At 42.4% G+C, this 72,089-nt stretch overlaps 4 protein-coding genes across 4 annotated transcripts; 1 reads left to right on the plus strand and 3 right to left on the minus strand.

The window, feature by feature from the left end:
• Window positions 1-2,179: 2,179 nt before the first annotated feature.
• LOC138097108 (zinc finger protein 211-like) lies at window positions 2,180-43,167 on the minus strand. Its single transcript, XM_068993349.1, has 3 exons — window positions 43,080-43,167; window positions 30,955-31,081; window positions 2,180-4,090 (listed from the first exon to the last, which is right to left on the minus strand). The coding sequence occupies exons 1-3, from the start codon at window positions 43,161-43,163 to the stop codon at window positions 2,361-2,363; spliced, it is 1,941 nt and encodes a 646-aa protein (XP_068849450.1). The 5' UTR covers window positions 43,164-43,167; the 3' UTR covers window positions 2,180-2,360.
• On the minus strand, window positions 14,087-15,118 carry LOC138096134 (zinc finger protein 154-like; the record flags this gene model as incomplete). Its single annotated transcript, XM_068992212.1, has 2 exons — window positions 14,087-14,513; window positions 14,757-15,118. Coding segments are annotated over 2 exons (789 nt in total), but the record flags the coding sequence as incomplete, so codon positions are not given.
• Window positions 32,414-39,289, minus strand: LOC138096135 (zinc finger protein 418-like). The gene is given in 4 exon segments (XM_068992213.1): window positions 32,414-32,616; window positions 37,887-38,091; window positions 38,165-38,906; window positions 38,991-39,289. Coding segments are annotated over 4 exon segments (1,449 nt in total).
• Window positions 43,168-59,096: 15,929 nt separating the features above from the next.
• LOC138097110 (zinc finger protein 211-like) lies at window positions 59,097-71,706 on the plus strand. The gene is made up of 3 exons (XM_068993350.1): window positions 59,097-59,138; window positions 61,614-61,740; window positions 70,082-71,706. The coding sequence occupies exons 1-3, from the start codon at window positions 59,106-59,108 to the stop codon at window positions 71,704-71,706; spliced, it is 1,785 nt and encodes a 594-aa protein (XP_068849451.1). The 5' UTR covers window positions 59,097-59,105.
• The last annotated feature ends 383 nt before the right edge of the window (window positions 71,707-72,089 follow it).

The following is a 72,089-nucleotide window of genomic DNA, read 5'->3' on the forward strand; positions in this document are numbered from 1 at the left end:
ACATATTGAAAAACGTGATACCTGAGATTATAAAAGACTTAAGAATGACTAGGTAAATCATAATACACACACACACAAAGTGATCAAGTGTATAAATATGATAAATGGTATAAGATACAGGAAGAGTCCATCAGTTATTCCATTTATATATATATATATATTTGAAAATAGTCATTACTAGACTATACTCTTGCATCAGTAATGATAATGTTGAAGGTAAATTTAAAATGGCAAGAGGAAACTGGTTTGAAGGGTGTACATAAGTATGTCCAATGTACATCTTAAATACATAAAATTTAAATGAACTCTACACCCAGTAAATGATTTTTTAAACAATTTAGCAAAATCTATCAATAATCATTCTAGTATGATTTATTAGCTACATTCCTACAACATTTTCCAGATACTGGACCTGTAAGGGAGGAAAAGCATACATGGTGGGCTACTGGCAATTCTTTTCAACTCCATTTCAGTGACATTATGTTCACAATTTGACACTGGCAGGGATGGGAATATTAACACCAAAGAAACTGGCAAACACTACAAAACAGGGCTTGATTTACTGTGCAATTAAATGTCTGGCCTTAAGACTAAGGTAACAAATGTGAATAAAGCAGATTTATTGAAAACATGTATAATGCATGTGGCCATTACATTACCCATAGTATAAACTTTTAGAACATATACTTTCAGTACTATGAATTACGATTCCATGCAGGAAAAAAGTCACTCACATTACTGCTAAATGAGTGAAATCTAACAGATCTCTTTGATGTTTCTTTGCTTTCCTTCTTGTCAAAAAAAAAGAGAAAACACAAATCTCAGAAAGCAAAAGTAGACCAAAATATGAATAGAAATTTTCCCAAATAGAACACACAGGTGAAAAACAGACACATGAAAAACAAAAATTAAGAATCCAGTGAAAGGGAATTCCCCAGCAGTCTAGTGGCTAAGATTCCACATGTCCATATCATGGGGCACACTTTAGATTCCTGGACAGGGAAACTAAGATCCCACAGCCACATGGCACAGTGAAGGGGAAAAAAGTCCTGAGAAAAAAGGCAATTAAAATCATAATGATTTTTTTATACAGATGTTTTAGTTTTCATGGAAGAGGTCAGTCTGCATTCAGGGCTAGGTTTTAAGTTAGGCTGATCAGGGAGGGAGGGCAAGTTCATACTAATAAACAACCATCATTCTTCTGAGCTACATTTTTCTGGAGGGGTGGGAGGAAAAGTGAGAATATGGGTAAAGGAAAAAAGAATCCTGGAGACCACGCCATGTGAGGGACACACTGGACATTCTCAGGCCTTCAGTGTCTTTCTCACTGCCCAGAACAATGAGTGGTCAACCATATAACAGGGCAACAAGGACATCTTGAGGTGGCTAAATAAAGAAGGGAAATAGGGCCTTGGAAACCAATCACTACTTATGGTGGTGGAGCCAGTTCCAAACCTAGGGCAATACCAATGAGCCAGTCCAGAGTCCCTGGCTTAATGCCACTGTCCCTGAGAACCTTCCAAGTGGGAGGTTGTTAGTGAAAGATGTGCATGGGTAGAAATGAAGCTGGAGTCCCTGGGGTGAATCCAGGCTTCAGGTCTGTGTAGCTTATGATCAGGACACAGGAAATGGAGTCCCTGCTCTAAGGGGCAGAAGAGGAGCCTTGCAGTGTAGAGCAACTACTCTCATGAAAGGTGTGGCAGTAGTGAGCTGCGGTGTAAGTCCCTCTAAATCTCTGAACTGGACACCCCTTCTTTCACAAATGGAAATAATAATTATTGAACCAAAGCATTGGTTTAGTTGGTAGATAATGTGGTCATTCACATGTAAGGCATCAATGCTGGATGGCAGAGAAGACAATCCTGTCCAATCAGCATGAGGCTGGGATATAAGCTGGGCTCCTATGGTGGGGGGTCACAATGAACAAAGTGTTCTTTCAGTCTTCAAACCTGGTATGTTGGGGGTGGAAGAGGGGGGGAGCAGGAGAGAATTGACCAGATTCCCTAAATTCTAAACCTGGCAACCTGGCATTGAATCCCAGATGCCTATTCATTCCAAGGAGATCACAAACAGATGATACAGTCTGTGCCTCAGTTTACTCTTCAGAAAGAGTCTATTTGCTGCACAGGTTCTTCATGCGCTGTTACCACCTCAAACTTATTCAACATCACTGTCAGCAATATTTGCAATATTCACAAAGCCCTTTCTCTAGTGTGAATTCTGTTGTTTAATCAAGTGGCACCAACAGGTGAAAAATTTAACACATTCCTTGCACTCAAAAGGCTTTTATCCAATGTGGATTTTCCAATGGATGAGGAGGAACTGTCTTTTCTTAAAGGTTTTCCCGACATTCACTGCACTCATAGGCCTTTTCCAATATGAACTCTGTGATGATCATAGAGGTATGTCTGAGTAGTAAAAGATCGCCCACATTGACTGCACTCATAAGGCCTTTCTTCTGTGTGAACTCTCTGATGACGAAGAAGGCTCGACCTACTAGTGAAATACTTCCCACATTCACTGCACTTATAAGGCCTTTCTCCAGTGTGAACTCTTTGATGATCACGAAGGGTCGACCTAGCAGTAAAATTTTTCCCACATTCACTGCATTCATAAGGTCTTTCTCCATTGTGAACTCTCTGATGATACCGGAGGCCACTTGAAGCAACAAAAGATTTTCCACATTCACTGCACTCATAAGGCCTTTCTCCAGTGTGAACTCGCTGATGACGAAGAAAGCTTGAGCTACTAGTAAAACATTTCCCACATTCGCTGCACTTAAAAGGCCTTTCTCCAATGTGAACTCTCCAATGATTACAAAGGTTTGACCTACTTGTAAAAGATTTCCCACATTTATTGCACTCATAAGGCTTTTCTCCAGTGTGAACATTCATATGGGCACTGAGATGTTCCTTTCGGCTAAAAAATTTTTCACATTCACTACACTTAAAAGGTCTTTCCCCACTGTGAACTCTCTGATGATTAGAAAGAGTTGACAAAGTAGTGAAAGATTTCCCACATTCATTGCACTCATAAGGCCGTTCTCCCGTGTGAACTCTCAGATGATAATAGAAACTAGAGATAGTAGTAAGAGCTTTCCCACATTTGTTGCACTCATAAGGGTTTTCTCCAGTGTGAATTCTCTCATGTGCAAGGAAAATGGATTTGCGGGCAAAAAATTTTCCACACTGTTTGCACTGATAAGGTTTTTCTCTAGTGTGAACTCTCTGATGTTCAATTAAGTTCCCCTTTCGTCTGAAGGATTTATGACACTCCTTGCATTCATAAGGCTTTTCTCCAGTGTGGATTCTCCTATGGGAAATGAGGTATTTCCTTCGGCTAAAGGATTTCCCACATTCACTGCAGTCATATAGTGTTCCTCCACAATTAAAGCTCTGATGTGAAAGGATTTGGGATTTGTGGCTAAAAAATTCTTCACATCGGCTGCATTTGTAAGACTCTTCTCCAGTGTGAACTTGCACATGCTGAATGAGGTTACTTCTTTGGGTGCCAGCTTTCTCACATTTGTTTACCTCACAAAATGCCTCATTCACGAGGACTCTTTCATTCTCTACAAGAATGTCTGTGTAGCTGGAAGCTATCTTACCTTCTCCCAAGCTGTGATGACTTTCTCCACTGTGAAAAACAACCTCACACTCATTGTTGTTCAATTTCTTCCCAGTATTAGTGGCCTGTGGCTGAACTCCCATGCTGGTCATGAAGTCATTCCCAATCTCCATGTAGGCAGAGAAATTCCCTGCTGGGTGAACTGTGCAGGTCTTTAAAAATGAGGGTCTCTCAGTATTACATAGGAAAAGATTCTCTCTAACGTGCTGCTTCTGGTGCTGCTGAATGTTAGCAGTGAAATAGAACTCCTTCCCACAGGCTGCACATGTGTATACTTTCTGCTCCCCACTTGTTCCTTGCTCTTCAGCCAAGTGCAAAATGTTTCTCAAGACTGGGATGCACATCGCACAGGGTTGGGTCTTCTCAGGAGACAAACCTGCCCTCGGAGTGAGAAACTGTAACACCCCTGCAGGTTTGATTTCTTCAGATGGTGTCTCTTTATCCTGGACTCCACGCCAAGAACCTGAAAACAAACAAGTGATGGTGAAGTGTCGGTTGACTTTATTGGAGGGAATGGTATCACGACAACTGTATATCTGCCACATGAAAGAAGCAGTGGGGACAAATGGGGAGCAGAAAGTGTACACAGGTCCATGGAATCACATTCAGGGTATGAAGCTGGGGTCAAACTGAGGAAGCAGGTGCTCCCTCCACATCCAGGACACAAGGATCGGATGTGACCCAGGGTGAAAGGCATGTTCTACAAATCACCCATCTCTCAGTGGGTTTACCAGGACTACATCCTCTGGTACACTGTGACCTGTGACACTGTGGAGAAGTATACTGTTCATCCATGCCACTGAAAATCTGGCTGCAACACGCACCTGGAGTTCAACAAACAGTAAAGCATACATGCCTGTTTGAGGACATAAACAATTCTGCCACCAAGTAACACAGGGAAAACAATGTGAGGACCACATGAGGTTTACACAGGTGGTGGGAGATGAATCCCAGGCTGGAGAGAGACTAAAAATGTAAAGTAGTAGAAATGACAGGTTGGCAGAATGTCAAGAATAGAGGAAGACAAGAGAAGTCATTTGTAGCCACTGGCAATAGCACCACAACACTAGTCAAAGGATGGAAGTCATATGTTCCCGGTATGACGAACAAAGACCTGATAACAAGTCCTTCCCCACTTGACACTCATCTGGGCCAGAGAATCTCCAAGCTCCTTTGCAGAGACCAGAGTCATGCCCATCCCATAGGCCCAAGGACTCCCCATTCCCAGTTACAGGAGTCAAAATGATGCAAGTGCTAACAGAGTTAGGACAAAAGAACAGTAACAGTGGCTCAGAGGAACTCAGTACACAATACATGACATCAAATACTACAAAGAAAACATTTAAATAATCTTTAAATACTAAAAAAATGTCCTGAAACTAACACAACATTGTAAATCAACCAAACCATAATATAAAATAAGAAGTTAAAATGAGTAAATGAATAAATAATCTCTATTGGAACCAGAGGAAAGGATATACGGTGGATGGAGTACAAACTTTTTAAGACTTCATCTCCCCACATAAACATAACTGCTCTGGCAGAATCTGATATAACTCTTTTGCAACTATTGAGCCTACTGAAGCTCTGCAGTGTCCCATAAAACAGAGTTTGAAGAGACAAAGCTTCAAAACTACAATCAAATACTACAGATATATTGGAATGATCATATTAATAATTTTAAACAGTTATGGTTAATAAGCTAATTAATGTCTACTAATGGATAGGGCAGACAGCACTGAAACTAGAAGGACAATGTAAGCAGAGAGATTGGAATTTTAACAAAGGATCAACACGAAATGCACAAGGGGTTCCTTTTCACCACATCTTTACCAACATTATTTCTTGGGTTTTTCGTAACAGACATTATAACGTGTGATGTAGTATCTGTCATTTTGACTTGCATTTTCCCTACCATTTGTAATACTGAGCATTTTTTTATGTACAAGGTTCCCATTAGCATGTCTCCTTTGGCAAAATATCTTTTCATATCTAACAGATAACAGCTGGGGTGAACTGGTCCACAGCAGTGAAAAAATGGAGTCCTATCCACTAGGCAACCATGGAACCTCACTTCAGTTAGGATATTTTTTAATTATGTAGGAATTTCCTTGTGGCCCAGTGGTTACAATCCCACATCTTTCACTGCCAGAAGCCCAGGTTCGATCCCTGGTAGGGAACTAAGATCCCACAAGACGCAAATATATATTTATTCAAACTACCCATGAAGTCATATAGGATTATATGGAATTGGTCTTAAGTCAATTGTTAATACATAACACAAATTTAGAACCACTAAATTTAAAAATGGAGAGAAGCAAATGTAGCTGGTAAACTGACAAAGGAGAGAAAATAAAATCATACAAAATGCTCAATTAACACCGAAAAAGGAGGAGTGGTAGACTAATACAAGAATGAAGAACAACAGCAATTTTAGAAAATGGAAACAAACACGTTAGATATTTATCAAACTATATCAATATACTAAACACTGATAGTCTCAGTGTACCAATTAAGAGAGATTATCAGGGTGGATTCAGAAACAGGACTCAACCGTATGCTGTCTAAGAAACCCCCTTTAGGACTCCCCTGGTAGTCCAGTGGTAAAGAATCCGTGCTGCAATTCAGGGGACACTGCTTCAATCCATGGTCAGGAACCTAAAATCCCACCTGCCACTGAGCAACTAAGCCCACATTCCGCAGCTACTAACTCTGCACACTCCAGAGCCTGTGCGCCACAAAGAAGACCAAACAGCCAAAATAAATCTTTAAGTAAATGAAATTTAAGACAACAAAGTGCACTTTAAACAAAAGCTGAATATACATTAAAGAAAAACGACAGAGATTAACAGAACTCAAAACAATAAAGTGCTATTAACTATATTAATATCTAACCAGAGGCTTCCCTGGTGGCTCAGTGGTAAAGAATCCATCTGCCAACGCAGGAGACACAGGTTAAATCCCTGGTCTGGGAAGATCCCACGTGCGACAGTGCAACTAAGTCTGTGTGCCACAACTACACAGCCTGTGTTCTAGAGCTTAGGAGCCACAACTACTGAAGCCTGAAAACTTGAGAGCCTGTACTCTGAACAAGAGAAGCCATCACAATGAGAAGTCTGTGCATCACAACGGAGAGTACCCCCTCCTGCTGCAACTAGAGGAAAGCCTGCACAGCAATGAAGACCCAGCACAGCCAACTGGATATATGGACTTCTACAGACTACTAGTCTACTCCATCCAACAGCAGAATAATCTTAAGCTGACATGGAAAATTTACAAGACAGAGCACACCATGGGCCAAAAAAACACACCTTAACAAGTCTGAAACAGAAATCAGACAATGTCTGTTCTCAGAGTATGGCGGAATTACACTAGAACCAGTTACAGAAAGATAGCTGGCAAATCGCACAATGAGAAGAAATTAAACAACCCAAAGAAAACGTGGGTCGAAGAAGAAATCTCACGGTAAAATTTTAAGTATCTTGAAATAAGCACAGCACTTCTCAAAATAATGTGCATGTGGTGAAAGCAGTGGTCATAGGGCAATTTATAGCACTGAATGCATGTATTAGAAAGAATTAAGACCTAAAAGCAATCAGCTCAGGAAACTAGAAAAAGAGAAAATAAAGTCCAAAGGAAGAAATAATTTTTAAAAATCAAGATAGAAATTAACAAAGCCAAAGTTGGTTCCTTAAAATGACCAATAAAATAAAAAAGATCCTAGTCAGGTTAATCACAAAAACAAGACAGGGCATAAATTATTAGTATCAAAAATAAAAGAGGACTTCCTCAGTGTCCAGTGGTAAAGCCTCTGTACTTCCACTGCAGGGGACAGTTTGATCCCTGATTTGGAAATGAAGATTTCACATGCCTCGAAGCACAGCCAAAAAAAAAAAAAGGAAGAAGAAGAAAGAATTAAAGAAAGAGGAAAAACCACTACAGAGACAATGCACATTAAACTCATAATGAAATATATGGGCATTTCCAAGACCATAAATGTGATAATCTAAATGAAATGGATTAATTTTTTGAAATATACAGTCTATCACAACCCATACAACAATTCACAATCTAAATATGTATACATCTGTTAAACTAACTGAATCAATAAGAAATAACCTTCCAAAACAGAATGCAATTGGCCCAGATTGGTTAACTGGCGAAATATGACAAACATTTCAGGAAGATATACAATTCTCTACAACTCCTTTCAGAAGACAGAAACAGAGAGACTGCTTCCTATCTAATTCTATGAGGCCAACATTGCTCTAATACCAAACCAAAAACGTAAAGAAAAAGTATACACTAATATCTCTGATGAACATAAATGCAAAAACACAAAGCGTCAGTAAATTGATTCAAAAACTATATAAACATACATCATGACCAAGTGGGATTCATGAAAGGCACCTAAGGCTTATTTCACACCATATTACAAAATTATAGTAATCAAAACAGCATACTAATAGCATAGAGACATATATCCACTCCAGTGAAATATAATGGAGACTTCAGATTGTAAACATCAACCCTCATATATATGATCCAATAATTACTGACAAGAAGACCATTACCATTCAATAAAGAGAGGCTTTTTACCAACTGATGTTGGGAAAACTGGATAGCCATATGTACAAGAATGAAGTTAAGAGTCTTACACCATATACAAAAAGGCATTCTAAATATATCAAAGGCTAAAATGTAAGAGCTAAAATTACAAAATTCTTAGGGGAAAAAAAAGGGAAAGTTTTCAAAATGTTGGATTCAGCCATAAATTCTTGCCTATGACAATAAAGGCAAAATTGACAAAAGAAAAAATAGATAAACTGGACTTGAAAAAAAGAACATTACCACTTTATACCTTAAATTACATCATATAATGTGTCAGTTGAAGCTCAAGAAAGTTGGAGGAAAAAAAGAAAAACCTAAAAAAACTTTTGTACATCAATAGACATTATAAAACTGCAGAAAAAACAGGAAGAAAAATTTTCAAAGTCAAGACATGGAAATAACCTAAACAGACATTGACAGATGAATGCATAAAGACAACAGGGTACATGTATACGATAGAACATTATCGAGTTCATAAAAAAGTAATTACATAATGCCATTTGCTGCAACATGCATGGACTTAAGACATCATCATCCTAAGTGAAGCAAGTCAGAAATAGAAAGGAAAATACCATGTATCATTTATATATGGAATCTAAAATATCACATAAATGAATACATCTAAGAAACAGACTCACAGACACAGAGAACAGAGTTACGATTTCCAAGTGGGAGGCAGCTGAGTGAGGGAAGGATTGGGAGTGCAAACTAGTATATATGGGATGAATAAAGCACAAGGTCCTAATCTACAGCACAGAGAACTATATTATGTATCTTGTGACATACCATAAGGAAAAAGAATAAGAAAAAGAATATATGCACATGTAACTGAGTCACTTTACTGTACAGCAGACATGAATGTGACATGCACGAACACGAGACACAAAGACTTTCAACCAGTTCCACAATCTCTACAGCAATCAAAATGCCTGCCAAGAAGAGACCAGAAGTCTACTGCCAGATGCTTGGCCTCCAGGGAATGTCCAGATTCTGCATTTTCATTGGTTGAACGCTGTCGTAACGCATGGTCTCCTGGGAAACGTAGTGTCAAGGCCTCAATAAATGGCACCCCACACTAGAAGACCAGCAAGAAAAGCTAAACTGCTGAGGGAAGGAGCACTGAGAAACTGCCTGTGTGGGGGAAGGGCTTCACCCTTCCTAGGCGGGTGGAAGATTCCGGACCGGAGGAAGGGCTTAAGACCATTTGTCTTTAATGCTGTTGACTACTGAAGTGTCTGCACATGGCCTCACTCCTTAAAGCCAACCCAAGCTGGCACCCGCCGCTGGTAACTGGAAGCAAACAGACATGATCCTATTGATCTCGAAATCATCCCTGAATATGCATTGGAAGGACTGATGCTGAAACTGAAGCTCCAACGCTTTTGGCCACCTGATGCGAAAAGTCAGCTCACTGGAAAAGATTCCTGATGCTGAGGAAGAGTGAAAGCAGGAGAAGGAGATGACAGAGGATGAGATGGTTGGACGGCATCACTGACTCGATGGACATGAGTTTGAGCAAGGAGATGATGGACAGGAAAGCCTGGCATGCTGCAGTCCATGCGGTCAAAACCTTTGACACCACTTAGAGACTGAACAATTGCTCTTGAAATGCACAGAGCCTACAGTGTTAGCTATTTGGGGGAATTCCCTGGTGGTTCAGTGATTAGGATTTACTATGTTCGCTGCTGCCATGTGGCTGGGTTCAATGGGTATTCCAGGAAATAAGATGCAGCAAGCCCCTTGTCCCAGTCAAAAAACGAAGGAAAAAAAAGGTTTGAATTCATTTTGCAAGCTTTGCTCAAGGACAATACAAATGTCAGAAAGGGCCCCTCTGAGACCAAGCAAGGGAACCTGTTACATGTTTTTGCGCTCTGGTGCTGCAGCTTAAGTCCCACTAAAGCCTTGCCTTAAAAAAAAAAAAAACAAACAACCAGCACCCTGACTGGGTATCTGGAAAGGAGATACTAGGCACGCCTAATGCAGGTGGACAAGAGGGAAACCACTGCTTTTGTACATCCAGAAAAGGCTCTCTTGCCTGCCCAACTCACTGAGAAACACCGATGTACAATCCGGGCACACAGAATGGCTGTTCTCTTGCTCGCTGAACAGCACCTGCTCAACCAGTCGGATTCAACTATACCTACTCACATGGCTGATTTTTCTTTATCATAAGGACTACCTTCTGGCCCTGGCCTCAGCTAGTGATTGTTCTAACCTTTAGATCATAATTTCTTCACATTTACCGTCTTGTCTCTGTACCCCATGTCCACCCTGTCCAACTGGAGACTCAAAGAACACCATGTACATGTCCCGACATCCTGTCTCCCTCCCCACAACAATCATACCACAGCCCCATGCTAATGGACACACCTTTCTTTTCAATGGGAACATTCATAATTTTAATGTGAATGATCCCATTTATCTACGCAAACTTCCCTGGGCTCAGAATCTATATTCTTTAAATTTGTGGAGGGATGGGTCTGCATCTCAGCTGAATAACTTCCACAAGGACACACAGCTGCCAGGCCTTTGATGAGGGCTTACACTACACTAAACAGATGCACTGGCTTCTCTTCTGCACTTCCCAGTATGCACACCATCAACTGTGTCACAACCATGAACTACCTACTCTGGTGTCTACATTTTCACTGGGCCTCCAGCTCCACCTTCCCCAGTTCACATCTCCTTGCAAACACATTCCCTTTTGTGATGTTGTGCAAAATGGCAGGGGCACCAAACCAGCAAGCCACACATGGTCTTCAGTGTCACCCCAGATGTGACAATGGCCTCCACCACATGCAGTATGCCGTGATTTCTTTCCAAGGTTCTGCCCATCTTTTTCATGAACCCACTTCAGGATATACCTTGCCCAAACTGTCCCAGTCACTATCCTGAGCACTGTGAGGGACCTTGAAAGACTAGGAATGTCCAAAGTGGACCTCTCCCTGTCTCCAAGACTCTTCCTCCTAATCCCCTCACCCATCACCCTACTGCTCCTCCTACCCACCAGAAAAATATAAATCACCAGATGATTGCTATTTAGCAAGATAATCAGCAAGAACTTGCCCATATCTTCCGGGGACTGAACCTTGACAAAATTTAGTCCAAATGCTAAGGGCTCAAGGAATGATGACACCTCCCATAAAGCTTCAAAAACCCAACCTGAAGTCCTCTGCTAAACAAAGCTGCTCACAGATGTGAATCTCCAGCTGGTAACACAATTGTGACTCAGTCCCTAATCTGAACACAATCAGTGCATCAAACTTGAAGTGATGTGGGAGACTGTCTTTCTAATCCCGTCTGCACTTACCTGATCATAAGGGATCTATGAGAACTGTGTGACTGTGTCTGGTCCACACACCACAATTTTGGGCATCTGTATCACATGCCTGGCCCCCCAAAAATTCACTGCTTGTGAATTCTGTACCCACACCTGCTGTGCTGGGTCAGCACGTCCCACTGCATTTCCCCAACAAGGTCTCACTTCTGTCACACATCCTTTGTGCTACGGTACATGAGTTACTAGACCCAGGCTGCATCAAAGGATGTGAGCATTCGACCTTTTGTTACAATGTCCCCAAGTTGTGCAGATAAACATTATAATGTTGAAGATGAATTTAACGTGGCAGAAGGAAACTGATTTCAAGGATGTACACAAAAATGTTTAAATGTATAAACACAAAATTTAAGTCAACTATACAGCCAGTAAACGATTTTTCAAACAAATTAGAAATATCTATTCATAATCACTGTACTATGGTTTACTAGGTACATTCCTAAAACATTTTGCAGCTACTGGGCCTGTAAGGGGGAAAAAACATACAATGGTGGGTTACAGGCAATGCTTCCCAACTCCATTTCAGTGACATTATGTTCACAATTTGACACTAGTAACGGTGTGAATATTTTCACCAGGGAAATTGGCAAACACTACAAAACAGGGATTGATTTGCTGTGTAAATCTATCTGAAGGTAACATATATTAATAAAAGAAACTCATCAGAAACGTATAATTTCGATGGCCATTAGATTATGCATTGTATAAAACTGGAGAACACAAAGTTGCAGTATTCTGAATTACAATTCCACGCAGGAAAGAAAACCACTCACATTCATGAATGAGTGAAACCTGACACGTCTTTGTTATTTCCTTGCTTCCCTAATGTCAAAATAAGAGAAAATAGCCTCATCTCACAAAACAGATGTTGACAAAAGTACGAACAGAAATCTAATGAAACAAGACACACATGTAAGACACGTGAAAAACAAAAATTTAACATCAAGAACCCTGAGAAAGAAAATCACCAGTGGTCCAGTGGCTAGAACTCCCCATGTCCACATCACAGGACATGGTTTAGATTGCCAGTTGGGAGAACTAAGATCCTACATGCCACATGGCACAGTTAAGTAAATAAATGATCTGAGAAAAATGTAATTAAAATCATAATGATTTTTTAATACAGAGGTTTTGGTCTTCATGGGAGGGCTCACCTTGCATTCCTATTAGTTTTAAAGCTAGGTTGATCAAGTGTGGGTCTCAGAAAGTGAAGACAAATTCACACTAATAAATAATCATTATTTTGCTAGGTAACATTTTTCTGGAGGGGTAGGAGGAAAAGTGAGGAGATGAGTAAAGGGGTAAAGGAAGAAGAGCTTTAGAGACTACACCATGTGAGGGCCACAGTGGACATTCTCAGGCCTTCAGTGTCCCTCACATTGCCCAAAACAGTGAGCAGGTCAACCACGTAACGGGAACAGGAACATCTTGAGGTGGGTATGTAAAGAAGAGGAACAGGACTTGGGAAACCAATCACTGCAGAGAGCAGTGAGGCCAGTGTCAAATCTGGGGAAATGGCAATGAGTCGGTCCAGAGTCCCTAGCTTAGCGCTGTTGTGCTGTGAAGAACTTCCCAAGTGGGAGGGTGTTAGTGGGAGATGTGCACACATGGAAATGAGGCTGCATCTCCTTGTGGTGATGGAGCTGTCAGGTGTGCACAGCTCATGGTCAGGATATGGGAACTGGAGTCCCTGCTCTGAGGGGCAAAAGAAAAGCCAGTGGACATGTGCAGTGTAAACACTCTCATGAAAGGTGCGGCAGTAGTGAGCTCTTGTGAAAGTCCCTCTGCCTCTCTGAGCTGGACAGCCCTTCTTTCTCAAAAGACAATGATAAAAACTGAATCACAGCATTGGTTTGGATGGGTAGATAAATGGAGTCATCCACAGACAAGTAATCAATGCTGATTCCAGAGAAAAGATAATCCTGACCATCAGCATGGGTTGGGATGTAAGCACGGCTCATGGGGTGGGGGCAGAGGGAGCCGAAGTGTCAGGATGGACAAGGTGTTCTTTCAGTCCTCAAACCTGGTAGGCATAGAGCAGGGGAGGAGTGAAGTCACCAGATTCTCCAAATGCCTGAACCAGGCAACATGGCATTCAATCACAGATCCTTATCCCTTCAACAGGGATCATAAACAGATGACATGCCATCTGTGCCTCAGTTTCTGCTCTAGAAGGGGTCCATTTGCTTCATAGGTTCTGCCCACTCTGTCACCACCTCAAACTTCTTTGACATCATTGCCAGCCATAATTGCAATATTTATAAAGCCCTTTCTTCAGTGTGACCTCGCTGATGTTTAATCAAGCGGCAACTTTGGGTGAAAGATTTACCACATTCCTTGCGCTCAGAAGGCTTTTCTCCAGGGTGGATCTTCCAATGTGTGTGGAGGAGGTGTCTTTGCTTAAAGGCTTTCCCACATTCACTGCACACAAAAGGCCTTTCTCCAGTGTGAAGTTTGTGATGATCACAGAGACCGGTTTCACTAGTAAAAGACTGGCCACATTCACAGCACTTATAAGGCCTTTCTCCAGTGTGAACTCTGATGATCAAGAAGGCTCCACCCAGCAGTAAAAGATTTCCCACATTCACTGCACTCATAAGGTTGTTCTCCACTATGAACTCTCTGATGATACCAGAGGCCACTCATAGCAACAAAAGATTTCCCACATTCACTGCACTCATAAGGCCTTTCTCCACTGTGAACTCTCTGATGATGAAGAAGGCTCGAACTACTAGTAAAACATTTTCCACATTCACTGCACTTATAGAGCCTTTCTCCAGTGTGAACTCTCTGATGATCACGAAGGCTCAACCTAGCAATAAAAGATTTCCGACATTCTTTGCATTCATAAGGCCTTTCTCCACTGTGAACTCTCTGATGACGAAGAAGGCTCGAGCTACTAGTAAAACATTTTCCACATTCACTGCAATTAAAAGGCCTTTCTCCAGTGTCAACTCTCTGGGGACACTGGTGCTTCAGCCTAGCAGTTAAAGATTTCTCACATTTATTACACTCATAAGCCCATTCTCCAGCATGAAACTTCTTATGGGCATTGAGATGTGCCTTTTGGCAAAAGAACTCCCCACATTCACTGCATTCAAAATCCCTTACTTCATTGTGAACTCGCCAATGATTACAAAGGTTCGATCTACTTGTAAAAGATTTCCCACATTTACTGCACTCATAAGGCTTTTCTCCAGTGTGAACATTCATATGTGCACTTAGCTGCTCATTCCGGCTACAGAATTTCCCACAGGAACTGCACTCAAAAGGTCTTTCTCCAGTGTGAACTCTCAGATGATAATAGAGACCAGAGCTAGTAGTAAGAGCTTTCCCACATTTGCTGCACTCATAAAGGTTTTCTCCAGTGTGAAGTCTTTCATGTGCAAGGAAATTAGATTTGTGGGCAAAAAATTTTCCACATTGGTTGCACTGATAAGGCTTTTCTCCAGTGTGAACTCTCTGGTGTTCCAGTAAGCTCCACTTTTGGATAAAGGATTTACTACATTCCTTGCACTCATAAGGCTTTTCTCCAGTGTGGATTTTTTTTTATGGGCAATGAGGTATTTCCTTTGGCTAAAGGATTTTCCACATTCACTGCAGTCATAAAGCATCCCTCCACAGTTAAATCTCTGATGTGCAAGGAAACGGGATTTGTGGCTAAATAATTTTCCACAATGGCTGCATTCATAACACCTTTCTCTAGCATGAACTTTCTGATGCTGAATGAGGGTATTTCTTTGGGTGCTGGCTTTCTCACATGTATTGAACTTACAAAACCCTTCACTAGTGAGGACTCACTCATCCTGAACAAGTATATCTGTGTGGCTGGAGACTATCTTGCCTTCTCCCCAGCTCTGATGACTTTTTCCACTGTGAAAAATAGCTTCACATTCCCTACTATTGTTCAGTTTCTTCCTGGTATTAGTGGCCTGTGGCTGAGCTCCCATATTTGCCATGAATTCATTCCCAAGTTCCATGAAGGTAGAGAGATTCCCTGATGCAAGAACTGTTTAATTCTTCAAAAATGAGGGTCTCTCCACGATACAGCATACGGGATTCTCTCCAATGTGCTGCTTCTGGCGCTGCCAAATGTTTGCAATGAAACAGAACTATTTCCCACATGACCCACATGTGTATGCTTTCTGCCCACTATTTGTTCCTTGCTCTTCAGCCAAGTGCAAAATGTCTCTCAAAACTGGGATGCACACCTTACAAAGCTGGACCTTCTCAGGAGACAAACCTGCCCTGGGAGTCCTAATCTGACACTCCTTCTACAGATTTGCTCTGTTCAGAAGGTGTCTCCTCAGCCTGAACTCCACGCCAGGTACCTGAAAACAAAGAAGTGACAGTGAAGTGCACGTTGACTTTACTGGAGGAAGGGAACGCCATCACAATTCTATATCTGACACATGTAAGAAACACTCCACAGGCCTGTGTTCAGGAAATGGAGTTGGGATAAAACTGAGAGGCAGCTGCTCTCACCAAGTGCAGGACAAAAGGACTGGATGTGGCCCAAGGAGAAAGGCGTCTTCTACAGTTCACTCCTCTGTCAATGGCTTTTACCAGGAACACATCTCCTCAACCTGTGACACTGTAAGGAAGCAGACCTCCAAGCCTCAGAAAATCTGACTGTGATTTTTTGTTTTTCTTGTGATGAGCGCTTTTAAGATCTACTCTTTTGGAATTTTCTTTTTTCATTTCTTTAATCATTTATGACTTCACTTGGTGGCTGTTGCTGTTCTCAGGCTTTCTCTAGTTTCGGCAAGTGGGGGGTAGTCTCTAGTTGTGTTGGATGGGCTTCTTATTGCAATAGCTTCTGTGGCAGAGCACAAGCTCTAAGGCAGGAATGCTTCAGTAGCTGCAACAGGCAGACTCAGTAATTGCTGCACATGGGCTTAGTTGCTCCACAGCATGTGTGCAGCAATGCTGTACCAGGGATCAAACCCCTGCCTCCTGCATTTCCAGGTGGACTCTTAACCAGGAGACCACCAGGGATGCCCTCTTTGGGAAATTTCTAAATATTCAACACAGTCATGTTAACTAGAGTCACTATGCTGTGTCTTACATCCCCAGGACTTACTCACCTCATAGTTAGAAGTGTATAACTTCTGACATCCTTCATGCATTTCATCTGCCCACCTTGCTCCAGTCTGGCAGTCACTGATCCTTTGTCTGTATCTGTTTGGTGTTGGTCTTATTGTTTTCAAGATTCAAAATGTAAGCATAACCCTCCAGTACAGGTAAATGTGGAACACCCTGAGTTCTGAATGCTTGGGTCCACTTTGACAGGAACACTTTTCAATACATACACAGAATCCTATGCTCTGTATAGTGGGATGAATCCACAAATGGGAAAACTTCAGAATCAGAGGACTGACTATGCGCCTCTAGACTTCAGTATATTTAGAGGATCCTGGATCCCATCCTCAGTGGACACAGTGGGACAATTGGATTTGTCTTTCCCTGATTTATTTCACTTAGCCTAATGCTCTCCAGGTCAATTTATGCTACTGCAAATGGTAATATAGCCATCTTTTTTATGGTTATATGATACTGAATAATAGTCCATATATATTTCATTTTTGCTATCCACTCATCCATCAATGGATACTTAGGTTGTTTCCATCTCTTGAATATTATAAATAAGCTACAATAGATATAAGGCACAGATACCTTTCTGAAATGATGACTTTACTCCCTCTGCATAAATACACAAAGGTGGACTTGATGGACGATATGGAAGTTCCTTTTTTAGTTCTGTAAGCAGTCTCCACAGTCTTTACTATATTGGCTGCAATAAAGTATATTCCTACCCACAGACAGTAAAGAATCTGCCTGCAATGCAGGAGACCTGGGTTTAACTCCAGGGTTGGGAAGATCCTCTGGAGGAGGGTAAGGCTACCGACTCCAGTATTCGGGCCTAGAGAATTCCATGGGTAGAGGAGCCTGGAGGGCTACAGTCCATGGTGTCGCAGAGTCAGACCTGACTGAGTGACTAACACTTTCGCTTTCACCAATAGTGCACAAGGGGTCCGTTTTCTCTACCAGTTTACCAACATTTTTTTTTGTCCTTTTTATAACAGATGCTGTAACCTGTACGAGGTGGTATCTCATTGTTTCTGATTTGCATTTTCCCAACCATTCACGATACTGAGCATCTTTTCATGTAGCTGCTTCCCATACCTATGTAGTCTAAAGAACAACAGCAACTGTGTAACCCATTATGCATTTTTAAAACACCCATATATGTATGTTTATATAACATTAAAACAAATGAGAACAGTTATAAAATGGAGCAGAGAAAGCAATTAGGAATTTTTTTAAATTATAAAGTATTCAATACCAAGGAAGCCATTCAGGGTCATATGAAAGTGGACTACAATCAGATGTAAATACATAGTGCAAACTCCAGCACAATTACATTGAAGAAAAATGAAAGGAAAAAAGTATACACGATATGCTAACAAAGAAGAGAAAATGCAATCACACAAAATTCTCAATTAACAAATGAAAAAGAGTGGACAACAAACAAAGGAAAAAGAATAAAGGCAATGGTAGAAAATGGTAACAAATTCATTATATATTTATTCAACTATATGACTATATTAAGCACTGATAGTCTCAATACACCAATGAAAAAAGACATTATCAGAGTGAATTCAGAAAAACGAGTCAAGTACATATTCCCTCCAAAAAACCCACTTTAAATATGAACATGCAGGAATTCCCTAGCAGTCTAGTGCTTAGGACTCAGCACTGTCACTGCTTCAGCTGGGGTTCAATCCCCAGTCAGGGAACTAAAGCACTGCAAGCTGTGGCATGTCCAAACAAAAGCACCCACCAATACATGATCTCATCAAGAGATGCAAAAAAAAAAAAAAGGATCTGGCCAAATCCAATACCCATTCATGATCAAAATCTCCCTCTCCTAGCTATCTAAAAATAGAAAAATTCTTTAACTTCACAATCAAAATAAAACCCTACAGGTATCATCACACTTTCCTAGACAAAAACTAGAAACTTTCCCACTAAGATGAAGAATTCAACTTTGTAAGTCATAACTAATTCAATGAGAAAAGAAAGTTATATAAAAGTTATACTGACAGGGAGTGAAAGAATAAAACTGCCTTCCTTCTCAGACGGAATAACCAGCTATATAAAAACAAAATATACACATATACACATACAAAAAAAATCCTGGAATTCAAAAGCAATTACAGCAAGGTTTCAGGATACAAGAATACTATACAAAAGTCAATTATTACTTTCCTATACATCACCAATAAACAAGTGAAGTTTGAAATTAAAAACACAATGTGCTAAGCTACTTCAGTCATGTCTCTTTGTTACCCTATGGGCGATAAACTGCCAGGCTCATCTGTCCATGGGATTCTCCAGGCAAGAATACTGGAGTGGGTTGCCATTTCCTTCTCCAGGCGATTATCCCAGAATCTCTTAACATCAACTGCACTGGCAGGCAGGTTCTCTACCACTAGCACCACCTGAGAAGTCCCCAGAAAACACAATACCATGTACATTAACACCCCCTGAAAGAATGGAGAGAGAAAGGAAGAAATAGTTATAAACCTACCAAGACATGTACAAGACCTACATGAGGGAAATGACAAAAACTCTGATGAAGAAATCAAAGAACTAAATAAATGGAAAGATATTTCACACTCCTTAAGTGTCGAAGATATTTCACATTCCACTTTTGTCAAGATGTCAGTTATGTCCACCTTCACCTATCAATTTAATGTGAAAGTGAAAGCAAAAGTGAAGTCACTCAGTTGTGTCCGACTCTTTGTGACCCCACGGACTGTAGCCTACCAGGCTTCTTTGTCCATGGGATTTTCCAGGCAAGAGTACTGGAGTGGGTTGCCATTTCCTTCTCCAGATCAATTCAATGTAATCCAAATCAAATCCCCAGGAAGTTATTAAAAGGATATAAATAAACTGATTTAGGTTATACTTGAATGGCCTAGTGGTTTTCCCTACTTTCTTCAATTTAAGTGTGAATTTGGCAATAAGGAGTTCATGACCTGAGCCACAGTCAGCTCCCAGTCTTGTTTTTGATGACTGTATAGAGCTTCTCCGTCTAGTCAAGGCTACGGTTTTTCCAGTGGTTTGTATGGATGTGAGAGTTGGACAGTGAAGAAGGCTGAGCACTGAAGAATTGATGCGTTTGAACTGTGGTGTTGGAGAAGACTCTTGAGAGTCCCTTGGACTGCAAGGAGATCCAACCAGTCCATTCTGAAGGAGATCAACCCTGGGATTTCTTTGGAGGGAATGATGCTAAAGCTGAAGCTCCAGTACTTTGGCCACCTCATGCGAAGAGTTGACTCACTGGAAAAGACTCTGATGCTGGGAGGGATTGAGGGCAGGAGGAGAAGGGGATGACAGAGGATGAGATGGCTGGATGGTATCACTGACTCGATGGACGTTGAGTCTGAGTGAACTCCAGGAGTTGGTGATGGACAGGGAGGCCTGGCGTGCTGCAATTCATGGGGTTGCAAAGAGTCAGACGTGACTGAGCAACTGAACTGAACTAGAGCTTCTCCATCTTTGGCTGCAGAGAATATAATCAATTTGATTTCGGTGTTGACCATCTGATGATGTCCATGTGTAGAGTCGTCTCTTGTGTTGTTGGAACAGGGTGTTTGCTATGACTAGTGCATTCTCTTGGCAAAACTCTGTTAGCCTTTGGCCTGCTTCATTTTGTACTCCAAAGACAAATTTGCCTGTTACTCCAGGTATCTCTTGACTTCCTACTTTTGCATTCCAGTCCCCTATAATGAAAAGGACACCTTTTTTGGGTGTTAGTTCCAGAAGATCTTGTAGGTCTTCATGGAACTGTTCAACTTCAGCTTCTTCCACATTACTGGTTGGGGCATAGACTTGGATTACTGTGATATTGAATGGTTTGCCTTGGAAACGAACCACTAGACCATTCAGGTATGACCTAAATCAAATCCCTTATGATTATATAGTAGAAGTGACAAATAGATTCACAGGATTGGATCTGATAGATACAGTGCCTGAAGAACTATGGACAGAGGTTTGTGACATAGTACAGGAGGCAGTGATCAAGACCATCCCCAAGAAAAAGAAATGCACAAAAGCAAAATCGTTGTCTGAGGAGGCCTTACAAATAGCTGAAAAAAGAAGAGATGCTAAAGGCAAAGGAGAAAATGAAAGACCAAACCATTTGAATACAGAGTTCAAAAGAATAGCACAGAGAGATAAGAAAGCCTTCCTCAGTGATCAATGCAAAGAAATAGAGGAAAACAAAAGAATGGGAAAGACTAGAGATATCTTCAAGAAAATTAGATACCAAGGGAATATTTCATGCAAAGATGGCCACAATAAAGAACAGAAATGGTATGAACCTAAAAGAAGCAGAAGATATTAAAAAGAGGTGGCAAGAAAACACAGGACCGTACAAAAAAGATTTTCATGACCCAGATAACCATGATGGTGTGATCACTCACCTAGAGCCAGACATCCTGGAGTGTGAAGTCAAGTGGGCCTTAGGAAGCATCACTATGAACAAAGCTAGTGGAGGTGACAGAATTCTAGCTGACCTATTTCAAATCCTAAAAGATGATGCTGCAAAAGTGCTGCATTCAATATGCCAACAATTTAGAAAACTCAGCAGTGGCCACAGGACTGAAAAAGGTCAGTTTTCATTCCAATCCCAAAGAAAGGCAATGCCAAAGAATGCTCAAACTACTGCACAAATGCACTCATCTCACACACTAGTAAGCAATGCTCAAAATTATCTAAGCCAGGCTTTAACAGTATGTGAATCGTGAACTTCCAGATGTTCACGCTGGGGGTTCAATGGTTAAGAATCCTCCTTGAAATGCAGGGGACTTGGATTAGATTCCTATCTGGGGGACTAAGATTTCACATGCCCTGGAACAACTAAGCCCAAAAGCCACAACTACTGAACCTGTGATCCACAAGTAAAGAGCCCATATGCTGCAACAAAAGATTCCACATTGAGGCAAAAATTCCACATGATGCAACTAAGACCCAATGCAGCCAAAATAAATACACAGTTAAACAAATAAACATTTTATTTAAAAAGAACAAAGTTTAAGGACCCACAACACATGAATCTAAAATTCTTACAAAGCTAGAGAAAGCAAAACAGTGTGCTACTGACATCAAAACAGATATATATTCTAATGGAATAAAACAGAGACTAAAGAGTCTAAACATCAACCCTCAAATATATCATCCAGTACTTACTAACAAGAGGACCATTACCATTCAATAAAGACAGTCTTCTCAACAAACAGTGCTAGGAAAACTGGATACACACATGTACAATAATGAAAATAGAACCTTATTTAACACTATATACAAAAACTCACTCAAAATATCCAAAGATCTAAACTTAAGAGATAAAATTACAAATTCATAGGAAAAACATACAGGACAAACTGGGCCTCATAAAAAGGAACAATTTCGGTTGCATACCTTTAACTTATGCAGTATCATGTGTCAATAATACCTCAAGAAAGCTGTGGGGAAAAGAGAAAAAAAATAAAGTTTTGTACATCAAAGGACACTATAAACACAGTAAAAAAGAAACCATAGGTTGGGAGAAAGCATTTCCAAAACACAAATACAAAAATGGATTAATATCCAACTTCTCTGATAGTACAGTGGATAAGAATCCACCTGCCAATGCAGGGGACACAGGTTCGCTCCTTGGTCTGGAAGATTCCACATGTAAGTAAATAAGCCTGTGCGCCACAACTACTGAAGCCCACACATCCAAGAGCCCCCACATGGCAACTCCTGCGCCCTGGTGCTGCAACTTCTGGGGCCTGTGCACTGGAGCCTGAGAGAGAGAAGCCACCCTAAAGAGAAGCCTGTGCACAGCAACAAAGACCCAGCGCAACCAAATAAATAAATTGTAAAGGACTGATATTCAGAATCGATGGATAAATTCGTAATTCAACAACAACTAAAAAGCCAACCAAATTAATAAATTTAAAAAGGACTTGGGTAGATATTTTTTAAAGATATACAAATGACCAATAAGCACACCATGAGGGATGTAATCAAAATGCGAAAATATACCACTTCACATCCATTAGGACAGCAATGATTAAAAGAAAAGAAAACAACAAGGACTTCCCTGGTGGTCCAGTTGCTGAAACTCCAGGCTCCCAATGCAGAGGCCCCGGGTTCTATCCCAGGTCAGGGAACTAGATCCCATATGCCACAACTACGAGTTCACATGCTGTAACTAAAGATGCCACATGCTGCAACAAAGATTGAAGATCAACGACCTGAAGTGCCACAGCTAAGACCCAGGGCAGCCAAATGAATAAATAAATACTATCAACAAAGAACAAAACACAAAAAGGAAAAACCTTGCACTCATACCTTCAATTCCCTAATATTTTTTTAAAAAGACTGCATACTGCCAATACAGGTGGCAGATATTCAATCCCTGGTCATCACTTCTCAGGGAAATAACATCCTGCATGCCCCTTGTGAAGTGAAGTCACTCAGTTGTGTCCGACTCTTTGTGACCCCATGGACTGCAGCCCACCAGGCTCCTCCGTCCATGGGATTTTCTAGGCAAGAGTACTGGAGTGGGTTGCCATTTCCTTCTCCAGGGGATCTTCCCAACCCAGGGATCGAACCCGGGTCTCCCGCATTGTAGGCAGACGCTTTTTACCACCTGAGCCACCAGGGAAGTCCCCTGGGGAGACCAAAACAAAAGAACAGAAACTAACAGATGCTGGCATGGATATAAAGAAATTGGAACCTTGAAAAAAGATCTTGCAGAAACATCTCATGGTCTGTTTCAGTAGTAACCATGTCAGTGACAACACTGTTGCAGAGTCAGGCACAAAGAAAAAAAAATGTCAGGTATAGGAATGGAGTAAAACTTGGGTACCATTCACTTGGAAAGTCACCTGGCCAAAAAGAGGGCAAACAAGGAGAAATAAATCAGGCTGATGGAAGACCACTGATCTTGACAGTTTCTCAAGGCAAGAGAAATAAAAGCAAAAACAAATAAATGGGACCTACTCAAACATAGTCATGTACAGATGTTCCCACAGTCATGTACGGATGTGAGACTTGGACCATAAGGAAGGCTGAGCACTTAAGACTTGATGCTTTCAAACTCTGGCACTGGAGAAGACTCTTGAGAGTCCCTTAAACAGCAAAAAGATCAAACTACTCCATCCTAAAAGAAATCAACCCTGAATATTCATTGGAAGGGCTGATGCTGAAGCTGAAGCTCCAATGCTTTTGCCACCTGATGCGAAGAGCCAACTCACTGGAAAAGACCCTGATCCTGGGAAAGACTGAGGGCAGGAGGAGAAGACAGCAACAGAGGATGAGATGGTTGGATGGTACCATTAAGTCACTGGACACAAGCACACTCCAGGAGATGGTGAAGGACAGGGAAGCCTAGCATGCAGTTCATGGGGTTGCAAAGAAATGGACACGACTGACTGAGTGATCAACAACAAAATCAAACAAAAGCTTTTGCACAGCAAAGGAGACCATAAACAAAGCAAAAAGACAAACCACTGCAAATACTGTGGCTGACAAGGGCTTAATTTCCAAAATACATAAAGACGAGTACAACTGATAACAAAAAAACCCAACCCGGAAGACAGGTTTTTTAGACATTTCTCCAAAAAAAACAAAAAAGAAATACAGATGGCCAATAGGCACATGAAAAGGTACTCATCATTACTAATCATCAAAGAAATGCAAAACAAAACTATTATACAATGGGGTACCATGTCACACCAGACAGAATGGCCATCAGTAAAATGTCCACAAATATGGTTTTTCCTTATAGTCCAGTGGTTAAAAATCCACCTTGCAATGCAAGGAATACTGGTTCAATCCATGATCCAGGAAAATCCCATGTGCCGTGGAGCAACTAGGCCTGTGCACCACAAGTACTAGCTCTGTGCTCTAGAGCCCACAAGCCACAACTACTGAAGCCTGCGGGGCTACAGCCCATGCTCCACAGCAAGAGAAGACACCGCAAGAGAAGACACCTCAGTTAGAGAGGAGACCCCTCTCTCTGCAACTAGAGAAAAGATCCAGCAAAGCAACGAAGACCCAGTGTGGCCAAAATTAAAATAAGTAAATTAATTAACTAATTTGTAAAAAGTCTACAAATAACAAATTTGGGAGAGAGTGTGGAGAAAAAGGAAACCTCTTACACTGTTGGTGAGAATGTAAATTGGTACAGTCACTATGGAAAACACTACGGAGGTTCCTTAAAACAAGAAAAATAAGTTACCTTATGATCCACCAATCCCATTCCTGGGCATGTATACAGAGAAAAACATAGTTTGAAAGGATACATGCACCCCAATATTCCTTGCACTAATGTATACAATAGCCAAGAAATGGAAGCAACCCAAATATCTGTCGACAGATGAATAGATGAAGAAGCTATCGTGCTTATATACCATGGAATAGTACTCAGCCACTAAAACAAAATGAAATAATGCCATTTGCGACAACATGGACAGACCTAGAGATCATCAATACTGAGAGAAGTCAAGTCAGAAAAAGAAGGAGAAACAGTTATGACATACCTTATATGTAGAATCTAAAAAGAAATGATACAAATGAATTTGCAAAACAGAAAGAGTCAGACTTAGAGAATGGCTGCCAGGAGGAAGGACTAGAAGAAGGGATAGTTAGGTAGTTTGGGGTGGACATGTGCACACTCCTGTATTTAAAATGAATAACCAACAAGGGCCTACTATACAGCACATGAAACTCTGCTCAATGTTATGTGGCAGACTGGATGGGAGGGGAGTTTGGGGGATAACAGATACCTGTACATGGATGGCCCAATCCTTTCCCTGTTCACCTGAAACTATCACAACATTGTTAATCAGCTATAACCCGTTACAAAATAAAAACTTGGGAAAACTAGAATAGATTCAAACCAACCAAAACTGAAAGTATTCTGTGGGAAGAAACATCATATTTCTATCTGTTTACTGGAAAAGCGACTCAACCAGTTAATGTGCCAGTTCCCTGGTGGCTCAGAGGTTAAAACGTCTGCCTGGAATGCAGGAGACCCGGGTTCGAGCCTTGGGTCAGGAAGATCCCCTGGAGAAGGAAATGGCAACCCGCTCCAGTACTCCTGCCTGGAGAATCCCATGGAGGGAGGAGCCTGGTGGGCTACAGTCCATGGGGTCGCGAAGAGTCGGACACGACTGAGCGACTTCACACATCATCACATTGAGCACCTACTGAGAGGGTAACAGGCAGGAAGGCCAGAGGGCTCCAAACGGAGGAGATAGCCTGCAGGTGTCAGACACTTTTATCTCTCTTCAGCAGCAGGAGGAAACAAACTAGCAATATTTTTTCCTTCTCTATACAAATTTAAAAGGAGGTTTCTCTTAAAATTCTGTGTTGCCATAGTGACACCTGGTTTCACCTGAAGTTAACCACTGTCTTTTTTTTATGGAAATATTTATCTTAAGCCAGCAGCTGCGATGACGGCCAGCGCACTCAGCGTGGCCGAGAGGAGCTACCTCACATCCGAGGTCAGGGGCAGCGGACAAGAGTGCCAGGCTGCGACGGTGCAGGAACAGCCGAGAGGAGCCAACCCGCGTCCGAGGCCAGGGGCGGCGGCCAGGAGGAGCAACCCCGTGCCTGAGGCCACGGGCAGCGGCCAGGAAAATCAACCCACGTCCAAGGAGTGGTGGCTGCGCGGGCACAGGAGGGCCTAGAGGAGCTATACCACGTTGAAGGTCAGGAAGGGCAGCGCTGAGGAGATATCCTTCATCCAAGGTAAGGAGCACCGGCTGTGCTTTGCTGGAGCAGCCATGAAGAGATACCCCACGCCCAAGGTAAGAGAAACCCAAGTAAGATGGTAGGTGTTGCAAGAGGGCGTCAGAGGGCAGACACACTGAAACCATACTCACAGAAAACTAGTCAATCTAATCACACTAGGACCACAGCCTTGTCTAACTCGATGAAACCAAACCATGCCTGTGGGGCAACCCAAGACGGGCAGGTCATGGTGGAGAGGTCTGACAGAGCGTGGTCCACTGGAGAAGGGAATGGCAAACCACTTCAGTATTCTTGCCTTGAGAACCAAATGAACAGTATGAAAAGGCAAAATGATAGGATACCAAAAGAGGAACTCCCCAGGTCATTAGGTGCCCAATATGCTACTGGAGATCAGTAGAGAAATAACTCCAGGAAGAATGAAGGGATGGAGCCAAAGCAAAAACAATACCCAGCTGTGGACGTGACTGGTGATAGAAGCAAGGTCCGATGCTATAAAGAGCAATATTGCATAGGAACCTGGAATGTCAGGTCCATGAATCAAGGCAAATTGGAAGTGGTCAAACAGGAGATGGCAAGAGTGAACATCGACATTCTAGGAATCCGCGAACTAAAATGAACTGGGATGGGTGAATTTAACTCACATGACCATTATATCTACTACTGTGGACAGGAATCCCTCAGAAGAAATGGAGTAGCCATCATGGTCAACAAAAGAGTCTGAAATGCAGTACTTGGATGCAATCTCTAGAATGACAGAATGATCTCTGTTTGTTTCCAAGGCAAACCATTCAATATCACGGAAATCCAAGTCTATGCCCCAACCAGTAACGCTGAAGAAGCTGAAGTTGAACGGTTCTATGAAAACCTACAAGACCTTTTAGAACTAACACCCAAAAATGATGTCCTTTTCATGATAGGGAACTGGAATGCAAAAGTAGGAAGTCAAGAAACACCTGGAGTAACAGGCAAATTTGGCCTTGGAATGTGGAATGAAGCAGGGCAAAGACTAATAGAGTTTTGCCAAGAAAATGCACTGGTCGTAGCAAACACTCTCTTCCGAAAACACAAGAGAAGACTACACATGGACATCACCAGATGGTCAACACCGAAATCAGATTGATTATATTCTATGCAGCCAAAGATGGAGAAGCTGTATACAGTCAACAAAAACAAGACCAGGAGCTGACTGTGGCTCAGATCATGAACTCCTTATTACCAAATTCAGACTTAAATTGAAGAAAGTAGGGAAACCGCTAGACCATTCAGGTATGACCTAAATCAAATCCCTTATGATTATACAATGGAAGTGAGAAATAGATTTAAGGGCCTAGATGGGACAGATAGAGTGCCTGATGAACTATGGAATGAGGTTCGTGACATTGTACAGGAGACAGGGATCAAGACCATCCCCATGGAAAAGAAATGCAAAAAAGCAAAATGGCTGTCTGAGGAGGCCTTACAAATAGCTGTGAAAAGAAGAGAGGTGAAAAGCAAAGGAGAAAAGGAAAAATATAAGCATCTGAATGCAGAGTTCCAAAGAATAGCAAGAACAGATAAGAAAGCCTTCTTCAGCAATCAATGCAAAGAAATAAAGGAAAAGAACAGAATGGGAAAGACTAGAGATCTCTTCAAGAAAATTAGAGATACCAAGGGAACATTTCATGCAAAGATGGGCTCGATAAAGGACAGAAATGGTCTGGACCTAACAGAAGCAGAAGATATTAAGAAGAGATGGCAAGAATACACAGAAGAACTGTACAAAAAAGATCTTCACGACCCAGATAATCACGATGGTGTGATCACTCACCTAGAGCCAGACATCCTGGAATGTGAAGTCAAATGGGCCTTAGAAACATCACTACGAACAAAGCTAGTGGAGGTGATGGCATTCCAGTGGAGCTATCTCAAATCCTGAAAGATGATGCTGTGAAAGTGCTGCACTCAATATGCCAGCAAGTTTGGAAAACTCAGCAGTGGCCACAGGACTGGAAAAGGTCAGTTTTCATTCCAATCCCAAAGAAAAGCAATGCCAAAGAATGCTCAAACTACTGCACAATTGCACTCATCTCACACGCTAGTAAAGTAATGCTCAAAATTCTCCAAGCCAGGCTTCAACAATATGTGAACCGTGAACTTCCTGATGTTCAAGCTGGTTTTAGAAAAGGCAGAGGAACCAGACATCAAATTGCCAACATCTGCTGGATCATCAAAAAAGCAAGAGAGTTCCAGAAAAAACATCTATTCCTGCTTTAATGACTATGCCAAAGCCTTTGACTGTGTGGATCACAATAAACTGTGGAAAATTCTGAAAGAGATGGGAATACCAGACCACCTGACCTGCCTCTTGAGAAATCTGTATGGAGGTCAGGAAGCAACAGTTCAAACTGGACATGGAACAACAGACTGGTTCCAAATAGGAAAACGAGTGTGTCAAGGCTGTATATTGTCACCCTGCTTATTTCACTTATATGCAGAGTACATCATGAGAAACGCTGGACTGGAAGAAACAAACTGGAATCAAGATTGGCAGGAGAAATATCAATAACCTCAGATATGCAGATGACACCACCCTTATGGCAGAAAGTGAAGAGGAACTGAAAAGCCTCTTGATGAAAGTGAAAGAGGAGAGTGAAAAAGTTGGCTTAAAGCTCAACATTCAGAAAATGAAGATCATGGCATCCTGCCCCATCACTTCATGGGAAATAGATGGGGAAACAGTGGAAACAGTGTCAGACTTTATTTTTCGGGGCTCCAAAATCACTGCAGACGGTGACTGCAGCCATGAAATTAAAAGACGCTTACTCCTTGGAACGAAAGTTATGCCCAACCTAGATAGCATATTCAAAAGCAGAGACGTTACTTTGGTAACTAAGGTCCATCTAGTCAAGGCTATCGTTTTTCCAGTGGTCATGTATGGATGTGACAGTTGGACTGTGAAGAAGGCTGAGCGCCGAAGAATTGATGCTTTTGAACTGTGGTGTTGGAGAAGACTCTTGAGAGTCCCTTGGACTGCAAGGAGATCTAACCAGTCCATTCTGAAGGAGAGCAGCCCTGGGATTTCTTTGGAAGGACTGATGCTAAAGCTGAAGCTCCAGTACTTTGGCCACCTCATGCGAAGAGTTGACTCATTGGAAAAGACTCTGATGCTGGGAGGGATTGGGGGAAGGAGGAGAAGGGGACGACAGAGGATGAGATGGCTGGATGGCATCACTGACTCGATGGACGTGGGTCTGGGTGAACTCCGGGAGTTGGTGATGGAAAGGGAGGCCAGGCGTGCTGTGATTCATGGGGTTGCAAAGAGTCGGACACGACTGAGCGACTGAACTGAACTGAACTGATGCTAATGTAGTATACATTTACCCCAAACTCTGTCTTCAAGTCGGTTCCGCCTTTTGGCTCAGAACCTACTTGACAAACAATATGTTATACTCAGATATTGTGCCTCTAATCTATGTAAATGAAACTACTTGAATGGTGATCTGCCCTTCTTCAAGATTCAAGTTAATCATTTTATGGCCCAAGATGAACCATTTGGTGCCAAGATTATACCCAAATGCATCTTACGGGTGAGGGGCCTGGTGCCATTCTGAGTTTTAAGACATTCCTTTCTTTCATTAACAGACTGCTAGTAACTATATAACATCCACCTGAAGACTAGCAGGGGGGCACTCCTTCTGCCCCCTTCTGATGCCTATGTCAGACGGTTTCTCTATCTCCTTTATACTTTAATAAAACTTTATTACACAAAAACTCTGAGCGATCAAGCCTCGTCTCTGGCCCCGGATTGAATTCTTCTCCTCCAGGGGCCAAGAATCCCGGTGTCGTGATTCAACAACAACCTTTCACTACTATACAGTAGGTACTCTTTTCCAGGCTGTGAACATAGCTGTGAAGCAAGTATAAAAGCACTCTCGGATACTAGCACTCTAAGTGGGGAAGGCAGATCATAAACATGTAAGCAAAGAAATCAGGTCACCTCAAAGGTGCTTTTAGGAACAGGGAAACATCCCAGAGAGTGACTAATGTGTGTACGTGTTGGGGAAGGGCTTCTTTAAACCAGGTCATTGAGAAAGGACCTTAGGCAAGAAAGATAAATATAATATCGCTTAAATGAAATTTAAAAAAACTGATACATACACACTTATATAGGAAACAGAACCAGACTCAAAGATTTAGACAATGAACTTGCTGTTGCCAGAGGGGAAAAGAGAAGGGCGTGGATAGTTAGAGTTTGTGACAGACATGTACTGCTGTATTTAAAATGGATAACCAGCAGAACCTAATGTACAACAGGAATTAAAACAAAATTGTAAATCAACAATAATTCAATAAAATTAAATACAAAACAAAAAGACTACTGACCCTGAATCCTCAGCTGTAATTTGGGGCTACAGGTGTTCCGGCACTAAGGAGTAGGGATGCACTCTCACAGACATACTAACCACAGCACATAACTCAGCACTTTAAGAAAAGCACTGATGTGAGGAGTAAAGAGCTGTCCTTGGGGGAAAGGAGAAAGAGCCTGGCCCAGAGGACAGAGGTGGTTGTGCAGGCCTTACCCAGCATGCATACAAGTGCAAAGTTCTCCAGCATGACATCCAGGTACAGCTGTATCTGAGCCTCATCAAGAAGACACCATTCCTCACAGGAGAAGTACATGGCCACATCCTCAAAGGTCACACTGCCCTGGTATAACACGAACAAATAAAACCATGAACAGTCTCACTCCTGAAGAGCCACCACCTATTTTCCCACATATCTCCCCACAGCCCAGTAACATGTAACCCCCTAGAAACAACGGGAAGCAAATCTCCCTCCTCTGATCTGAACCTTCCATTGCCTCCAGAATACACAGGCAGTCATTTGAAGCTGAAATCCTGCTCTTCCCTGTTGCTTATTCCCACCAGAAAAAAAAGGAGACCTGCACTTTCCTAAACCAGCTCGGCTTCACCTCAAAGCACTTCCATGGACTGACACGGGTTCCAGGAGTAATGTTCCATACTTCCTCCATAGAACAGACCTGCACTCAATAACCCAGGCATGGGGCTCCCAAGGTCCCCAAACCAAAAAACTGGTAGGATGACAGGTAAAGAGCCCCGAGACCTTAGTCAAATACAGAGAATTAGCGCCTGGGAGTGATAACAAGTGAGGGACTGGAACTACTTCCATTTACTAAAAGTGCTTCTGCAGCCCTGGGAATCTGCGGGAACACGAAGGCCACGGAGGAGAGTGACCAGGGCGGTGCTTCAGGGACTCAGGACATGCCAGGGCCGCTGCCTGCTACCAGGACCAGGGAGCCTCAGCTGACTGGCTAACCTCTCCTCCGTGACTCCATCGTCAGTGCTACCCTTTACCAGATGCTACCGTGAAAAAGCCACAACTTCCCTCTGCTCCAAGTACTCATCAGCCCCTACAGACTTTTCTTCCACTGAACAGTCTTTGGAGAACTTTTAAAAGCTCGACTAGATCGTGTCCTTCCTTTGCTCAAGCTCCACGGCTCCCAAGGCCCGAAGAAGAAAGGTACAATACAACCTCTCATCTAGTACTCGAGCTGCGGCCTGGCCTCAAACTTTGCTCCTCACAGAAACAGAATGTACTATAGATTCCCCAGCGATCCTGCTTCAGGTGCATTACTCTTGTCTTCAGAAGTAAGGACACCACCTCAGAAGGCCTGCATGTTCTGAACCAGGGGCCGGAGATAAAGCGACCTGAGCAGGCTTCTAACTCTGGGCATCAGTACTTCAGTGAGGAAATGGGCAGGGGAGAACCTGGAGCACGAAGCGTTTACCTGATGTGGGGCCGACAGCGCAGCCGCCGCCATCGTAGCCTGTGGGCGGAGCGACAACACTCGAACAACCGAGTCGGACTCGGCACGGTTATTCTCGGCCTACGGCGACGTCTGCAACCCTGCGCAGTACGGGCAAAGCGTCCAACTATGCCTTAGCCCCTCACCTCCCTCTCCAACAACACACTCCGGACTTTCTGCTCAGCTCCACTGTCTCAGTAGCGACCAAAATGTCAGCCACCGAACCACCGGAAGTCCCCTACCGGATGTTCCGCCTCTAGGAAATGCACTGCCTTTGGATTGTCATTGGCTGAAGGTGGCCTCAGCGCAAAATCTTCTGGGTAATGTAGTGCCACAACCTTGAGCAATTGCGCCCCACTCTGGAAGCCCCAAGAAAAAAAGCCCAGCGGCACCGCGAGGATCGCAGAGAAATCACCTGAGGTGGAGGAGGGTGGTTCCACATTTCTAAAGAGGATGGGGGCCCCATGAGGGAACGAAAATAGGGTGCTTCAGAGCATTTTAATTCTTTAATGCTACTGATCACTGAAGTATTATAGACAATCTCAGACTCCTTGAAGCCTACCCTATTTGACATCCGTTGGTAACTGAAAGTAAACATACATTATATTACTCTTGAAATGCATGCAGCTTGAAGTGTTGAAGTCATTTAAGAAAAAAGTCTACAATACCCTGAATGGGAATGCAGAAAGTTGATATTTAACAGGCTTGATGAAGCCTAACAAGAGATAAAGGTAACTTAGCATGTATAACTCCCATATTGATATCTAATCAAACACATTTCCTATGTTTACTCTCTGATTTCTATGGCAAGAGTCTCAAGTTGGCTTGCAAAGAACAGCCTTTATGGTCTTTCTTTTTTTTATTTTTTTATTTTTTGCCTTTATGGTCTTTCATGCCAGTGTTTTTCCATCCACTGTCCCTTAACATTTCTTCTTGGCTATAAATTCTCAACTGTCTTTACTTTAACATTGAACTCGATCTTTCACCCATACTGTAACAAGCCCAGAACTCTGGGCATCCATCTCACATGCCTGTCCCAACATCTCTCTGGAGCGTTTGTGTGTTTCTCTGGCCCTGGGTCTGCAATTCCCACCGTATTTTCCCAACAAGGTCTCATTTCTCATTTCCCTTTGTGCTGTGGTACATGAGTTTGTAGATCCAGGCCGCAATGAAGGGTGGTCAGCATTCAAACTCTGTCACACTGTGTCCCCTGCTGGGCTAACATTCAGCAATATTTAGAACACTTTCATGTGCAATAAAGTTACTGGAGTTACATAAGGGCTCTCTTAGTTTACAAATGCATTCTAAGAAGTTACATATGCAATGACATACCTGGGATTATAAATTTAAAAAACACAAAAGTACATGATGCTACAAAAACACACAAAAAATAAGATAAGATAGATGATATAACATAGGGGAAGGACCCAATAGTCATTCCACTTATATAAACATTTGAAAATCGTCTCACAAAAGTGGTGGGCTGCACTCAAGGCTCAGTGGTAAAGAACCCACCTGCCAACGCAAGAGACCCAGGTTCGATTGATCCTTGGTCTAGAAAGATCCCACATACCCCCGGAGTAACTAAGCCCATACACCACTACTAGCGAGCCTGCGCTCTATAGAGCCTGGGAACAATGACCAAAGCCCATGACCTAGAGCCGCTAGTGTGCAACAAGAGAAGCCACCACTCTCCACAACTAGAGAAAAGGCTGCACAGGAATAAAGATCTAGCACAGTCAAAAATAAGTAAGTAAATACAATTATACATTTTAAAAACTAGAATATGCTTTTGCATCATGATTTTAACGCTGAAGATGAATTAAAAATGGTAGGTTCAAGGGGTGTGCATAAGTATCAAAACGCACATTTTAAACACGTTAAATTTAAGTCAACTATACATCCATGAAATGTTTAAAACTAATATCCAAAACCTATCATTTTATAAATATTCAAGTAATGTAAAATTCTTAAAATTATATGTAGAAATACTGAACTTGTAAAGGGGGTAAGTACACAATGGTGGGCTACTGGCAAAGGTCCCCAACTCCAGGTTAAGTGACATTATGCTGGCAATCTGACACTGTTTATGGGAGTATTTACACCCACAGAAATTGGCAAACATTATAAAATAGGCCTTAATTTACTTTCTAACTTAATGTCTACACTTAAGACTGAAGTAGCATATGTTAAAAATTCAGATTTATCTTAAATGTGTATAGTGTATCTGGTCATTACATCATGCATACTAAAGAAATTGAGGAAAACATGAGAACATATTCTTTCAGTATTCCAAATTCTGTGCAGACATCCTTGACATTACTGGCTAATGGGTGAACTCTCACAGATGTCTTTCTTGTTTACCTGCTCTCCTATTCATCAAAAAAAGAGAAAATGGGGAAATAAAATAAAAGGCAAAAGATAAGAATAGGAAGATCTTCAAACAAAACACATAGGTAAAGAGATATTAAGAAACAACACTCAACCTCAAGAATCTTGACAGGTGCAATTAAAATCACGATTTCACACTGCTGTTACATGGCCTTCATTGGAGGTATCAGCATGCATCCAGTCTTAGATTTTAACATAGGTTGAATTTCTGGGTCACATGGTAGCTTTATTCCTAGTTTTTAAGAAATCTCCATACTATTCTCCATAATGTCTATATCAATTTCCACTCTCACCATATACCTTGAGAAAATGGTAATTCAAAAATATGTGTTCCAATGTTCACTGCAGCAATATTAAAATAGTTAGGACATGGAAGGAACCAAGATACTCACTGACAGATGAATGGATAAAGAAGTTGCAGTATATAGAGTATTACTCAGCCATAAAAAGTAATCAATGTGTCAGTTCTAGTGAGGTGGATGAACTTAAAAGCCCATTATACAAAGTCAAAAAAGGACAACAAATATAGTTTACTTATGCAGACATATGGAATCCAGAAACATGGTACTGATGAACTTACAGGGAGAGAACAGAGATACAGACATAGAGAAGAGATTTATGGACACAGCAGGTGAAGGAGATGGTGAGAGGAATTCAGAGTCTCATTGAAATATATAATTACCATGTGTAAAATAGCTAGTGAGAAGTTGCTGTATAACACAGGGAGCTCAACTCAGTGCTGACAACCTAGACAGGTGGGATGGAGTGGGGGGGGTGGTCAAGAGGAAGGGTACATATGTATACTTATGACTGATTCATGTCATTGTATGAAAGAAACCAACATACTGTAAAGAAAGTTTCCAAACAAAAATATATTTTTAGAAATGTTCATCAAAAAAAAAAAAAGAAATGTTCATCAACTGCGCTTCCTAATGATGGGGGCGGGGGGGGGCAAGTTCTTACTGATTAACAATCATTACTGGGCGACTTCCATTTTTCGAAGTGAGTGGGGGTAGGAGGAGCAGTGACAGGACACACAGAGGTTAAAAGGAAGAACGCTGCAGACCAGGCTATGTGAGGACTACAGAGGATACTTAGTTCTTCAGTGTTCCTCACACTGCCTAGAACATGAGTGGGTCAACTGCATGATGGGACAACAGGCACATCCTGAAGTGGTGAAGCCAGTGTAAAATGTAGTGACCCAACGAGCGAGTCTGGAGTCTCTGGCTTAGTGTTGCTGTCCCTGTGAAGAACTTCCCAAGGGAAGAGTGTTTGCAAGAATTGTGCATAGGTGGAAATGAAGCTGGAGCCCCTGGTGGTGATGCAGGCATCAGGTGTGCATAGTTCATGGTGGAACACAGGAGAGTCCCTGCTCTGAGCAGCAGAAAGGCCGCCAGCGTATATGCGCAGTGAAGAGGAACCACTCTCACGAAAGGTCTGACAAGAGAGAGCCCTTATGAAAAGCCCTCTACCTCTCTGAGATGGATGCCCCTTCTTTCTCAAATAGCAATAATAAAAACTGAATCACAGCACCGGTTTGGTTGAGTAGCTAAATGGAACGATCTACAGGAAAGTCATCAATGTTGGTTTTCAGAAAAAAGGTAATCAGCGTGAGGCTAGGGCATAAGCAGGGCTCATCAGGCAGGTGATGAGGGGTGCAGAAATGTCAGGACGGACAAGGTGTTCTCTCAGTCTCCAAACCTGGAGGGAGCAGGAGGGGGTAAAATGACCAGACTCCCTAAATCTTGAAACAGGTAACCTGGAATTAAGTCCCAGATCCGTATCCATTGAGAAGAGATCACAAACATGATACAGCATCTCTGTGCTTCAGTTTCTTCTAGAAAGTGTCCGTTTGCTGCATAGGTACTTCCCACCTTCTTACTACCTCAAATCCCTCAATATCACTGCCAGCCATATCACGATACTCATAAAGCCCTTTCTTCAGTGTGAGCTACTTGACAGCTAATCAAGTGGCACTTTCAGGAAAATGATTGATCACATTCCTTGCACTCGTAAGGGTTTTCTCTAGTGTGGATTGTCCTAAAGGAACTCAGTTGGTGGGTTTGGTTAAAGGATGTCCTATATCCACTGTGCATATAGTGTTTCTCTTCTGTGACAACCCAGATGAAAATGGAAGCCAGAGAGAATATATAAGACTCACCACATACATTACACTAATAAGGCCTTTCTAAAGCCTTTGACTGTGTGGATCACAATAGACTGTGGAAAATTCTGAAAGAGATGGGAATACCAGACCACCTGACCTGCCTCTTGAGAAACCTATATGCAGGTCAGGAAGCAACAGTTTGAACTGGACATGGAACAACAGACTGGTTCCAAATAGGAAAAAAAGTACGTCAAGGCTGTATTTTGTCACCCTGCTTATTTCACTTCTATGCAGAGTACATCACGAGAAACACTGGGCTGGGAGAAGCACAAGCTGGAATCAAGATTGCCGGGAGAAATATCAATAACCTAAATATGCAGATGACACCACCCTTATGGCAGAAAGTGAAGAGGAACTAAAAAGGCTCTTGATGAAAGTGAAAAAGAAGAGTGAAAAAGTTGCCTTAAAGCTCAACATTCAGAAAACAAAGATCATGGTATCTGGTCCCATCACTTCATGGGAAATAGATGGGGAAAGAGTAGAAACAGTGACAGACTTTATTTTGGGGGCTCCAAAATCACTGCAGATGGTGACTGCAGCCATGAAATTAAAAGACGCTTAACTCCTTGGAAGAAAAGTTATGACCAACCTAGATAGCATATTGAAAAGCAGAGACATTACTTTGCCAACAAAGGTCCGTCTAGTCAAGGCTATGGTTTTTCCAGTGGTCACGTATGGATGTGAGAGTTGGGACTGTGAAGAAAGCTGAGCGCCGAAGAATTGATGTTTTGAACTGTGGTGTTGGAGAAGACTCTTGAGAGTCCTTTGGACTGCAAGGAGGTGCAACCAGTCCATTCTAAAGGAGATCAGCCCTGGGTGTTCTTTGGAAGGAATGATGCTAAAGCTGAAACTTCAGTACTTTGGCCACCTCATGAGACGAGCTGATTCATTGGAAAAGACTCTGATGCTGGGAGGGATTGGGGGCAGAAGGGGATTACAGAGGATGAGATGGCTGGATGGCATCACGGACTCGATGGACATGAGTCTGAGTGAACTCCGGGAGATAGTGATGGACAGGGAGGCCTGGCGTGCTGCGATTCATGGAGTCGCAAAGAGTAGGACACGACTGAGTGACTGAACTGAACTGAAAGTATGAATTCTCTGATGTCCAATGAAACAGTACTTACAGGTAAAAGACTTATCACATTTCTTGTACTGATAAGGCTTTTCTCCACTATGGATTTTGCTATGGGTACTGAGGTACTTCTTTCAGCTAAAGGATTTCCAACATTCAGTGCAGGCGTAAGGCCTTTCTCCACCATGAACTCTGTGATGTACAATTATGTTCCAGTTTTGGAGAAAAGATTTATTATATTCACTGCACTCGTAAGACTTTTCTTCAGTGAGGATTTTCCTATGGATATGTAGAAGCTGTCTCTGGCTAAAGGATTACCAACATTTAAGCCCTTTCAGAAGTGTGAACTCTCTGATGACGATGAAGGCCTGACTTATCAGTAAAACACTTTCCACATTCTCTGCACTCATAAGGCTTTTCTCCACTGTGAACTCTCTGATGCCGATGAAGACGTGACCTATCAATAAAACATTTTCCACATTCAATGCACTCATAAGGTCTTTCTCCACTGTGAACACTCTGATGATTCTGGAGGCCTCTCTTAACAATAAAAGATTTCCCACATTCACTGCACTGATAGGGCCTTTCTCCGCTGTGAACTCTCTGATGGTACCGGAGACCACTTGAAAAAATAAAACATTTCCCACATTCGCTGCACTCATAGGGCCTTTCTCCACTGTGAACTCTCTGATGATACTGAAGACCTCTCTTATCAATGTAACATTTCCCACATTCACTGCACTCATAAGGCCTTTCTCCAGAATGAACTCGCTGATGATAATGGAGGTCAGATTTAGCGATAAAAGATTTCCCACATTCACTGCACCCATAGGGCCTCTCGCCACTGTGAACTCTCTGATGATACTGGAGGCCACGCAGAGCAACAAAAGACTTTCCACATTCACTGCACTCATAAGGCCGTTCGCCAGTGTGAACTCTCTGATGGTCAATTAACCTCCCCTTTTGGATGAAAGATTTACCACATTCTTTGCATTTATAAGGCTTTTCTCCAGTGTGGATTTTTCTATGGATTCTGAGGTACCTCCTTTGGCTAAATGACTTTCCACATTCAGGACAGGCATATAGCATTCCTCCAGAGTTAAATCTTTGACCTGCAAGGAAGCCAGATTTGTGGGCAAAAAATTTTCCAGAATGGCTGCATTCATAAGACCTTTCTCTGGCATGAACTTCCTCGTGCTGAATAAGGCTATTTCTTTGGGTGCAGGCTTCCCTACATTTGCTGAACTCACAAAATCCTTCACCAGTGAGGGCTTCTTCATCCTGAACAAGTGTATCTGTGGGGTTAGAGACCATCTTGCCTTCTCCCCAGCTCTGATGACTTTTTCCACTGTGAAAAACAGCATCATACTCCTTACTGTTGTTTCGTGGCATCCTGGAATTAGTGGCTTGTTTCTGAACTCCCATGTTGGCCAGGAAGTCATTTCCAATCTCCATGTTGATAGACAGGTTCCTTGCTGCATGGATCATACAGCTTTTCAAATATGCAGGTCTTCCCATATGACACTGGCAGAATTTCACTCCAATGTGCTGCTGAACATTGGCAGTAAAATAGAATTGTTTCCCACATGCCCCACATGTGTATTCTTTCTGCTGCCTATTTGTTCCTTGCTCTTCAGCTAAATGTAAAATGTCTCTCAAGACTGGGACACATATCTTACAGGGCTGGGTATTCTCAGGAGACAATTCTGCCCTGGGAGTCCTAATCTGTGATGCTCTCTCTGCAGATACATTCTGTTCAGAACATGTCTCTGCATCCTGGACTCCACAAGAACCTGAAAACAAACAGGTTGACTTTATTGGAGGGAATGACATCATCACAACTGTACATCTGATACATGAAAGAGGCAGTCCACGGAATCGTGTTCAGGACATGAACTGGGATTAAACTGAAGAAGCAGCTGGTCTCACTATGTCCAGGACACAAGGATTGGATGTGGCTCTCACAGCCAAGTGGTTAAGACACTGCACTGCCAATGCAGGGAGTGCAAGTTCAATCCCTGGCCATGGAACTAAGATCCCACATGTCTCACAGCCAAATAGAAGAGGAAAAGATAAAAAAAAAAAAATAGTTACTATATTAATATCAAAGCTGACTTAACATAAACAAAGTCATCAGGGATAAAGAGAATAACACAATGATAAAGGAGTCAATTTTTCAGATTTCAAAATAATCCTTAACATTTATGTGCTTAACAATAGAATATTTAAATGTGAAGCAAAACAGACCTACAAGTAGAAACAGATATAATAGTTGGAGACTATAATAGTTGGAGACTTCATTCAACACTGCTCTACCAGAAATGAGCAGATTCAGCAAACAGAAAATCTGTAAAGATGCTGTTGAACTGAAAAGTACCACCATCAATCAGCTGGATGTAAGGACACCTAAAGACTACTAGTATACTCCATCCAAAATCAGAACAATAGTCTATTCATGCTGACATATAACATTCACAAGATAGACCACATCCTAGGTCAGAAAACATACCTTAACAAATTTGAAACAACTGAAATCATACAATGTCTTTTCTCAGAGCACAGCGGAATTGTAACAAAAATCAGTAACACAGTTGGGAAGATCCCCTGGAAAAGGGAAAGGCTACCCACTCCAGTACTCTGGCCTGGAGAATTCCATGGACTATACAGTCCATGGGGTCACAAAGAGTTGGACATGACTGACCGATTTTCAAAAAAAAAAAAAGTAACACAAAGATAGCTGAAAAAAATCCCCAAATTTTGAGAATTAAACTATAGACTTTCAAATAAAACATAGGTCAAAGAAGAAGTCCCAAAAAAGAAATCTTAAGAAAACTTTTAATTAGAACCGGACATGGAACAAGAGATTGGTTCCAAATAGTAAAAGGAGTACGTCAAGGCTGTATATTGTCACCCTGCTTATTTAACTTTTATGCAGAGTACATCATGAGAAACACTGGGCTGGAAGAAGCACAAGCTGGAATCAAGATTGCCAGAAGAAATATCAATAACCTCAGATATGCAGATGACACCACTCATTGCAGAAAGCGAAGAAGAACTAAAGAGCCTCTTGATGAAAGTGAAAGAGGAGAGTGAAAAAGTTGGCTTAAAGCTCAACATTCAGAAAACTACGATCACTGCACCTGGTCTTATCACTTCATGGCAAACAGATGGGGAAACAGTGGCAACAGTGGCTGACTTTATTTTTCCAAAATCACTGCAGATGGTGACTGCAGCCATGAAATTAAAAGACGCTTAACTCCTTGGAAGGGAAGTTATGATCAACCTAGACAGCATATTAAAAAGCAGAGACATTACTTTGTCAACAAAGGTCCATCTAGTCAAGGCTATGGTTTTTCCAGTAGTCATGTATGGATGAGAGAGTTGGACTATAAAGAAAGCTGAACACTGAAGAATTAATGCTTTTGAACTGTAGTGTTGGAGGAGACTCTTGAGAGTCCCTTGGACTGCAAGGAGATCCAACCAGTCCATCCTAAAGGAGATCAGTCCTGGGTGTTCATTGGAAGGACTGATATTGAAGCTGGAAACTCCAGTACTTTGGCCACCTGATGTGAAGAGCTGACTCATTTGAAAAGACCCTGATGCTGGGAAAGATTGATGGCAGGAGAAGGGGACGACAGAGGATGAGATGGTTGGATGGCATCACCGCCTCAATGGACATGAGTTTGGGTAAACTCCGGGAGTTGATGATGGACAGGGAGGCGTGGCGTGCTGTGATTCATGGGTCACAAAGAGTTGGACATGACTGAGCAACTGAACTGAACTGAAGAAAACTTTTTAAGTATTTTCAAATAAACACAACATTTATCAAAATAAGTGAAAGCAGTGTTTATAAGGCAATTTATAGCATTGAATGAACATATTGCAAAAGGAGACCTAAAATCAATTATCTGTGCTTTTACCTTATGAAACTACTATATAGAAAAATCAACAAAGCTCCAAAAAACCTTGTTATTTAAAATGGCCAATAATATAAAAAGGATTCTAGTCAGCGTGAAAATGAGGCAATAGACAAATTAATAATATCAAAAATGAAAGAAAAGGGGGGAAAAAATGAAAGAGGAGGGACATCCTTGGTGGTCCATTGGCTAAGACTCCTAACTCTCAAAGCAAGGGGCCCAGATTCCATCCCTGGTCAGGGAACTAGATATCACATGCTGCATCTAAGAGTTCACATGCCTCAACTAAAAGATCTACATGCTATGAAATATCAGTAAATTGAATCAAAAACTTAAAAAGAAAAAAAAAATATATATATATATATATATACACACACCATGATCAACTGGGATTACTGCAAGGTACACAAGGATAATGTAACATTCAAAAACCAATAAACAGAATCCATGTCAAGAATTCCCTGGCAGTCCAGTGGTTAAGAATCCATAAGATCCCTGGTCCAGGAAGATTCCACATGCCACAGGGCAACTAAACCCTCAGACCACAAGTACTGAAACCAACCTGTAAACCTTGCTCACCAAACTAGAGAAAATCCTCCCAGCAACAAAGACCCAATGCATCCAAAAAATTTAAAAAAAAAAAAAAAATTCTGAAAACAAAACAAAAGCAACAAAAAAAGACAACCTAAAAACTGGGAGAAAATATTTTCAAATGATGTAAGTCAGAAAGAGACAAATACCATTTGATTTCACTTCTTTATGGAATCTGAAATATAACACTATATATCTACATATAAACATACAGGAAACAGAAACAGACTCAGGAATAGAGAACAAACTTATGTCTGCCAAGTGAGAAGGAAGTAAGTGAAGGAAGGATTGGGAGCATAGTGTTAGCAGATGCAAACTAGTAAACATGGCATGGATAAACAAGGTCTTGATGTCATATTACAGGAAACTATATTCAGTACCTGTGATAAACCGTAAGGGAAACTGTGTGTATGTGTGTGTATTAAAAAAAACTTAGTAGCTATGCTGTGCAGCAAAAATTAACATAAAGTTGAGAACTGAACAGAATATTTTAATAAAATTATAAAAACAAAAAAACAAAGACTACTGACCCTGAATCCTCAGCTGCAAATTTGGGGATACAGGTGTTCTGGCACTGAGGTTGCTCTCTTCCTAGCTATACTAACCACAGGATATAACTCAGCTTTTTGAAGAAGTAGTGCCCATGGTTCATTTGTGAGAAGAACATACCTGCCCCAGGGGAAAAGGAGAAAGGCAGAGCCTAGCTCTGAGGAGTGAGATGGGTGTGTAGGCCTTACCCAGCATGCACACAAGTGCAAAGTTCTCCAGCATGACATCAAGGTACAGGCGTATTTGAACCTCATCAAGAAGACACCATTCATTCCAGGAGAAGTACACGGCCACATCCTCAAAGGTCACACTGCCCTGGTACAATAGGGACAAATAAAACAATGAACAAACTCACTCCCAAAAAACCACCATCCAACTTCTTCGCACATCTCCCCCACTGCCCAGTCAGATGGGGCCTCCTGAAACCTGGAGTTAAAAAAACACCTCCCTCCTTTGATCTGACCCTCCCATTGGCTCCAGAAAACACAGGTAGTCCTTTCAAGCCAAAATCCTGCTCTTCCCTATGTTTATTCCCACCAGGAGATAAAAAGAAAACAAAAACAAAAACCTGCACTTACCTAAACCAGTTCAGCCTCACAAAAGTGACCAGTTTCACACTTCCTTCCATCGATGATGGAAAATAGGAACCTCCTCAACAAACCCCGGCCTGCATTCACGACCCTGAACATGGGGTTCTCCTTCCCAAACCAAGGGTCTGGGTGAATGGCAAGTGAAGAGCCTCAAGACCCTTCTCAAATACAAAGAATGCGTGCATGGGCTTGAGAATAATTGAGGGACAGGGACAACCTCCATTTACCAAAAGTGCTTCTGCAGTCCTGGGAATCTATGGGAATGGGCAGACCATGGAGGAAGGTGACCTGGGTGATGTTCCAGGGGCTCAAACTTTCCCAGGATTTCTGCCTAGGACCAGAGCCCTGGTAATGGAACGGCGGCTGGCTGAGGTCTCCTTCGTGACTCCATCCTCAGTACTACCTCTTTATGACTTGTGAGCAAGGAAAAGCCAGAAATTCCCTCTACCTCAAATTAAGAAGCACAAACCAACAGACTTTCCTTTCACTAAACAGTTTTGAAGCCTAATTTTCAAAACCTAAAAACCACAGATGACGTCCCTCCTGTGCTCAAGTCTTCACGGCTTCCAGCATGTCTAAGCGGGAAATTACAACCTCTCACCTGGCACCCAGGTGAAGCCTGCCCGCAAACGTTGTTCCTCACAGAAGCTGGACGGACCTCAGGTTCCCCAACATCCCTGCTTCAGCTGCATCTCAAAGCCTCGCTCACACATTACACAGGTGCTCGGAAATAAGGACACCACTGTGAAGGCCTGCAAGAGGCCTTCAGGCCTGTCGTGGAAGAGGGCCCTGAGATAAAGCGACCTGGGCAGGCGTTCTCGCACGGGGCATTCATATCTTGACGGGAAAGGGAGCAGGGCGAAACGTTTACCTGAGGTGGCGCCGGCGGCGAAGCCGCCGCCATCCGAGCCTGTGGGCGGAGCGGAGCTTCCAAAGCGGAGCGACCAGGTCGGTCTCGGTAGGACAACTCCCCGCAGAAGGTGACCTCCCCGACCCTAAGAACAGACCCTGTGCAGTGCGCACGAAGACTCCGCGTCCGCCTTAGACCCCTCACTGCCCAGCAAACTCCTCACTCGTGAGCTTATCACCAGCCCCACGGCCTCAACAACAAACAAAACGTCGAAATAAACGCGCCGGAAGTCACTGCCGGATGGTCGGCCTCCAGGAAATGCGCATCTTCTGAATTTTCAAGGGCTCAACCCACTCCAGTGTTCTTGCCTGGAGAATCCCAGGGACGGGGGAGCCTGGTGGGCTGCCGTCTATGGGGTCGCGCAGAGTCGGACACGACTGAAGTGACTTAGCAGCTACCTCACCTTCGCGCAAGTTCTTCTGGGTAATGTAGTGCCAAGGCCTCAAGGAAAGGCGCCACACTGGAAACGCAAGGGGGAAAGCCAGGCAGCACCGCGAGGAGCGCTGGGAGATCACGTGTCGGGGGCCTCCGTCCTCATTAAAGAGATGGGGAGTCGATGACGAAATAGGGGGAGGGTGCTTCAGAGAATTTAAGTCTTTAATGATACTGATCACTGAAGTGTAGGAATAATCTAGCTGACATCCATTGGTAACTGGAAATAAGAAAATATTATCTTATTGGTCTTGAAATGCATGCAGCCTGAAGTGCTCAAGTCATCTGTAGATTATGGTCAGGGAAAAGGAAAAAAGACTACAGGATTCTGACTGGGAATGTGGAAAGTTGATACTGGGCAGGCCTACTACAGCTGAACACGCTTATTTTGAACACACTAACCTCAGATATGCAGATGACACCACCCTTAGGGCAGAAAGTGAAGAGGAACTAAAAAGCCTCTTGATGAAAGTGAAAAAGGAGAGCGAAAAAGTTGGCTTAAAGCTCAACATTCAGAAAACGAAGATCATGGCATCCGGTCCCATCACTTCATGGGAAATAGATGGGGAAACAGTGGAAACAGTGTCAGACTTTATTTTTGGGGGGCTCCAAAATCACTGCAGATAGTGACTGCAGCCATGAAATTAAAAGACGCTTACTCCTTGGAAGAAAAGTTATGACCAAACTAGATAGCATATTCAAAAGCAGAGACATTACTTTGCCGACTAAGGTCCATCTAGTCAAGGCTATGGTTTTTCCTGTGGTTTGTATGGATGTGAGAGTTGGACTGTGAAGAAGGCTGAGTGCCGAAGAATTGATGCTTTTGAACTGTGGTGTTGGAGAAGACTTGAGAGTCCCTTGGACTGCAAGGAGATCCAACCAGTCCATTCTGAAGGAGATCAACCCTGGGATTTCTTTGGAAGGAATGATGCTAAAGCTGAAGCTCCAGTACTTTGGCCACCTCATGCGAAGAGTTTACTCATTGGAAAAGACTCTGATGCTGGGAGGGATTGGGGGCAGGAGAAGAAGGGGACGACAGAGGATGAGATGGCTGGATGGCATCACGTACTCGGTGGACGTGAGTCTGAGTGAACTCTGGGAGATGGTGATGGACAGGGAGGCCTGGCGTGCTGCGATTCATGGGGTCGCAAAGAGTCAGACATGACTGAGCGACTGAACTGAACTGAACACACTGAAAACACTTATTTTGGTCCCCCAGAAAAGGCTGTCTTGCCTGCATAGTCAGTGATGGTGTGCAACTAAGTGAGCAACAATGATGGATATTCAGGACACCCAAAATGGCTGTATTCTTCCTCTTTGTACATCCCCTGCCCCACCAGTCTGATTCACCTATACCCTACTCACCTGCCTGAACTTTCACTTAATAATAAAGCCTCATCTGTCAATACCTACCTTCTTGCTCTAGCCCCAGATAGTCCTTGTTTTTGTCATTAGATAGTAACTACTTTGCATTGAATTTCTCAGAGACTGTGAGTGGCCTGCTTTTTTTCTGGTTTCCCTGTCAACTGACGAGCCAACCTCACCTCAATTCCCTCTAAAGCAAGTAACCTCCCTATCCTCCCCAGTAAAAAAAAAAAAAAGCCTACGGCCACATCCTGCCTGCTGTGTCTGACCACGGTGACGTGTCTCTCCTGGGCCTTGTGATGTCTTTGTCCTTGTCTTTGGGCTCCTTCTTTGCTATTCAGGCTGAGCGATTATTAATGTTATCCTGACTCTAAGATTAGACCCCTTTGTCTCTCACAGCTGATCAGTGTCTCCAGTTTCTGCCACTCTTGCCCTGCCTGGCACAGTTCCACAGGGAGGAGGCAGGGCCAGGGTGGTTTCTCTGTAGGTATGCTGGGGTGGATAAACTGCGGCTAAGCAGCTGTCAGAAATGTGGGCTGTAACTGCCAACAATGGCCACCGCAGCCCAACCTGGGTTCTGCCCTGGGACTTGCCTTTGCATCCCAAAATCAAATCCTTACCCTGGTCTTGACTGCACCAGATCCAGCAACATGTTGGGGCAGAGCATGTCTTCTCCTTGGCTGGGGTGTATGTGAACCTGCTCATTGGAAACCAGCAGCTGATAAAGCAGACCTCACTCTGCCAGGCTCAAGGGCCAGGAGCAAGCAAGCAAACTCCTACTAAACAGGGTTCAGGCTCCTGAAATTTTTCTATCTGTCCCACTGTGCCTCCAACCAGTCCACCACATAGAACCTAGGACTGGGACATTCTGTTTCTTGAACTGCTCACACTCCAGATGCCATGATGTTACAAAAACACACACAAAAAATACATGATATGATAAATGATCTCACAAAGGGGTAGGACCCAATAGTCATTCCATTTATGTAAACATTTGAAAATAGTCATCACAAAAGTAGTGGGCTTCCCTCATGGCTCAGTGGTAAAGACAGCACCTGCCAATGCAGGAGACAAGGGTTCAATCCTTGGTCCAGGAAATACCACAGGTCACAACTATTGAGCCTATGGTCTAGAGCCTGGGAACCAAAACTACTAAGTGCATATACAAAAACTATTGGAGCCCGAGTGCCCTAGAGCCCTGCTCTAGCACACTGCAATGAGACACCCGTGCACCACAACTAGAGAGTACCCCTCACTCTCCACAACTAGGAAAAAGCCTGTGCAACAATGAAGACCCAGCACCATCAAAAATAAATAAAATTATATATTTTAAAAAGTGGAATATGCTCTTACATCAGTAATTTTAACGTTGAGGATGAATTAAAATGCCAGGTAGAAACTGGTTTGAGGGGTACACACAAAGTATCAGAATATTGACCTTTACATTTTAAATACCTAAAATTTAAGTCTACTACACAGCCATAAAATGATTTTTAAGATATGCAAAACCTGTCACTATATGACCATTCAACTATGGTAGCATACTTGAAAGTTATTTTGGCTACTGAACCTGTAAGAGGGGAAAGTATACAGCGGTGTGCTACTGGCGATGCTTCCCAACTCCATGTTCAGTGACATTATGTTCGCAATCCGACATTGGCTATGGAAGTATTTACACTCATGGAAACTGGCAAACACTGTAATACAAAAAAGGATTTACTTTGTAACTGAATGTCTGCACTTAAGATTGAGGTAGCTTATGTTAATAGTATACATTTATCTTAAATGTGTATAATATATTTGATCCTTGCATTATGCATAGTAAAGAAATTGAGGAAAACATGAGAACATGTCTCTCAGTATTCCAAATTCAAATTCCATGCAGGAGAGACTCACATTGTTGAAGAATAAGTGAAATATCACAGATATCTTTGTTGTTTCCCTGCTCTCCTATTTGTCACAAAAAGGGAAAATGGGGAAATCCCACAAAATAAAAGTAGGCAAAAAGATAGGAACAGAAAGATACCCAAACAAGACACACAGGAAAAGAGACATTAAAAACCAACAACACTCAACATCCAAAATCCTGAGAAATGCAATTAAAAACATAATGATTTCATACTGCTATCTTACAGTCTTCATTGGAGGTGTCAGCATGCATTCAGTCTTAGAGTTTAAGATAGGCTGGATTTCTGGGTCATATGGGAGTTTTTAGCTTTTTAAGACATCTCCATTCTGTTCTGCATAATGGTGGTATCAATGTACATTCCCACCACAGACCCTGAGAAAACCATAAGTCGAAAAGAAACATCGACCCCAGTGTTCATTGCATACTATTTACAATAGCTAGGACATGGATGGAAACTATGTGTCCACCGACAGATGAATGAATAAAGAAGTTGTGGTACATGTGTACAATGGAATCTCACTCAGCCATAATAAAGAGTCAATTTGAATCAGTTCTAGTGAGGTGGATGAGCCCAGTATACAGAGTGAAGTCAGGAGGAAAAAAATGTCATATATTAACGCATATAATGTATACATGCATATACATTAATGCATATGCATACGCTATATTAATGCATATACAGGAATAGAGACACAGACAGAAATTTATGGAAACACTGGAGGAAGGAGAGTGTATGAAAAATGGAGCGAATAGGACTGAAACACCCTCTACCATACATAAAACAGATAGCTATTGGGAAGGTGCTGTATAGAACTGGGGTCTCAGCCCAGTGCTTTGTGACAACTTAGAGGGGTGGACCTGGGTGTGGGGATGGGATGCAGATTCAAGAGGCAGGGGACATATTTATACTTGTGGATGATCATGTTGTTGTATGGCAGAATGAGCAAAACATTGTAAAGTGATTATCCACCAATTAAAAGTAAATATTAACAATAAAGAAAAAAGACAGCTTGGTCTAGTGTGGGTCCCAAAAATGGGTAGGCAAGTACTTGTTGCTTAACAATCATTTGGCGACTTAATTCTTACATTTATGGAAGGGTATGGGGGTGGGAGGAGCAGTGAGAAGATCAGTAAAGAGGACAGGAGGAAGAACCTGGGAACCAGTCCATGTGAGAACCACAGCAGATGCTCTTATTCCTTCAGTGTCCCTCACATTAACTAGAACCATCCGTGGGTCAACTAAATAACGGAGTAATAGGGACATGCTAATCAAACCAGTCAGTCTTAAAAGAACCAGTCCTGAAGGACTGATGCTGAACCTTAAGTTCTAATACTCTGGCCACCTGATGTGAAGAGCCAAATCATTAGAAAAGACCCTGATGCTGGGAAAGATTGAAGGCAGGAGGAGAAGGGGATGACAGAGGGCAAGATGATTGGATGGCATCACCGACTCCATGGACATGAGTTTGAACAAGCTCAAGGAGATGGTGGCGGACAGGGAAGCCTGGTGTGCTGCAGTCCATGGAGTCACAAAGAGTTGGACATGATTGAGCGACTAATCAGCAACAACTAGGAATATGCTGAAGTCTGTATATGAAGATGGACAGGACTTCGGAAAGCAAACGTTGCATATGGTGGTGAAGAAGTCTGGGGTGATACCAATGACCCAGTCTGGAACGCCTGGCTTAGTGCTGCTGTCCCTGTGAGGAACTGCTCAAGCAGGAGGGTGACATGCCTGGGTGGAAATGAAGCTGGAGTCCCTGGTGGTAAGGCAGGAAGATGTGTGTAGTTCATGGTCAGGACACAGGAGACAGAGCCCTTGCGCTGAGGGGTAGAAGTCAGTGTATGCGTGCAGTGTGGAGGAACCACTCTCACGAAAGGCCTGGCAGTAGTGAGCACTTGTGCAAGTCCCCCACAGCATTGGTTTGGCTATGGTACAGGCAGGGCTTATGGGGCGGGGGTGGGAGTGCTGAAGTGTTAGGATGGAGGTGTTCTTTCAGTCCCCAAACTTAGCGGTGGGGAGAGGCAGCAGAGGAGTGGAATGACCAAACTCCCCAAATCCTGAATCAGGCAACAGTGAATCCCAGATCCATGTCCATTGTGCCAAGATCGCCGAGATCACAGATGATACTGTGTCTCTAGGCTTCCTCTCTAAAGAGGGTCCATTTGATGCAGAGATTCTTTGCATCTTCTAACATCCAGTCCATCCTAAAGGAGATCAGTCCCGGGTGTTCATTGGAAGGACTGATGTTGAAGCTGAAACTCCAATACTTTGGCCACCTGATGCGAAGAGCTGACTAATTTGAAAAGACCCTGATGCTGGGAAAGATTGACGGCAGGAGGAAAAGGGGACGACAGAGGATGAGATGGTTGGATGGCATCACCGATTCAATGGACTTGGGTTTGGGTGGACTCCAGGAGTTGGTGATGGACAGGGAGGCCTGACGTGCTGCGATTCATGGGGTCACAAAGAGTAGGACACGACTGAATGACTGAACTGAACTGAACAACCTTAAACTCCTTCAAAGTCACAGCCATCCATATTTGGGAAATTCATAAGGCTTTTCTCCAGTGTGAACTCTCTGATGACAATGAAGATTTGAACTACCAATAAAACATCCCACATTCACTGCACTCGTAAATTTCTCCAAGATGGATTTTCCTATGGGAACTGAGGTAGTGGATTTGGTAAAGGATGTCCTACATTCTCCAGGCTTATATAGCCTTTCTCCCCTGTAAATGCCCTGATGATACTGAAAGCCAGGCAGAAAAGTGTATGATTTCCCACATACTTTACACTCATAAGGCCTTTCTCCAGTATGAGTTCTCTGATGTTCAATGAAAGAGTACTTACAGGTGAAAGATTTATCATATTCCTTTCACTGATATGGCTTTTCTGCAGTGGGGATTTTCCCATGTTATTGAGCTACCAGCTTTGGTAAAATGTGCTGCAAGTAAAAGATACTAAGTGTCACAACTAAGACCCAGCTCAGCCAAATAAATAAATAAATATTTTTAATGTGGGTCTGCCCATATCATATTTGCAGGATTTCTCCCCAACATGCTGCTTCTGGTGCTGCTGAATGTTGGCAGTGAAACAGAATTATTTCCCACATGACCCAGATACACATACAGCAGTTTCTGCCTGCTGTTTGCTCTTTGTTCTTGAGGCAAATGCAAAATGTCTCTCAAGACTAGAACGCACATCTTACAGAGCTGGAGCTTCTCAGGAGACAAGCCTGCGCTGCATGTCCTCATCTGTGAGACTCTTTCTTCAATTTGCTCTGTTCAAAAGGTGTCTCCTTATCCCAAATTCCATGCCAAGAACCTGGCTTTTTTGGAGGGAGGGATGACATCACAAATCCATGTCGGACACGTGAAAAAACCACTGCCCAGGAGTATGTTCAGAAATAGGCTTGGAGTCAAATTGAGGAAGCAGCTGCAAGAGTCATAGGCTGCAGTGAAACTGGGAAAATTGGGAAGTAGTAGAAATGACAAGTTGACAAAAGGTCAAGAATAGACAAAGATGAGAGAAGTGATTTGTAGCCACTGACAATGGCACCATGACGCTTGTCCAAAGGAAGAAAGTCATTCTTTCTGTTATGACTTGAACACAGACCTGATATCAAGCCCTCACCCAGCTGCCGTTCATTTCCCCAGGGTACCTCTGAGCACTTTATGTTGAGACCAGAGTGATGTCCATACCATGAAGCCCCAAGAACTCTCCATTGCAAGCTGAAAGATTACATGGGACACAAACTATACAACTTCTAACTGAGCCAAGATGGGTGAATGGTAACACTGGCCCAGAGGAACTCAGTACACAATATATGACATTTAAATATTACATTTTAAAAAATCCAGTGGATCCAGGGAAAGGGATGGACAGTGGATAGAATTTAGGAATTTTAGGAATCTATCTCCACCAAAACGTATTAATAATCATACTAGCAGAGTGTAATTTATCTAACACTTTTGCAGCTATGGAGCCTGCTGAATATCTGCAGTGTCCCACGAAACAGAGTTTGAAGAGATAAAGATTCACAACCAGAATCAGATATCACGTGGATGTTAAGATGATCACATTGGGAAAGAAAATAATTATGAATAAGCTAATTAACCTCTGCTAAAGAATAAAGAAAACAGCATACAATACCAGAAGGACGATGTAAGTTGAGAAATGAGAATTCTAACAGAGGACCAGAAACAAGGCGACAGTCAAGTACACGGTAACTGAAATGAAGAATGACTGTGATGCGCATATTATTCATAGGCTGAACACACTTGAGAAAAGGATGTTTAAGCTTGATGTTCTCTGAGTTCCAAAACTAAAAAGCAAACAAAAAAAAATGGCAGAAAATAAAATGAAAAACACCAGAACATTCAAGACCTGTGAGAAATCTGCAAAAGGTTTAATATACACATATGGAAACACAGCAAAGAGAAAAAGAAAAAAGAACAGAAGAAATTCTTGAGGCAATAATGATGAAGAAATTTCAATCAAATTAATGTTAGATACCAACCCATAGATCCACAAAGCTCACAAACCACCAGACAGATTGAATTAAAAAAAAAAAAAAAAGACAGGTAAGCATATCACATTCAAATGCAGGAAATAAAAAAAGAATCCTCAAAGAAGACACAGAAATAAATGCCTTTTAGAGAAGCAACAAAAACAATGACATTTGAATTCTCCTCAGAAATCAGGCAAAGAAGAATGGAGTGGAGTTAAAATATTTAAAGTGCAGTGATTGTGATGGGGTTTGGCAAGGGTGGATATCCCCAATCTATAGTTTAATATCCATAACATTAATCTTTAAGAGTGAAGGTGAAATACTTTCTTAGACACAGAAAAATTATGGGAATATAGTAAAGGAAATCTTTAGACAGATGAAAAATGACATCAATTAAAAATCTGGGTTTCAGACTTCCCTGGTGGTCCAATGGCTAAGACTCCATGTTCCTGATGCAGGGGGCCTGGGGTCAACCCCTGCCTGGTTAGGGAACTAGATCCCACATATTTCAACTAAGACCCTGTGCAGCCAAAATAAATAAAAATAAACACTTTTTTTTAAAAAAATCTGGGTTTCATAGGGAAAGTAAGAGCATCAGAGAATTAAAAAATTTCACTGACATATAACTGCAATGGAACACTGTATATCTTTAAACTGTATAACATGATTTGGTCTTGGATTCTCTGGTGGCTCAGATGGTAAAGAATCTGCCTGCAATGCAAGAGACCTGGGTTCAGTCCCTAAGTCAGAAAGATCTACTGAAGAAGGGAATGGCTACCCACTCCAGTATTCTTGCCTGGAGAATTCCATGGACAGCGGAGCCTGGCAGGCTACTGTCCTTCGGGTCACAAAGAGTTGGACACAACTGAGCGACTAAGCACTGCATATACCTTGCACTAACAAATTACGTTTAGTTAACAGAGTTACAACTTTTTTTCCCATGATGAGAACTTTTAAGAACCACTCTCTTAGAAACTTCTGAGTATACAGTCTAGTTTTTGGACTTTCCTGGATGTCCAGTGGTTAGGACTCTACACTTACACTACAGAGGATGAGGATTCGATCCTTTGTCAGGGAACTAGATCCCACAAGCAACTCATCTAAATAAATAAATAATTAATTAATTAATTATAAGATACAGTTTTGTTAATGAGTCATCATGCTGTGCATTACATTAAAAAATTCATTCATCTCATAAGTAGAAATCTATAACTTCTGACACCTTTCACTTATTTTATCAATGGACCTTCCCCCTCTTGGCAAGCATCAATTGTTAGTCTGTATCTAAGTTTGGTGTTGTTGATATTATTTTAAATATTCAACATGTTAGAATAATCATACAGTACAGTTAATCCTGGATCTAAATGGGTTAGAACTGCTTGGGTCCACTCATATATGGATTTTTTTAAACATGGATATTTTTCAATAAATAGAGATGACTATAGGCTCTATACTTGGAAGAATCATAAATGCAAAAACTTCAGAATCAGAGAGCTGACGATGGGACTTTAGCATCTAATGATTTTAGTATAGGCAGGGGCTCCTGGAACCAATCCTCTGCGGAAGCAGAGGGACAATTGAGAAAAATAATAAAAAGGAAAAGAGAAAGCAATTAGAAGTTTTAAAAATTATAAGGTATTCAAATCACCCAGGAAGCTGCACAGTGTTATATGAAACTGGACTTCAGTTCAGTTGCTCAGTTGTGTTTGATATAACTGGATATATGGACACCTATAGACTACTAGTTTACTCCATCCAAAAACAACACATAGCCTTCTCATGCTGACATATATAACATTCACAAGACAGACCACATCCTAACCCAGAAAACGTACATTTAACAACTTTGAAACAACAGAAATCATGGAATGTCTTTTCTCAGAGCACAGAGGAATTAACGCTAGAAATCAGTAACACATAGATAGCTGGAAAAAATCCCCAAATACTGAGAATTAAACAATATACTTTCAAATAAAACATGAGTCAAAGAGGAATTCACCAAAGAAGAAATTTTGAGATAAATTTTTAAGTATTTCAACACTTCAAAACATGTGAATACAGTGAAAGCAGTATTGATAAGGTAATTTATCTATTTTTTTCTTCTTTTTTCTTAATATATATAATTTAACCACTGTACCAGCATGGAATTTCCAAAAACATTGTAAGTACCGTTGACTTACAATGTTTCAAGCATGCAGCAAGATGATTCAGTTATACATATATATATACACATTAGTTTTGCAATTATTTTCCATTATAAGTTGTTACACGCTATTGACTATAGTTCCCCTTGCTATACAGTAAACCTTAGTTACTTGTTGCATATCTATTTTTAAAATTAGAAATCTAGCATTCTAGCAATTTATAGCACTGAATGCAGATGTCAGAAAAGACCTAAAATCAATCAGCTGTGCTTCCACCTTATGAAATCACAATAGGAAAAAACTAAATCCAAAGGGAGAAGAAAAAAAATACTTAAAAATCAACTCAGAAAAATCAACAAAGCCCCCCAGCAGTTGGTTCTTTAATATGACTGACAAAATAAAAAATATTCTATTCCCTGTAAACATGAACACAACACAGGATGCAAACTACTAATGAAGAAGGAATTCATAAGGCCTGGACTCCATCTTGGGCCTGTTCGTGCTGATCATGCTCGGCCACCTTTCCGATGGACTCTGAACTCTGTGTTTAGTGCCTATGAAAACAACAACAGAAGGATAAGACCCCCTCCAGACAGGGGAACCTTGAAGATCGTATCTAGGTTATTCTTGGCCTAAGAGAAAACATACACTAATCACCCCTTCCTCCAGACAGGCCATAAAATTTTCTGTATCTATCAGAGTGTAACCTTGGGTTTATTGATTATTGGCTAATTGTTTGACTGAGCACATGAGCACATAGCACGTGAATGATGGGGTTATTAGGATTGTATTTTCCTTGGTTTATGTAAGTCTCAAGGAATTTGGAGTGGTGGGTTCAGACACGTACACGTGGGGTATAAAAGATTTTCACAAATGCTGGTCGGGGTCCTTGGCTAAGAGGAGACTCTGCCTCGGGCCCGCCAGTATAATAAACTGCACTCCACTATCTGCATTGTCCTTCTGAGTGAGTTTGTTTCCCGGAACGTGTGGCTACAACACTGGGACACCCTCCACCTATCAAAGGTGTTTCTCCACCCCTGGGAATCTGTGGGAACAGGAAAGCCATAGAAGGAAGTGACCAGGGTCATACTCCAGAGACTAGGACTTGCCAGGACCGCTGCCTGACACAAGAGCCAGGTTACCTTGATGCTGAGAAGGGCCCTGTGGGAATCCTGGGCACAGAGGCCTTTTTGTCCTCCATTTCTTATAGTCAAGACTCCAGTCTCCATGACCTTCTCTCATTTCCATATAACAGAACAGTTGCTAATCAAAAGAGGAACAGCAAAGAAACCACCTGAAGCAAGATTAAAGAACCAGAGAATCTCAACAGGATTAGGAGACTGGATCACCTAAGATCCTGCACACATCCTAATCCTGTAAGCAACCCTACTACCCTTTTGAAACTTTGTGGAAGAAAGAATACAAGACTGTTACTGCCTTGATCCTTACGACATATACCCGCCTGACTACGTGCATGCATGCTCAATCACATCCGACTCTTTGTGACCTCATGGACTGTAGCATGTTAGGCCCCTCTGTCCATGGGATTTTCCAGCCAAGAATACTGGAATGGGTTGCTATTTCCTTCTCCAGGGGATCTTCCTGTTAGGTAGGTAGAATAGGGAAAAGGAGTCCAAAATGGCGGTGGCTAAAAGACAAGGAAGGGAAAAGCCCATGAAAATAGAACGAAAGAAGGTCCGAGGACCAGAGTGAAGACTTCAGGCAGAACAAACAGCACTCCTGGCTAAGCCCAATTCGCATAGGGCAGGCCTAGGTGGAGGAAAAAATACATATAAAAGGAGGAGCCAAAGCACTCTCTCTCTCTCTCTTTCCCGCATGCATGCGCTCTTTCTCTCTCCCTCGCTCTCTCCCCCTCCCCCACACGCTCCTCCACTCTCTTCCCTCCAAGTCTTTGGGTTGGCATGCCCTCACGCTTCGAGGATGGATTCTCCTGCTAGAGCTGAAACACTGATTTGCCTAAGAGCTATAACACGGTTTGTCCAAGACCCGAGAGCTGTGATGCACCGAGGGCTTTTATGTCCATCGCTCCAAATCTTTGTTGAGACGAGACAAAGAACCGAGGAACATACACTCGTGTGATATTCCCAACCCAGGGATTGAACCTGTGTCTCTTGCATCCCCTGCATTGGCAGGTGGATTCTTTACCACTGTGCCTCCTGGAAAGCCCATCTGGCTACATAACCTTTCCCTACTCACCAGGAAGCAGGGGCACACAGTTCTTGAAGGGCTATGTACTGTGTTCCCCTTTTGCCTGGCAAAGTTATAAAGCCGCTCTTTCTTCTCCATGAACTAAAAAGATGCACAATGTTCAGAGTCACACGTTAAAGTTTATTTGGGGCAAAATGAGGACTGCAGCCTCACAAACAGCACTTCTAATAGCCCTGAGAGAATGCGCCAAAGAGGCAGTAGCAGGAGGTCAATATATAAGATTTTGGTGAAGGGTGAGTTCCATACAATCTGGCACTTAAGAACGGTTTTCTGCTAGTCATGAGGAACTGATGTCACCATGAAGGGATTTAGTGTTTTTCTAGATATGAAGAGATACTAGGATGGGGATCATGAAATCAGTTCCAGAAACTATCTAACTATCTAAAAGATCTGTTCCACCAGTTTCCCTGGAGCACAAAGTGCCTCACTGTGTACCCTGAATTCCCCTCAAGGGGTGTTAAAGCTGGGCAGTTAGAGCAGCACAGGGTTCAGTCTCTGCAGAGGCAGATGGCAAATGCTTTTGTTGTTGCTGTTCAATCGCTGGCAAATGCTCTTGTGTGTGCAAGCTAAGTCGCTTCAGTCGTGTCTGATTCTTTGTGATCCTATGGACCGTAGCCTGCCAGACTTGTCTGTCCATGGAATTTCCTGGCCAAGAATACTTGAATGGGTTGCCATTTCCTCCTCTAGGGAATCTTCCTCACCCAAGGATCAAATGTTTGTCCCTTGCATCTCCTGCATTGGCCAACAGGTTCTTTATCACTAGCACCACCTGTGAAGCCCACCAAATGCTCTTGCAAGTGCCAATTTGTAGCTGACCTTGCCATAACTCTGTTACAGCATTTCTGTTTGGCATTGGTGCCCAGAGCCAAGATTCTGGCAACAATCTCAGGTTGACTGGCTAACATCTCCTCCATTCCTCTGTCCTCAGTGCTATTGCTTATCAGTTGTGACCTTGAAAAAGCCACAACTTCCCTCTCCCTCAAATTCCTCATCACCTCTTACAGACTTTTCTTCCACTGAACAGGTTTTCCAGAGTTTTTCAACACCTAACTTAGATCGTGTCCTTCCTCTACTCAAAACACTCCTCCACTCCCACGGCCCTGAGAAAAAAAGTACAACCTCTCACCTGCCACTCCATGTGCAGCCTGGCCTCAAATGTGACTTGCAGAAGCAGGATGAACTCAGGATTCCAGATGTTCCTGCTTCAGTTCCATCTCCAAGCCTCGCCCACGCAGCAGTGGCGCTCAGAAATAGGAACACCACTTCTGAAGGCCTCACTGTCCTGGACCAACGGCGCAAAATAAAGCAATGTGAGCAGGCGCCTCTTACTCGAGGCATTCATATTATGGTGCTGACACAGGCAGGGGAGAACCCTGAGCATGCAGCATTAACCTGAGGTGGGGCCGTCAGCTCAACTGCCGCCATCGGAGTCTGTGCAGGGACCCGAATGGCGACAGTAGGACGACTCGGTCGGATTCCGCACGGTTATTCCCCGCCAATGGTGAAGTCTGAGACCTTGTGCAGTACGAACAAAATCTCCACTTCCGCCTTTGGCCCCTCACCTCCCTCCGAACATCTCACTGCAGAGTTTCTGACCAGATCCACAGTTTCAACAACAATCAAATCTGTGCCTAACGACAAAAAGGCTACATGTTCTAATGGTTCCCCCTCTCCCTTAGGAAGGATGGATTCCTTCTCCAGCCCTAGAGGTCACTTCTCCGCTCTCTTGGCAATTCATCTTGGGTTTTTCTGCCCCAATGTTTCAGGTGTGGACCATTCTTCCTTGGGGCCTGAGAACTACATTACCCAGAAGCGTTGCGCTACGGAGCAGTGACGTTTATCCAATGAAAATACACAAAGGAAGCGTTTCCGGGGAGGGGCTCCCGGTGTCTTCCTGGCGGACATTTTGATTTCTCTCAAGTCTGTGGAGCCGGAAGGAAGGTCTGAGCGTGCGATTTTGGGAGGCTTGTTACAGGCCGAGAGAGCGCAAGGGGCGTCTTCGAAGGCACTGCATAGGGGACGGCGTAAGAGCTGGGGACACTGCCGCCTGCAGGGTGTGTCCGCGCCAAGTCCGACCTGACCAGTGGATGGTCGCCGCACCGCTCTGTGAAGGAAGCTCTGATGGCGGTGCCTGCCCTGAAGGACCCCGGTCAGGTAAGTGCAGTGAGTTCCGTGTTCTTCGCTGCCCGTTTCCCCACCAGAATGTGAATACCCCAGGTGAGCAGGTTCCCGCTCACGTTGTTTGTGGCCTTAAAATATGTACAACTCAGAAGTTGAGGTATGTTTTATTCCGTGTGGATTTTTAGGATTTCCAGCTCAAGAAACATCTCAAGAAACCCAGGGAGGTGAAGGGAGAAACTGTTGCAGGAAGGGGGACCCCCTCCAGGGCCCGAAAGTGGGCTCTGTGTAACACTCGGAAGTGAACTGTTCGAGGAGACACTCGTGCTGGCAAAGCAAGAGATTTTATTGGGGAGGGGCTCTGGGTCAGAGAGCAGTAGGGTAAGGGAACCCAGGAGAACTGCTCTGCCACGTGCGTTGCAGTCTGGAGTTTTATGGTGAGGGGATTAGCTTTAGTTGTCTTCAGCCAGTCATTCTGACTGAGAGTCCTTCTGGGTGGTGCACACCTTGTTCAGCCAAGATGGATGCCAGTGAGGAGGATTCTGGGAGATGGTTGGACACCTGGTGTCACTTTTTTACCTTTCCTGATCTATCCCTGTTGGTGGTGGCTTATTAGTTCCAGTGTTCCTTACCAGGACCTCCTGTTGTAAAACAACTCATGCAAATAGTTACTATGGTACCTGGCCAGGGCAGGTGATTTCAGTCAGTGTGCTTTCCCTAACAAAGCCAGCATATATATAGGTTTTGCAACAAAGGGCAGGTGTTTGAACATCAAAAGATTATTGTTAAGGAAAGTCAGATAACCCAAGTTAAAGAATTAAGCACTTTTCTGTGTATGGAAAGATGTGAGAGTCTGGGTTCACTGAAACCATTTCTGTCGTGGCAGTCTGAGCTCTAGTGGAAGAAGAATTTCCAGACACAAAGCATTTTAGACTAGAGCGAATTTACTGAGAACAAGAGGAGAGGTAGAGAGGAGTGCTGAAAAGACAGAGGGCAGACTTCCCAACTGACCAGGGAGAGCTGCCAGGACACTGTTGGAACAGCGGGTGGCTCAAGGGCTTGTCGACTATAGCCTCAAGGAAAAGAAAATCCCTGTGAACAGGGGTGATGTTAGGTCAGTAGTCAGGATTCTGTATATTATGTCATTTGGAGGCTGGATCTGGCTGGTTAGGAACAGAACGGCTCATAACAAACATGACAGTGGTTGCTCTGGAGCTTGGCTAATTGTGGAGATATTGTCCTGTCATCTCAGTATAGGGCTCCACAACTCCTTTGATATGCACCTCTGGTATCTGGGGCCAGTATCCTGTGTTTTCATATCCTGAGTTTCTCAGGACTCAAGGAGTGACTGTAGTCTGCTGGCTGCTAAATGGCAGGTATTCTCCTTCCTGAATTCCCTTAGGGCTCACTGGCTCACACTGGAGGGCTGCAATCACTGATCACTGTGACATCGTTTTTGTATACCGATATGGCAGGAAATGTCCCATTTTTCACACTTTATCTCATATGCCTGACCCAGCCGCAGTGAGGCCTTAAGGGGTGGTGTCCCTCTTTCTGACCGCAGGTGTAATGTGGTGTGGGTGAGGCTTGGAGATGCAACTGAACCAGCAACATTGGGGAACCTGGAGTCCATCGTGTTCAAAAAAACAAAGTTTGAGGCCAGGCTGCAAGTGGAGTGGCAGATGAGGGGTTGTACCTTTCTTCTTAGGGCACTGGGAGTGCTGGAGAGTCTTGAGTTAAGGAAGCACCTGATCTCTGGGCTTTTAAAAGTTCTCCAAGGCCTGTTCAGTGGAAGAAAAGTCTGTAGGGGTTGATGAGGATTTGAGCAATGGAAAGTATGGCTTCTCAGAGTTCACAGCTGATGAAAGGTAGTACTGAGGATGGAGTCATACAGTAGATGTTAGCCAGTCAGCCTGAGGTTATCTGGCTATGGTAGCAGGCAGCTGCCCTGGCAAGTCCTGAGCCCCTGGAGCACTGCCCTGGTCACTTTCCTCTGTGGTCTGCATGTTCCCACAGATTCCCACAGCTGCAGAAGAACATTTAGTAAATGGAGGTTGTCCCAGTCCCTTACTTGTGCCCACTCTCATGTACACATTTTCTGTATTTGAGGAGGGTCTTGGGGCTCTTAACCTGCCATTTTCCCAACACTTCGGTTTGGGGACCTTGGCAACCCTGTGCCTGGGGTAGTGAGTGCACACTGGTTCTATGGAGGAATTAATGGAACATTGAAACCCATACCAGTATGTCGAAGTGCTTTGAGGTAAGGCTAAGCTGGTTAAGGTAAGTGCAGGTCTTTTTTTTCTGGTGGGAATAAACAACAGGGAAGAGCAGAATTTCAGCTTGAAATTAAATGCCTGTGTGTTCCAGAGGCAACAGGAAGTTCAGATCAGAGGAGGGAGTTTTTCTTCCCCAGGTATCAGGAGACTCCATCAGGTTGGACAGTAGGGAAGATGTGTGAGAAAATGGAAAATGTGAGACTGTTCATGATTTTATTTGTCCCTGTTACACCAGAGCCTTGTGACCTTTGAGGATGTGGCCGTGTACTTCTCCCAGGAAGAATGGTGTCTTCTTGATGAGGCTCAGATACAACTGTACCTTGATGTCATGTTGGAGAACTTTGCGCTTGTATGCATGCTGGGTAAGGCCCCACTCCCTCCTCTATCCTCTTGAGCTAGGCTCTGCCTTTCTTCTTTTCCCCAGGGAGAGCTCTGTCTTTCTTACATGTGGACCGTGGTTACTATGTATCTGATATTTATTTGTGCCTGTCTGTACAGAAGTGTTGTCACTGACATGGGCACTACTAAACAGATGGTGAGCTATTCTTCCCACAACCTTTTTCAAGGTTCCAGTTTCCCTACATACATGCCTGCAGCTTTAATTTTTGTCTTTTGATGATTACGATCTAATGGATGTGTAGTGGTATATCTTTACCATTTCCATTGCATTTCACTTATGGTGTGCTTATTGGCCATTTCTATATCTTTTTTTTTTTTTTTTGGTCCAAGCCATGTTGACTTTTGGGATCTTAGTTCTCTGACCAGGGATTGAACCTGGGCCTAATGGCTGTGAATGTGTAGAGTCTTAACCACTCTACAGTCAGGGAATTTCCGTGTATATCTTTCAAAAATATCTATTCAGGCCCTTTTCCCATTTTTTTCACCAGATTGGTTTTTAGTTGTTGAGTTCTAGGCTTCATCCATATGTTCTGGATATTAATTCCTTGTTGTACTCTGTGGTTGCTTTTTTACTATGTTTATAGTTCCCTGTGATGTGCAGTAAGTCAGTTTTTTCCTTTTCCCCCATACCTTTCTTGAGGTATAATTGACAGATGACATTATATTAAAGGTATGAAGCAAACAAAAATGCCTTTTTTTTTTTTTGAGGTTCAGTATCTCGTTTATTCTTTTGTTGCATGTGCTTTTGTTGTCATAGACAAGAAATCATGCCCAAATCCAACATTTTGAAGCTTTTGCCCTTTGTACATGTCTTGGTAGATTTATAACTAGATACCACTTTCTTTTTCTCTTTTTTTTGTACTAATGTACATGGTATTTAGTTTTTAGCCTCAAATTTCAGTTTCTTGTGGGGCTGGTATGTAGGTCAGTGATTGGTTTTTGTATTGTAACTTTGTATCCTGAAAACTTTGTTTTTTTTTTAGTGAAAGCAGGCTTATTTACAGAGATGGACCCAGAATGTGGGCCATCTCAGAAGGCAAGAGTGGCCTGTAATTACTTTTTGTTCTAGGATATTTTTGGCAGGGTGTCTATATTTGGTGTTTTCGACATACCTGATCATGTCATCTGAGAGTGAAGACAATTTTACTTCCTTCCCAATAAGTATACCTTTTCCTAATTAAACTAAAAAGCTTCTAAACAGCAAAAGAAGCTCAACAAAATCAAAGGGTAACCTACCTAATGGGAAAAAATATTTGCAAGCATATATTTAAGGGGTAAATATTCCAAAATATAAGAACTTACACAACTGGATACCAATCTTTTAAGTATTGATAGGTTAACTGACTTTGAAGTGTTAAACCAGTTTCACTTGCTCACTTGGTCATGGTATATAATTCTTTTTATATAGTTTTTTAATCGATTTTTAAAAGTTGTTAAGTTTTTTGTGTCTATGTTCATGAGAGATATTATTCTATAGTTTTCTTTTAATGTTTTTGGTTTGGTATTAAAGTAATACTGGCCTCAAAGAATGAGTTGGGAGCTATTCCCTTTGTTTCTATCTTCTGAAAGAGATTGTAGAGAATTGTATAATACATTCTCTCATTACATGTTTGGAAGAATTTTCTTTTTGGCCACACTGCATAGCATGATAAATCTTAGGCCCTGACCAGGAATTGAATGCATGCCCCAGGCAGTGGAAGCCCAGAGCTTAACCATTGGAACCCCAGTGAGGCCCCCTGATTCATTTTCTTTAATTGACGCAGACCTATTCAGATTATCTGTTGTGTGAGTTTTGGTAGACTATCTTTCAGGGAATTGATCCCTTGCATCTGGGTGATCAAATTCATGGGGTTGAAGATTGCTCATATTTTTCATTATTATTCTTTTAATCTCCATGGTATCTACAGTGATGTTTTATTTTGAATTTTTTGTGTTATTAATTTGTGTTCTCTGTTTTTATCCTCATGAGCCTGTTTCAACTGCTGTGAACATAGGAGTCTATATCTTTTTGAATTAAAATTTTTGGCTGGATATATGCCCAGGAGTTAAACTGCTGGATCATGGCAACATTACTTTTAACTTTTTGAGGAACATCTATACTGTTTTTCATAATGGCTGCACCAACAGCATTTGTTATTTGTAGACTTTTGTTTTTAATATGTGTGTATGTAACTATTTGGCTGTTCTGGGTCTTAATTGGGACACCTGGGAGCTTTTAGGTGCTACATGCAAACTCTTATCTCGAGCTTGTGGAATCTTAATTCCCTAACCAGGGATGGGATCTGGGCCCCCTGCATTGAGAGCATGAAGTTTTCTTTTCTTTTCTTTTTTTTTTTTTTTTTTTTGGTAAGCAAGGAAGCATGGAGTCTTAGCCATTGGACCACCAGGGACGCCCCTCTAGACTTCTTAATAATGGCATTCTGTCTGGTGTGAGGTGGTACCTCATTGTAGTTTTGATTTGCATTTCTTTCTTTCATTTTTCTCTTTGCTTTTCAGTTTTGGAAGTTTCTACACAGAGAACATCAAGCACAGAGATTCTTTCCTCAGCTGTGTCCAGTATATCAATAAGCCCATCATATTCATTCTTCATGTCTATTATAGTCTTTTTGACTTCTAGAATTTTGTGTTCTTTCTTTGAATTTCCGTTTCTCAAATGTCCAAGTCTTTGTGACCTCATGAACTGCAGCATGCCAGACTTCTTGTCCTTCAGTTCAGTTCAGTGACTCAGTCATGTCTGACTCTTTGCGACCCCATGAATCACAGCACACCAGGCCTCCCTGTCCACCACCAACTCCTGGAGTTCACTTGGACTCATGTCCATCAAGTCAGTGATGCCATCCAGCCATCTCATCCTTTGTCGTCCCCTTCTCCTCCTGCCCCCAATCCCTCGCAGCGTCAGTTTTTTCCAATGAGTCAACTCTTCGCATGAGGTGGCCAAAGTTTCAGCTTTAGCTTCAGTCCTTCCAAAGAACACCCAGGGTTGATCTCCTTCAGAATGGACTGGTTGGATCTCCTTGCAGTGCAAGTGACTCTCAAGAGTCTTCTCCAGCACCACAGTTCAAACACATCAATTCTTTGGTGCTCAGCCTTCTTCACAGTCCAACTCTCACATCCATACATGACCACAGGAGAAACCCTAGCCTTGACTAGACGGACCTTAGTCGGCAAAGTAATGTCGCTGCTTTTGAGTATGCTATCTAGGTTGGTCATAACTTTTCTTCCAAGGAGTAAGCGTCTTTTAATTTCATAGCTGCAGTCACCATCTGCAGTGATTTTGGAGCCTCCAGAAATAAAGTCTGACACTGTTTCTACTGTTTCCCCATCTATTTCCCATGAAGTGATGGGACCGGATGCCATGATCTTCATTTTCTGAATGTTGAGCTTTAAGGCAACTTTTTCACTCTCCTCTTTCACTTTCATCAAGAGGCTTTTTAGTTCCTCTTCACTTGTCCCAAACTCCCAACTCTACCAAACATTAATCAGCATATATATCAAACTTGTTTTGTATTTCCAGTGTGATGAATGTGTTGGTAAGATGTGGAGAAGGGAAGCCTGCACAGTACAGGAAGCATTCATAGCATGTTTACTTAGCAGTCTTTTAATGAGCTTGTGTGTCTGGCCTGTGAAGTTCACAAGTTACTTTCAGTTTATTTTCCTTCCATTAGGTGGGACAGCCATGTGTAGAGAGGGCTGGAATTGAGCATGTTTTTCTTGTCAGTTACCTTATTAAGAAGGACAGAATGTTCTGGCTATTTTATTTGTCTGATCTTTATCATTTCCTTTTTCATAATGCTTTGTCTATTTAACACGTGTTTTGTTGTTGTTTTTTGTAGTTCATCAAGTTGTAAAGATTATGATATTTCTCTTTTTAATATTAGCATTTATTGCTGTAAATTTTCTGCTTAGTACTGCCTTTGCTGAATCCTGTAGTTTTAGTGTGTGGCGTTTTGTTTACATTGGTCTCTTAAATATTTTCTGATTTCCCTTGTGATTATTTTCTTGAACCTATTTATTTCCAGAAATTTGTGGATATTTCAGTTTTCCATATGCCATGTTATGGATCTTAATTCTGTTGTGGTTAGAGAGGATAGTTGGTATAAACTTTATCTAATTACATCTATTTTTCCTATCCATTACTGAGAGTAGAGTATTGAAATTTCCAAATATTATTGTAGAACTGTCTGTTTCTCCTCTTGATTGTCAGTTTTTGCTTCATGTATTTCAGTGATCTACTATTGAGTGTGTGACTATTTATACTTATTGCATCATCTTACACTGAATTCCCAAAATGTATGTCCTTTGTAGTCTTTTTAGATTTAAAATCCTTATTGTTTGGTATGACTTATAGCTACTCCTGTGTGCTTTTTGTTACTATTTGCACAAAATATCTTTATCTACCTTTCAATTTCAACTTGTGTTTTGTCGACAGCATACAGTTGTTGTTGTCATCGTCGTCTTGGATTGTGCCACACAGCCTGTGAATTCTTCCTTCCATGATCAGGGATTGAACCCATGCCCTCAGCAGTAAAACTGCGGAATCCTAACCATTGGACTGCCAGGGAGTTTCCTGGATTGTTTTTTTGAATCTATTCTGCCAGTCTCTGTTTTGCTCTGAGAGGTTAATCTATTTACTTTAGAGCAATTATTGATGAGAGATTATTTTTTTCATCTTGCTCTTTGTTTTCTGTATAAGCCTTGGAGCTTTGTCATTCCTTCCTTTTTGTTATTTTCTCTTTTTGTGTTTAGTTGATTTTTTTTTTTTGTAGTGAAATATCTTAATTCCCTTTTCATTTCCTTTGTGTACATTATAAAACTTCTTTTTTTTTTTTGTATTTACCATGGGGATTACATTTAATATCCTAAAGCTAGAGCATACTAATTTTAATTTATACCAGCTTACCATCAATAACATTTTAAGAATTTCTGGGAATTCCCTAGTGGTCCAGTGGTTAGGACTCTGCAGTCTCACTGCCATGGGCCTGGGTTCAATCCATGGTCTGGAACTAAAATACTAAGAGCTGTGCTGGCAGGCCAAAAAACAAATCTTTTTGCTGCTTCTATAAAGCTTTATCTTTATCATTTTACTCCTTAGTGTCTTTTCGGTTCAATCTGAAGGACTCCCTTTAGCATTTCTTAAACTTCCGCATCTTTTGTTTACCTGAGAATATGCTAATTTCTCCTTCATTTTTGAAAGAATCTTGGTTGGCAGATTTTTTTCCTTCAGCCATCTGAACATATCAGCCCACTGTCTTCTGGCCTTCTCAGGTTTCCCATGTTGTTTGTTGTTCTCAGGTTTTCTAATGATGTTGTTTGAGACCCCTTGTCTGTGATGAGTCACTTCTCTCACTGATTTCAAGATTCTCTGAGTTTCAGCAGTTTGATTATAATGTGCCACAATGTGGGTCTTCTTGTTTATTCTGCTTGAAGTTCATTTATGTTCTTGGATGTTTACGTTCATATCTTGCCTCAAATCTAGGATGTTTTTCTGCATTGAATTTCTCTAGTGATTTTTTTTCACTACAGCAGCTGTACTTTTCAGCTCCCAAGTTTCTTTTTTTAAAAATACTTACTATCAAAAAAAAAAAAAAAAGGCAAAACAACTTGCTGTATCTTTATTGTTCCATTTTGTTGAGGCAGCTTAAAATTTTGGGGGGGGTTCATTTGTTTACCAATTTGAACATCTTTTTCAGACAGATCTTTTTCTAGTCACTATAGGCTCTACTGGTGGCACAGACAGTAAAGAATCCACCTGCAATGCAGGAGACCTGGGTTTGATCCCTGGGTTAGAAAGATCCCCTGGAGGAGAGTGTGGCAACCCACTCCAGTATTCTTGCCCGGAGAATCCCCATGGACATAGGCGCCTGGCAGGCTACAGTCCATAGGGTTGCAAAGAGTTGGACATGAGTGAGCAACTAAGCACGGTTACCATCTATTCTTTTTGTACCTTTTCATAAGGTACAGCGGCTGTTGATTGTTATTGTCCTTTCCTTCTTTGTACGCCTTGTGGGTTTTTGTTGTTGAAAACTGAACATTGGCATATTATGATTGTAACTCTGGAAATACTGTGCTTGCCATTAACCAGGGTTTGCTGGGGGGAGGGGGGGTTCTCCTTGTTTTTGATGTTTTTAGGGTGTCTCTTTCCTGTATATTGACATGAGATGTAAACTGACAGGCTTTTCAGTATGCCTTTCCTTGGGGGTGCACCATGACTTAAAATTCCACAATATAAGTGGTTGTCTTTTATGATTTCCTTTATTATTATTCATTTCTTGTCTGTGCGGGGTCTTTGTTGATACATAGGCTTTTCTCTAGTTGTTGTGAGCAGGGGCTACGCTCTAGTAGTGCACGGGCTTCTCATTGCTCTGGCTTCTCTTGTTGCAGAGCACGAGCTCAAGGGTATGTGGGCTTCAGTAATTGTGGCACATGGGCTCAGTAGTTGTGGCTCCCAGGCTCTAGAGCACAGGCTCAGTAGTTGTGGCACATGCACATAGTTGCTCCACAGCATGTGGGATCTTCCCAGATGGGAGGTTAAACCTGTGTCTCCTGCACTGACAGGCAGATTCTTCACCACTGAGCCACCAGGGAAGACCAGTTTTTGCTTTTGATTGCCTTAGTCCTCAAATGTTTCACTCTCAAAAGGGAAAAACAGAAAAATGAAGAACAGGATGTGAGACACTGGCCCTTAAAATCTTCAGCCAGAGGGGGAAGAGATTTGTGTATCAGTGGTACCATTTACAGCAATGGGTGTCCTCCTCCGTATTACTCACATGCATTCAGGAGCAGCAGCCAGCAGTCAGGCTATAGATCACTGACATTTGGAGGACTAACTAGGTCCTTATTTTCCATGCTGGCTCATGAAAAGTATGTGCAGTCTGCTCTAGAAACATGTACACAGTAGCCTGCCATGGCACTTTGGGTTGAGGAATGGGTAGCTCCAGAGGCTAAGAACTGAACTTGACTGAAATAAATTTAACTTGGGAAACTGCAGATCTTCAATAGATTCGAGTTCCAAGAGCTACCATTGGATTCTGTCAGCACAGTTACTGTTAAGGTGAGGAGATGGAATCCTAACATTTTGTATACCATCTGCTGCACATCCTTTCATCTGGTTCCATCAGAGCATCTTTTGCAGTATTTAAATATTGTCCCTGTTTGTGTGCTGAGTTCTTCTGGGCTGGTGTTGGTCACTCACCTGACCTGCTCTTCTATTAAGAGTTGTATCATTTGCCTTCCATGTAGTTGTTGAACTGAGAGTGGACAGTCCTTCATGATTTGCAGGATGGACATGATTCTGGTCTCAGCACAAAGCACTCTCAGGCAGCCTGGCCAAGTTGAACGGCAGCTGGGATAGCTTCATGTCAGGTCTGTGTTCAAGTCATTCCAGGAATCCACCCTGTTTGACTGGTGCCTTTAGTGTGATTGCCAGTAGCCACAAGTCATTTCTATAGACTTTTCTTCATTCTTGACACTACCAGCTTACAATTTTTTCTACTTCTCACTATTTATTTATCCATTTATTTTAATTTTGGCTGGATCTTCATTGCTTTGCAAAGGCTGTCTATAGTTGTGGTGAGTGGGGGCTACTGTTTGTCGTGGTAGGCGGGCTTCTCATTGTGGTGGCTTCTCTCATTGCAGAGCATGGGCTCTAGGCCTGCAAGCTTCAGTAGTTGTAGCACACAAGCTCAGTAGCTGTGCATGGTATTGGTTGCTCCACAGCACGTGAAATCATTGCAGACCCAGCCTCGAATCCATGTCCCTTCAATTGGCAGCTGGATTCTTACCCAGTGTGGCACCAGGGAAGTCCTACTTCTCATTTTTATTCTGACTCCAGCCTGGGATTCCCTACTGCCTCTCTAAACCATTTATTTTATTGGTCTTCACAGTGTTTTCTCCAGAGTATTTTCTGACACTGTTTATGTCCTGAAACACAGGAGTATCCCTTAATATTCCTTAAACACCAGATACCTGTTCCAGTCAGATTTTCTGAGGCCTGGACATACAGTTCTGCAGAGAAAAGGTCACTAGCAGTTGTGGTCCAGGCAGAAGCTACTGATAAGAGTGAACTGTAGAAAAGGCCTTTCACCCTTGCTCCATACCCAATCCTTGTGTCCTGTGTTTGCTGAGACCTCATCTGTTCTGTAACCTTAAAGCCCTGTAACACAGAGCAGCTGCTTCCTCAGTCTGACCCCAACTCCATTTCCTGAACACAGTCTGTGGACTTGTTCTTTCAAATGTCAGATGTACAGTTGTAACGGTGGCATTTCCCTGTACTAAACTCAATATGGACTTCACTATTGTTTTCAGGTTCTTGGCCTGGAGTTGGGGATGAAGAGACACCTTTTGAACAGAGCAAATCTGCAGGAGTGTCACAGATTGGGACTCCCAGGACAGATTCGTCTGCTGAGAAAGTCCAGCCCTGTAAGATATGCATCCTGGTCTTGAAAAACATTTTGCACTTGACTGAAGAGCAGGGAACAAATTGTGGACAGAAAGCAAACACATGTGGGGCACATGGAAAACAGTTCTGTTTCACTGCAGACATTCAGCAGCACCAGAAGCAGCACATGAGAGAGACTCTTTTACAACATATTACGGGGAAACTCTCATTTTTGAAGAGCTGCACAATGCATGCATCAGGAAGTCTCTCCCCATACAGTGAGATTGGGAAAGAATTCGTGGCCAACATGGGAATTCAGCCACAGGCCCAAAACACCAGGAATCAACAGAACAGCAGTAAGGACTGTGAAGCTGCTGTTCACAGTGGAAAAAGTCATCAGAGCTCGGGAGAAGGCAAGAAAGCCTCCAGCCGCACAGACGTACTTGTTCAAGATGAGAGAATCCTCACTAGTGAACGGTCTTGTGAGTTCACAGGTGGCACTCAGAAAAGTAACCATGTTCAGCACCAGAAAGGTCACATTAGAGAAAGGTCTTCCGAGTGCACTGAATGTGGGAAATCCTTTGGCCAAAGAAAGTATCTCAGGATTCATAGGCGAATCCACACTGGAGAAAGGCCCTATCAGTGCAAGAAATGTGATAAATCTTTTACCTATAAGAACCGTTTCATTGGACATCAGAGAATTCATACCGGAGAAAGGCCATATGAATGCACTCAATGTGGAAAATGTTTTACCCATCAATCCTCTTTCTATGTACATCAAAGAATTCACACTGGAGAAAGGCCTTATAAGTGCAATGAATGTGGGAAATCTTTTATCAACAACTCCAATTTCCATAGACATCAGAGAATTCACAAAGGAGAAAGGCCTTATACCTGTAATGTATGTGGGAAATCTTTTATAACTCTGGCTGGCATCCGATATCATCAGAAAGTTCACAACAGGGAAGTGCTGTATAAGGGCAGTGACTATGGGACATCCTTTAATCAAATGCACCACCTCAGTTCCAGTAGGAAAATCCACACTGGAGAAAGGCCCTATGAGTGCAGTGAATGTGGGAAATCTTTTACTGCTAGCTCTAGCCTTTGGTATCATCAGAGAATTCACAGTGGAGAAAAGCCTCATGAGTGCAGTGAATGTGGGAAATCTTTCATTGTTAGGTTGAGCCTTCGTAATCATCAGAGAGTTCACACTGAAGAAAGGCCTTATAAGTGCAGTGAATGTGGAAAATGCTTTACTAGCAGTTCGAGCCTTCTTCGTCATCGGAGAGTTCACAACGGAGAAAGGCCTTATGAGTGCAGTGAATGTGGGAAATCTTTTACTGCTAGCTATGGCCTTCGGTATCATCAGAGAGTTCACAGTGGAGAAAAACCTTATAAGTGCAGTGAATGTGGGAAATCTTTTACTGCTAGCTCTAGCCTTCGGTATCACCAGAGAGTTCACAGTGGAGAAAAACCTTATGAGTGCAATGAATGTGGGAAATCTTTTACTGCTAGCTATGGCCTTCGGTATCATCAGAAAGTTCACCATTGAGAAAAACTTTGAGTTCAGTGAATGTGGGAAATCTTCTACTGCTAGCTCTGGCCTTTGGTATCATCAGAGTTAACAGTGGAGAAAGGACTTACGAGTGCAGTAAATGTGGGAAATCTTTTTATTAATAAGTCCAGTCTTCTTGATCATCAGAGAATTCACACTAGAGAAAGGCCTTTTGAGTGCAGTGAATGTGGAGAATCTTAATAGTAGATCAGTTCTATTTGGTTATCAGAGTTCACACTGGAGAAGGGGCCTTACGAATGCAGCTAATGAGGAGAGCACTAGCGTTGGAGTCGGGGGTCATAACAGCGTGGGAGGACATAAGTACCGTCATCAGGCAGCAAATGGACCGTTTCTAGGGAGGGATTTGAGGCACAGAGGAT

The sequence above is a fragment of the Capricornis sumatraensis genome, chromosome 20, assembly GCF_032405125.1.
Source record: "Capricornis sumatraensis isolate serow.1 chromosome 20, serow.2, whole genome shotgun sequence".
NCBI lineage: Eukaryota > Metazoa > Chordata > Mammalia > Artiodactyla > Bovidae > Capricornis > Capricornis sumatraensis.

Excerpts from the sequence above, each read along its gene's own strand:
- LOC138097110 (XM_068993350.1), top strand. The coding sequence starts at position 59,106 with ATGGCGGTGCCTGCCCTGAAGGACCCCGGTCAG. Across the intron at positions 59,139-61,613 it reads CCCTGAAGGACCCCGGTCAG|AGCCTTGTGACCTTTGAGGA; the intron begins GTAAGTGCAGTG and ends CTGTTACACCAG. Across the intron at positions 61,741-70,081 it reads TGCGCTTGTATGCATGCTGG|GTTCTTGGCCTGGAGTTGGG; the intron begins GTAAGGCCCCAC and ends TATTGTTTTCAG.
- LOC138097108 (XM_068993349.1), bottom strand. The coding sequence starts at position 43,163 with ATGAATGGTGTCTTCTTGATGAGGTTCAAATACGCCTGTACCTTGATG. Across the intron at positions 31,082-43,079 it reads TGCACTTGTGTGCATGCTGG|GGCAGTGTGACCTTTGAGGA; the intron begins GTAAGGCCTACA and ends GTGTTATACCAG. Across the intron at positions 4,091-30,954 it reads TGCACTTGTATGCATGCTGG|GTTCTTGGCGTGGAGTCCAG; the intron begins GTAAGGCCTGCA and ends GTTTGTTTTCAG.